This window comes from Myzus persicae, unplaced genomic scaffold (genome assembly GCF_001856785.1).
Source record: "Myzus persicae strain clone G006 unplaced genomic scaffold, MPER_G0061.0, whole genome shotgun sequence".
NCBI classification, from domain to species: Eukaryota; Metazoa; Arthropoda; class Insecta; order Hemiptera; family Aphididae; genus Myzus; species Myzus persicae.
The window spans coordinates 1-61,106 of NW_019104413.1; the positions used below are offsets into that span (position 1 = coordinate 1).

The window sequence follows — 61,106 nt, forward strand, 5'->3', positions numbered from 1 at the left end:
AACAGTGTCCAACAAATCGAGAAGAACACGTTTAACACAAAAAACACGTCCCAACAAAAAGTTGCGCTGCAAGCGTGAACTTGGCAGCGCAAAATTTGAAATTGCCCCCCCGGTGAAAATAATGTCCAACAAATGTTGAAAGTTGTCCAACAAAGTCCAACAATCCACCAACAAATTTGTTGGATTGGTTGAATCGTTGTCTGCTAAAGTTGCGCTGCCAAGTTCACAAGGGTTGGACGCTGTCCGTGGGCCATCGGTTGCCAAACAAAGTCATACAGTATTCAAAATTGTGTGGGTAAAAACATTTATATGAATTCTAATTGTTCTAGAAATTCAATAAACATAATTTTTAGTAATTAGAAAATAATATAGTAAGCATTTGACCAGATTGATAGACATTTGGATTTTTGAACAAAAATATTTTTTCAAGAAAAAAATATTCAAATATTTCTCAAAAAAAAAACTAATGAAACAAATTTTTCTTGTCATTAATAGCAGTGATTTCTAAAAAAAAAAGTTAATCAATAACCTATTAATTTTATTTTTGATTCTCAACAATAAATGCCAAATTTAAAGGTACCACATATAATTGGTTATGCACTTATGCAATAAATGTATTGATTAAACATATTATTTTGAAACAATGACAATATGGTGGTCACATTGAAAGGTGTATCAGGATGTAACAAAAATGTCTTGATATACCTATGGACATAGGGTCAACATTTTGATAATCGTAGTTACAAAACAGGGAATGTGTAGCTTTTTCACTTTTGGTTGAAAAGGTATTGGTAGTAGCTAAAAGCGTATGGACGTGAGGGGATTTCCTTTGGCTGCAAACAGTGTTATGTCCCCACGAGAGTTGCCCTTTGTTGTAAAAAAAGAAATAAATCTGCCAGATGAAATTGATTTTACTGTTAGCTCTTACGTTTGTATATACCTCCGTGCCAAATGGTTAGCTACCTACTCTTAATTTCGGTTTAAATAAAATACAATTATTATTTAGTATATTATACAAGATGAATATCTTCGATAATACAGTTGTTCAAAAGCAGATTTTTGGAATTTTTAAACATTATATAAAGTACAAACATATTTAAGAATTTAAAAATATGGTCTTTGAGTATGATAACTAAAAATTTTGAAAATCAGAATTTGAACACATGCATTATTAAAGGAAAAAATGGGGTCTTGCATGCTTTTAAAATCACTATGTGTATAATATATATATATATTATAGGAGATAATAATACATATTATCATAATAGATATTTAATAACTTTGGCTCATTTTATTTTATTTTATTTATATATATATATATATTAATAGTTTGTCATTTAAAATACCATTAACCATTCATAGACGTTTATTTGTTTTACTCATAATGTATAATGAGTAACAATTATTTCAAATTTAATCAGTACCATAAAACATAACGGATAAACCACCTAACGGATTATATTTAATCCATACATTTTTAAAACTTATTTAAATGGTTCATGAATCATGAATATAATTATAAATTATTATTATAAAAGTAAGAGGATCCGAAATAAAACTAACTACTAATATTATAGTAACATTTACAGTGAGCACCTTGAGTACCTACTGCCAAAATATTTGATTACTAATATAAACACAGAACAGCAAATTTAAATATTTTACGTGATTTGTGACCCCAAAGTCCTGTTAAACTATACCGAAACTTCTCAGTCTATAATTATTGTAGGTATCTATAGGAACGTATACGAATAAAAAAACAAACTTTTCATCGTATAAATTATACAAGGTACGATCAAGATATCGTAAAAGATATCAATTTTGAATTTATTCACCATTGGCGCATTTATATGACGGAGTTTACGGTATTCGTCTTTTGGATTTATCACACTCCTTCCCACCCCGTCATCACTGATCAAGTCGATTATCTTGAGTTTGTTTTTTTTGCCATCAATGATACGAATTATTGAATACCAAATACACATCTAAGGCGTAAAATATGACCATTACAATATGATCATAAATATAAACTTCGTTGTTGTATAAACTTTTTGCATAAGCATGCGTCGAACAAATATCCATTTTTTACTATTTATAGACATTTTGTTCGTGTCAACGCGGTGATGTGTTGAGATTTAAGATAAAGTATAACATATTATATGGTAGTTTGTATAATAAAGTCAACGATAAGCCGACAAGCATAATAATTTTTAACTCCGTAATATTATAAAGTTTCTGCATTAAAAAAAAAAAAATGATTTTCTTGTTGGTGAAAAAGTGGGCTCGCAGGTTTGTTTAGCGCTGAGGTACTGAACACGTGGGTCGCGACACACTTTCAATAATTAAAAATGTATATCACGAAGTATGTTGCGCTGTAACGAAAAATCGGTTAATAATTTATCAGTTTTTTTACACTTATAAGTGCGCCTATTTAACACTATGAGCATATACAAGCACTCGGCTCTTTTTTATTTTAGTCGTCCTGAAATAAGAAAATAATAATATATTGTGATCACAAAAAACGGTCAAGAGTCCAAACAATTTTGAATACCTACCACTCTGTATACCACTATAATATACATCTAGTCGACCGCGGTTGGTTAAATGGCGCCTCTGTGTGCACCAATACGCACTATATTACAATATTTACGAAATGAGTACATCTCGACGTTTGCATGTGGTTTTGATAAACCATCCGTCGTGATGCTATTTTCGGGAGGCCTGCTGCATTTTCTAAGTGCATATCTATCGCCGATATCCGATGGTCTGGCATGGCAACCGTGGTGCCGAGGTGCCCGTACGTAGGTACATATTGAAGCGGACCACCCTCGTTGCGGGCCTGCAACAGTTTGATAATGTATTGCAATAACAATAATGTGTTACGTTGATATTAGAATTTTGTCGGCTAAGCTAAATTCAGATTTCTGGAAGGGACGCGTGTCGACTTGCTGGCACGTTTTAGTTTTGCGGCGAGATCGACCGAGTTAATCAGCTTTTGTCAAGTGCTACACGTAAGTATATTTTATTGTTAACTGTTCGGCCTCCGAGAAACCTCTTGCCCGCAATGTTATTTTACGTCTCCGCCAGGCAATACTAATTACTACAGAGTACCGACTACGTATGTCTTATGATATTATGACACATTATGATGTAATACAAAATGAAATAATACAGCTGCCGCGGTGACTGTTTTAACGCAAAGCGGTCGATATTATATGCCTGCTTAGTTTAGACGTTCGTGATTTTGGTTTTTTGGGGGTTTTTTTTTTTTAATACTTGAACTTTATGCCTGCTATTAATAGTACCTATCGGGAATTAAAAATTAAAAACGTAATATTATATAAACTGTTGTTTGGAAATCGTAAGTTTGTATCGGTCTGACGTACGAGGACAGGTGGTTAACTTTATAAAACTATTAAAAAAATAAACAAGTTTTCAAGAAGTTTTCACGACGATTAAAAATATTATAACTATGAAATATTAGGTGGAACTCGTATATTCTGTATAGCTACTATTCTATTGTAGTCAATCGCCCAACAGTAAAGCCCGAGTGACGTATTACAGGCCCTTTGAAATCATAGAATTCACATTGTCTTACTGTTATGGCATACAAATTAGGGACAGCAAATTAATATCAAAATGTCATAAAGTATGTAAAATATATTATAATATAACGTTTTTAACTTCTTAATTTTTGTCAATATCCATTTTCAATATTATGTTATTTAAATAACATTTACTAGCCACATTTTCTGATTCTCTGAACATTTAAGAATAAAATTATATTTTATTATGTTCATAATGAAGCAAAATATAAATTGTTTATGATTCATTTTCAAGTGTCAACTGTTAAATTTCTTCAAAAATAAATAAATCAAAGTTTAAATTTGCATATTATCATTATTATTATATTTATTGGTAAAATATACTACGAAAATACAACTATGTAGATAACATTATAATTGTATTGAATACACTATGGGTGCATATTTATTTTTACCATATTTATTGCAAAAAATCGAGTAAAATTGTTCTATTTTAGGTTTGTTTCACGCATTTTCCATCAACAACCTCAGCTACCATTACTTTTCTTAACCACGTGCTACAGCGAATTAATATAATATTATTCAGCATACGCGTGTAATATTATAATAATGTAAATAAAATATCAATATGTGTGAAACTATGCAGAGGTTCATAAACTGTGTTCCTCCAAATACCACGACGTGACGGAACGGAAAATTAATTATTTTTTATTCATTGAAATTTGTCATAGATCTAATATTATTGTTTTATAATATTTTGTGTTCATTATTACTATAATACATTTTAAATTGCTATTTGTGTATTTCATTAAATACCTAACCTGAATCACAGGAAATATTTCTGCAATAATCGTCTACGCACACCTTGCATGGACGAAGACAAATCAAACACAAATTATACCCTTGTAAGTAAGTATTTATTATATTAACCTTATCTTTTTGATCCTGCAAATGCATTGACATTTGAAACAGTTTTTTTTATCTCGATAAATCACCGATCTGAATTAAACACGCATAGTGGTATGAAAAAAAAACAAGTTTAGGAACCCCTGTTCTAAATGTTTTCTCGGAATGACACAGAAACAGCTGGCCGAAACCGCATACCTACTTAACAATACCTACCTTTTGCGGAAATTTCTGTGCGACGGGTCGCATTCTTTGATTTTTTTTTCCTTAAATTTCTATACCTTTACGTATAATATTATGTGTTTTCTTTGCATGCGGTTTATTCCATATTATTATTATACGAATGGATTGTACCTAGTAATATTATGTCCGTAAGTCGGTCCACCACCAAACACCGTTGAAGATAAAAAAAAAAATATATCATATGCATTTTTCAAAAGTCATTCCAATCTACATTGTAATAATTTTCCTATACGGCTATCCCAGGGGCGTCATTTGGGGAATTCAGACTATACATTGGCAGCCCTATTTTTTTAAATATTTGGTTGGCCCGTATGAAATGTTATAATTGCGCCGTCGCGCGTCGCGTCGTCGAATCTGGTGTATACTTAATAGTTAATAATTGTATTATCTATTATTTTTATTTTTATGTTGGTGACTATGATTAGGCAATGAATATTATTAAATATATCTTTTTTTTATTTATATGAAATTGGTTAAATATGTTTGAAAAAAAAGTATTAATGAGTATTTGAATATTAAAATGTGGGGATATGAGTGAGCGAAGCAAACAGAAATTTTTTTAAGTTCCGCTAAATAAACAGGATATATAAATGGCCTGGTGGAGGGAACAATTGGCCTGATACAATTAATGTTTGCATCCCTATTGAAAAGTTGAAATGACGCCCCTGGGCTATCCTATACAGAAGCATATATTATTATTATAATTATTATGAGGCAATTTATAATACGTTATTATTGTTACTTTATTTTTTCGTTATGTAAATTGAATTTCTTCTAATGCAACGTATTCTATTGACACTAATAATTGATATATGACTTAGGGCGTAGCTGGAAATTTTATCATTGGGGGCAAAAAATGTATTTTTTACATTTTTATCTCAATTCAAAATTTTAATGAACACTAAAATATATTTATAATAACCCCCCCCCCCCCAAATTTCTATATTACTTAAATATGAACGCATGTACAGGATGTACGGAGTGACCCATTTCACTGTAGTTATGCAACACGTATAAGTAATTTTCAATGAATTTATGTTTTATAAACAATAATAGTGTCTTACAGTTTTTATTTACAATTTATTTAATATTATAACGTTTTTTGAGGGTTTAACTTTCAATTATTTTGATTTTAACCTAATTTGAGTAAAATGGAAAGAGATAAATTGCAAAAGTTGTGTACTTGTATTCCATGCTTGTTCAAACTCTTATGGATATTGTGTTTACCATGTTATTTACAGCAAACCAAAATATATTTATGAACACTTTACATTTTGTAGGTTGGTACAAAATTATGATTTTATTATAAAAAAGTAGTGTTACAATTACATATTATTCAAATTTTGTAATACAATTAATGTAGCCTGCAGTTAAATGGATCACATTGTGTGTGTATTTTAATATTATATTACAGTCGACAGTTAATTATCGCGTGTTGTACATGATGGATCTACCGTCTTCGTATTATAAAATACTACCTCCGGTGCAGCTCAGTTTGGATGAAGGGGCTATTCTTCGATGCTAAAGTGACGTGACTGGGTCAACGGCGATTTGAGTCTAGCGATGACTAGCCATAATGATAACAACCGTTATGTCTGTGATATTTTCAATGAAATTGAATGGTAAAAAATGTGTGTGGGTGCACTGCAATGCTGATGCATTCATGCGATTTTTTGAGGCGAAATTAAATGCATGTATGATCGACCCTATAACAACCTTATAGGTTTTACACATTGAAATATATTACCCCTATTAGGGGTTTTAAAAGTGAACTACAAACACCTTACACGAGCATCAACAAATCTATTTATAAACATTTTATTGAAAACGGTTCAGTAGTTTTTGAGGCAATAGAGGACAAATAGGCAGAGAAACATTAATTTTGATGTATTGTATACATTTTTATCCACATCTTATTATACTTTAATTGTATTTCAGGTTAATTTTATAAATCTGTGTATCATATTATTATATTATATGGTGTAGCCGTGTAGGTCCCCAAAAGTGGACATTGCAACAGTCATTGCATTTCCACCGTGAATCATAATGTTTCGTTATCGAAATGCACTATAAAAATATATATCATAATTATGAGACACTGGTTAAGAGACACACGAAACAGACATCAGTCATTATTTTATCTCGTTTAGCGTGAAAGAGAAAAAGTTGACTTTTGATGAAAACGGGTTATGCTCATTAGTCAGCATTATACTTGCCTATACTATATTATTCTATATGCATAGCGATATAATGGCCCATCTTCGTTATTATATTATAATATACACTCAATTTCGCTGTCGAAGTAGACACAAATATAATACTGTTGAACGATATATTCGGATACAATATCATGTCTTTACGTTATTATTAAAGTGTAATAATGTTATCGTTTAATAGACACTGATAAATTTAATTAATTCAATTTATTTGGTATCTTGCTATTGTTTCCCAGTACATGGCGGTGTTCTAGTTACGTACAGGAACGCTATAAGTAACGCCATAACTCTATGTTGGGTCTTCCAAATTTTCATATTTATTATTGCTGCGGAACATATTTTATTATCTAATTTATATTAAATTCTATAAATAGTATCGATGTTAAGACATTGTGGAAAAATTATTAAATTGTATCGTATCGGTTTGACTACCCTCCGGCTATAATACATTTTTGTCATCGCCGGGAATACTATTATTGGAATTTGGATTTTACTTTATCTCGCATCTCAATATGATTACACAATATGATTTTATTCTTTATACTATCATATCAATTATTATACATTTCTATTTTCTATAATATTCTTCGGGAGATTTTTTGAATTTTCTCTTGTTTAGAACGATGTTGAAAAATACAGCTAGCTTTTAAATATTAACGATGAATATTAAACGATGACGAGAAATTTATTGCAAACCGAAAAAAATTCACTGTCGGTACCTTATCCTATTTTTCTATTCCTCCGGACAATTTATTATAATACATTTATTATTTATAAATGTATTTATACCCTTTATTAAACGTCAAGTTATTTTATTCATGACGTTCTAAAAACTGAAAAGTTATAGTTTTCTTTATAACTGTGGTACCTTACCTTTATTTTATTTTTATTTTTTACTTAGACACAACTTTGTCGTAGGTATTAATTTAGTGTGATCAAACTCGAGTTCTCATCGAAAGGCTGTATAGATACATGTGCGTTTTTTTAAACTACCTATTCATTATTAACCCAACCAAAAAGTATAATCAAAGTATGATTTCTTAGTTTTGTTAAAAACATCTAATTTGGTACTCATATCTAATATTTATAGTTATGAAGTAGAAAGCAGTAGCCAACGAAATTAAAATAATGCTTTTTTATATTTTCTTTAAAAAAATCTATTTTTTCAATACTCGATGCTTATACGACGTTGGTACCTCCTAATAGGTATTATGATTCGATTAAGATTATGATAAATTGATGTGGCCATTTAAAAATCAAAAGTAAATAGTTGGTTTTGTTTGATATTTATATTTATATTTTTTATATTTCAATCTTAAATATTAAAGCATTTTTCAAAAATACCTAATGAGTGCTTACATTGTCAAATGGTTATTACGTTGCAGTATAATATTACAAAGATGTTATACGTTTAAGCCATTATGCATGGGTATATTATATCCAACTATCCTAATTCAAAACAAATTTAATGTTTACACATATTATTATTATAACTGCTGGAATTTGCAGCTTTTCCCGAATGAGTAAAATTCGTTAAGTTGTGAAAACCGAGATTCGTTTGTTAATCACATAGTATCATAATTGCTACAGCAGAAACTCGGTTCGAATTATAAAAGTTTTTACTGCTTCATTGTTATTCAGTTATGATTTTTAATTAGAAGATAAAACCCGCTAAGTTTGCCGCTTTATACTTGTACATTAATTAAGTTGATAATGACGTTTGCAGTTGTTGGAAACACTATGTTTGTCAAACAATATTACAACTAAATGCGCTAATTATATATTTTTGTAAGGTTTGAACGCATATACGAGCGCAATACTGGTTTGCTTTTGGAATAGTTTGAACGACAGTTGTATGAGATTCTAATTATAATAATTTTAGAAAATTTCAATTTTAGACTATTGCGAGCATTTTCTGAAAGTTCGTTAAATCTGCGACCGTCGTGCATTTTGAACTGAACTATATGTTATACTATTTTAATGAACAAATTTAAAAGAGTTTAAAGTGTTTTTGTCATTGTAAAGTTTTATTATTATTACTATTATTATTTGCCTCGGTGATCGCACAATATTATTTTATCGTAACCGTCGGTTTCGAGTTTTTTAGCTTATTCGTGGATAACTAACCTCGAAAGGAAAAAACACTACATTGTCCTCACTCGAGGTGATTTTTATAGGATTTTGTTCTAATGTATGTAGTATTATTGACGTACTTATCTATAGTATATTAGTATTCGATCCAAAACAATATATTATTCTGACATAGGTATTTTTATTATATTTTTATATTTGTGTTAGGATTTTGTATATATTATTACAATACTTAATATATAAGAGTAAGTACATACAAAATACGGAAAAAAACAAGCGATAGTAAATAATGATAAACATAATCGCTTACTCGGAAATTAAATTTATATTCGGTGTTATGAGTGTATATTTTTATGCATAATACGCCAGTCAATATTTTAATAAAAATTCATATGTTGTGTATTATAAGTGAACTAGACGTGAGCCAATTATCAGATATAATTTATGTATAGCGACTGGAAAAGTAAAATATTTTATTTATTTTATTTTATGACAGTGTCTTCCTACTTTGAAAATATTTAAATACCTTTTAAGTACAAAATTATTGATGACTTAAATGCTCAGAGTTTCATAATTTATTATTATAATATAGGTGTATAAAAAAAAAAATGTAATAACGGATGATTGCTATAAGCACTTAATCGCTATTTAAGATGGACCTATAGATCGATTGAATGGTTCTACAACGGTCGTCTAGTCGTCTAAAATATAACAACGTTGTAAATGATTAGTAAATTAAAATTGAACCTTAGAAATAGTATTGTACGCCAAAAATTAAATATAAAAAACTCTTTATACAATTTTCAATTTTCCTTAATAATTGGTACTTAGGAACTGCAGTGGTATTAAGAAGGTTATGGTAGGTAACTTATTAGGTATTACCTAGGTACTTATTATAAGTACCAAATCATACTTTTTGCTATGATGTGCTAAATAATAGAGATTTCGATATTATAGTTATTGCCATTTTCAGGAAATGGAGTAGAAATACGATTGTGTTTAAAATAAATTAAATTTTATCAGGTATTCAATATTTTTTTTTGTATAAACATAGAGCTTGCAGGATTACGATGGCAGACTCTTGTCTAGATACTTGTGTAGTTGTGTGTGATGAAAGAGGAAGAATAATATTTGGTCATTACACTAATTGTCTTTTTTCTCTAGCTAATTAGAACACGACTTTGTGGTGAAAGAACACGAGATACGTAATACATGAATATGTATTGATGTTTTACTGCACTACACATTTATTTCCACTGTTATTATAGTGCACACTCGACACGTTCATCATAGATTTTATACAAAAACTACAACAATGTATGTACTTACTAAGAACTGTTTTTTTAATAAGCATAGTAAAATATTATACATTATAGTTCATTGCTATTACAATTGATAAATTACATTTTAGATTCCGATTGAAGACAATGATTTTATTATTATTCATAGTGTAACAAATAAATCAGTAAAATAAATTATAAAACTATTTCTGAGTCAGTTAGTAATAATACAAAAATAAAAGGCAATAATCAAGTGTACGGTATTATTTTAGGCGCCAATGGTCTAACTCGTTAGTCAGTAGGTCACTGTAATAGATGTATTAAATTTAAACTCAACTATGCATCATTGCATACGATGAAAATGATTCTGAGGAGAGACGGTCTACATTTTTGTTAAGTATATGATGGTTCCTAAGATATTATTACTGTAGTAATTTTAAAATTTTAACAAAAAATGTTCGTATTGTTTTTTACGATTATTTTAAAATGTATTGAAAAGCAAAAAAAAAACAAAATTAAGAAGAAATTGTAAAATCAATATATTCATCGGTATTTCACTCCGCCCACAATCTAAAATGACGCATAAATTAAAATGACTATAATATTAAATAGTAATAATAATCTTTATTACGGAATAAAATCCAATTTACAATTTATAAAAATGTAGCGAGACGTTATAATTTAAACTGTGGTTAAAAACTTAAAATATTATGCCTTCCTCAACAGGAGTAACAATAATAAAAATAAAAGAGGATATACACAATGGAACTAATATCTTAAAATTAAATATTTATTGATTTGGTTGTAGGTGTCTGGTGTCTACCTATTAAATTCTAAAATTTTATTTTTTAACACCATTTTTATTTCGGTTATATTTCTAAGTACCTATTTTAACGAGTTTCATCGTTTGCCCCCTCAGCTGAATTCATTTTTTGAAGAAAAAAAACGACAAAAAACGTAATCGTTTCAATTTGATTTTCACGAATTCATGAATTTGGTGTTATGATAATATCACAATACTAAGGCGTTATATTATTTGTGTTTGTTTTGCGGTGAAAACAAAAACAAAACGCAACAAAACTCGGCCGACGTGCTTGATGCTCACGGTTGGAAATCCGAGCGGATTCCGACTAGGAACAATTTTACGTACGACAATAACAAAACTATGCATAATATTTTTACAATAACGGCGCATACGCAGTGCCGAGCCCGCGAGTGCGTTGACGTTTGCCCGCGGCGGCTTGTTGTTTCCACTTAGGTGCCGCCGCTTGAAACACGACTTTGCATATTGTCGCTGTTATTGTTTTGGCGAGCCGGCCGGACTGCTATTCAGTCGTTTCCTGGTTCGTTTTCGCCGCCCGAAAATGGCAACAAACGCGCGATGCGCAGTAGCTGTTTTGACGTATGCAGTGTATAAAACTCGCGGGGCGACGTACGACTAACGTCAAACGGTAATCGGCGGCGGAACGGCGACGTTACTCTTTCCGCACGACACAAATAACCATCAACGTAACACGAGGTATACGCGGTCGGACGATGACGACGAACGGCCGACGGACCGGGGTGGTGCGCTGCGGCCGCGCCGCCCTGTTGGCCGCGGTGTGGACGACGCTGGTGTGGACGTGCTGTGCCGACGCCACTGCCGCGGCTGAATCTAACGACTGGCGGCCGTGTCGGGCGGCCAGTCACCGGCGGTACTACGAGGACGTTGTCAAGAACACCGGCGGCGCCGGCGGTTCCGGAAACGAAGACTTCACCGGCGGCGGCGGCGGCGGCGGCGGCGACGACGACGAAGACGGCGAAACGGCAGATGACGATTACAGGGATGACGGCGACGACGGAAGCGACGATACACATTACCAGCGGTTCCCGGTAGACGACAAACCGAAACGCGGCGCGGTCAAGCTGTACGAAAAGAAGGCAGACCCGCATCGGTCGGCGGCGCCTGCGTCGTATGCATTGTCCGACGGTGCGTCGGGAAATGGGATGCGAGTGGACACGACGCTGCTCCACGGCGAGACGATTGAGCTCCCCACGTACGTCAACGTGCCTGTCACGTTAAAGTGCCGGTTCGAGCCGGTGGACGGGACGGTGGACAAGTTCGATACCGTGGTCGAGGCCATGTATCCAGGACACAGGGACGCGCCCCCTCCGCCGCCCAGCTCGCATGCCTCCCGCATACTCAAGCAGCTCATGGGCTCGGTGGACGGTTGGCGCGGCGTTGCACACAATTCCGGCCGGTCCGTTCGACGGGCTTCGGGAAACCGGTTTGGCCGGCGCGAGTGGCCGGCCAGAGACGACGAGGTCGGCAGCGGTTCTCCGAAGGTGCAGCTCGACGACGACTACGACCAGGTGGCCTGGAACATCTTAGCCCGTCAACGCGCCGCCGATCGGATGCGACGGATCCACGACTCCCGTCAATACTTGCATTGGCCGGAATGGTTTCACCAACAGTCGACCAGACTGCTGCAGCAGCGATTGGACGACCGTCCGGTCGCAGTACGAAACCCGTCCGAAAACCAAATGATCGAAGAACAGGAAGCAGAACAAGATGTTTCCGACCATGGAGTCGACGATCCGCAGGTCGAACAAGCCGACGACCAGCAAGTAGAAGGTCGGCAAGCCGAACAAGGTTACGACCAGCAAGTAGAACCACAAAGCTACGACTTGCAGCAAGCAGAAAGGGTCGACGACTCGCTGCGAATAGAAAGCGTCGACGACTCGCAGCAAATAGAAAGCGTCGACGACTCGCAGCAACAAGAAAGCGTCGACGACTCGCAGCGAGTAGAAAGAATCGAAGACTCACAACGAGCAGAAACAGTAGACGACCAGCAGCAACCCGACGACCGTCAAGTCGGACTGGTCGAAGACAGAGCTGCTGCAGAAGAGGTTGACGACAGACTTGTGCAAAGTGGAAGTTTTCCAGCCGAGGGACAGCAAATGCAGAGTGACATGGTGGCGACCACTGCTCCTGAAATCCCCAGCGCTGTCATTTCAGATTTTGCGAAATTCCGAAAAGGCATACCGGTTAGGACTTATGTGGAACACTTGTATACGACGGACCCGTCGTTGTAGTCATTTAGTAACGTGTTGCGGGTAATGATATACACTATCTAGATGACGTCTTGTCGTCACCCGAGTCTCCTACTTAAACCTGTAATACATGACACTATATTGTGTTTTTAAATGTAATTTTAACTATTTATTCGTTTTCTACGTATTTTGTATTATTTAGGCGATGTTTAATTGCTTATTCCGTGTGCCAGACTGTTCGTATTGCAACACTATTATTATGCTTAAATTAAGCGTTGTACCTAAATGCATTATTCCATTGATTTTCCAACAACAAAAAAACAATGTTTAATTTTGTATCTATTTTATATGAATATATTGTATACAGTTATTATTCGTCTTGGTGCACATTCCTTAGTTATAATAAGCAACCATAATAATAATACTTTATCTCTCGGACAGATAATACTATAATGTCCAAACGGTAAAAGGTGACAGAAATATATATTTCACTGTTAAATATGTTTTCCAAACAAACCAAAATCTACCTAATAATATTGAATCAAAAATCTTACGTTCTACAACTATCTAAACAATATAGGTACATCATTAAGATAGGTTATAGGTACCTGATGTAATCTATAATTTTATTTATATAAATACGCACCTATAATATAATCATAGACGAAGGCTGTGTTTCATTTTCAGGGTATTAATAGTTTGATACAAAATAATCAAGTAAGTACCTACAGTATAATCGTACCTAAATTATTAAATTTAATTTTAGCTATATAACAATACACAATAATGTGTAAAATAAAGTATACATAAAATATTTTTTTTTTATTTTATTATTATTCTTTATTGATATAAAATAATTAGAATCGAAAAATATAGGAAGTAAATTCAGTAAAAGTACCTACAAAATATAATGTTTTACTTAAGGCTAGAAGATGATACTTGTTTTTAATGAAAGTAGCAACAACAATTAGTTTTTTCTAAGTCATTTAAAAAACAATTGTAAAGTATTCATAGTTATTAATTTGGCTAATAAATAAATAAAATAATGTTAAAAAACAATTTTATTGTTTTTTTTTTTTAAATTAATCAACAACTTTCACTACATTCAATTTTTTATATTTAAATAATAACAGTTTGAAGATACAAAAGAAGTGTTGAATTCAAAAATTCAAACTTTAAATAAACTGACATAAATCACACACAGTAGAAGTACGTTTTAAAAATGTATTTTATATACTATTTTTTATTGTAAGTAAAGAATGTTTTTAAAGCATACTCCTCATATGGGTAATCAATATTTTAATGTTAATTTAATTTTGTTCACATATTTGCTTTTTATACAACATATACTAACATTTGTAATATTTTACAAAATAATTTGTACAATTAGAGATACCTATTAGTTCAACGAATTATATTTCAACAGAACATTTTGGTTATACAAAATTCTGAATAAAACATTTGAGTATCCTCATTATTGTCGTGTGTCGACATCTTGAAATTTGATTCTAATTGATAATAACGTTTTCCTTTTTGTCAATGAGACTGATGTAATTTAATGACATTAGTTTTTTTAGCATTGAAAAAATAATGTTGTTACCTTTTTTCGTCTAATGCGTAATGCTGGTGTCTATTACTTTAAATGGTAATTTATGATTATATATGTATATATCTCTTTCCGTATTCATATTTCATCCAAATTGTCCACCAAGTTTTTTTATTTTTTAAGATGACTTTTGAATTTCGAGTACACTTTTTTAATTTATACAGTATAAATTGGTTTTGAAAAAAAAATAATATGCATTATATTATAATATGGCCATTAATTATTATTTTTAACTTATAATAATATCCGAGTATGACGGTAAGAATTTTAGATCTTTTTTTTTAAATTTCAAAGTTTTGAATTACCTAAGTGTACACAATTTGAAAAATATTGTACAGTTCGTTCGTATCTGTAAAAACTAAGAGAATTGACGTATTTTATTTTTCAAAGGTTCACATTTCATATTCAAACCTCTCGGATCCCTAGTTTAACACCCAATATTGAACAAACACTAGGTAGGTTACATAATATTATGATAAGATACTCTTACCTTTCTGAGAAATTCCATTCAATATGTCGAGATAGAATTATACATGACTTCATGAATAATAGAAAGACAAAAAAAAAATTCGAATGGAATAAGTAAATATAACAATAATAATATAACGAGTTTCTCAAAATATATACCTATCATGAATATAATTCAAAATATGTGCAGCCATTACAACTAGAGTGACCGATGAGGTTTCGGCACAGACCAAGTCATCTGCACTTATATTTTGACTGTTCTCTTGAATATTTCAAGTATCTTTTGAAGATTATTTCTACATATTCATAGTCCATTCATTGAAGACTTGTTTGTATACCTAGCAGAACAGCATACGACTTTAAGTATTCCTGTTTTATAATATAAATATAAATTATTTAAGACTAATAGATGATTGAAATTTAAAACAAAGCTAATAATTATAATAATACCTATAATATCCATTACTTAATAACTTAAATATAATATTTAAATTATGTGATAATAGTCGAAACATTTTTAAAAACAATTTTTTGGCTATAGATAAGTTTATTTACTTTCATTAAAACATCATAGAACATTATACATAGGTACCTGAATAAAAAATATTGTAAATTGATTTGTACTTATTAGCATATTTCTACTTTTGACTTTTGATGATGCCAAGTATAAACTTTTTTTTTAAAAGGGAGCAAAATGGTATTATTATGTTTATTACGTTGATGCTAATATTAAGATTACACTCGATATCTGTGCAATAATTATATATATATATAATATATACATATACAATTTTTACTAGGTTTCATTGGCAGATTGTACTCAATCGTACCTAAAATTAATCAGTAGTTAACGTGCTTACTGGCATATTTCATTGAATTTTTGGTCCGATGGTCCTTGTGGAAAATACAGAATTTAGTTAAGTGAGATTATAACATGTTTACAAACGTCACAATTTCTTGTGTATTTGTAGTTATTAATTAATAATAATAATTTAATGAGATATGAGTCTTCTGGTCGCCATTCATTTTACCTTTAAATTCGTTTTTATTCAGATGCTTGGGTGCATTTCAAATTGTTGACTTTGTGAGTGGGGGGGGGGGGGGGGGGGTTTCAAATTGTTGACTTTGTGAGTGGGGGGGGGGCGGACAAATGTATGTCACACAGACCTTTGTGGATTAGCCCCATTCCCTCATTGTATAAATACAGATATATTAAATGAAATACATAAGCCTAAAAATAACCTATACTATATTATTATACCGACAATAATTTGTTAAAGTAACTAACAATCATTACTAATCATGCCTAATACGATGTGACATTGATAGATTTTGATTTTTTTATTGAAGTATCACGCAAAGTATGAGGTATATTGCAGGTTAAGTGAAAAAGTAATTTAAAATATTACAGTATCAAGTTTATCCAACTCACTAGTGTAAAAAGGAAATAATTAAAACATAAAATGTAGTCAACTTAGACAACTTTGACTTGTGATGCAATTTGGTCGGAACATTAATTAAACATTTGTTTTGTATCAAAACGCGCAGACCATGTTGAAAATAATTAAAAAGATATATACGCGAGTGTATACCTACGTGAAATAAAGTTGAAGGTACAAACTAAATTTATCTTCAAAATATATGCTGTACACCCACATATGTTTGTGTTTTAACTGAAATAAACTGAATTTGACAGTCTTTTAAACTATGTAACATTTAAAACGTCTAAAAAGTTATAAACAATATGGGTAGGGTTATAACATTCACCACATATATACACAGAGTATTTATAAAACTTATTTTATCTGATGTTTAAACAATAACAGTATTATTATTTAACTTCAAAAGATGCAATTTCTTATTAACAACGTTTTATCTAAATTCAAAGTTAACAATAGACAATTCTTTCTCTGGCTTTGTAATTTTTAAATAATACTTACTAAAATGTTATTAGATTAATTATAAACGTGTCTTCCTTTTCGAATCGTTTAGGTAATACATTGATGTTTATTGTGCATAGTGTATTACAAATATAAGTTTTGTGTATTACCTAATAAGTTCATCTAAATAATGTATTGTTTTTTTTTCAGTCATTATGATTAACCCCGTTAGTTAGAATAATATGTCAAGGTCTTCTTGATTCTTGTACCGATTTACGTAATTTGTTTTTAAGTGAATTAGAAAAATATAAATATTTATATTTGGCTCTATTTTCAAAAATATATTGTTTTATTTATAGCATAAGTATTATATAAATTAAAGATAAAAATAAACTAGAAAACCAGTAGATCCTTTTACGTGTATACGACTGTATTATATACGAACTGAAAATCGAGTATTTATTTATTTTATTTATTAGGATGAACCAGCTGCAACATAGGCCGGTGTGGGGTGGTATGGCAAGGAGTTGTTTGTGTAGGCTTAGTAGGTTTTTATGTTGGTAGGATTTTAACACTTGTTTTTTAATGTGTGGCAAGGACGTGTTATTGTGTTGCTGAAAACACGGGTAGTCACTCATCTCAGAGCGAACGACGTCGGCAGGTGCGCACACTCAGAGAGAGTTTCCGCAGACTGAGCTTATAACAGAGCCTCGCCAAGCCACGAAATCAAATATTATACTGTTATGTTCACATCATAATAATTACTTTGAACAACTATGATTATTATTGAATTAAAAGGTTTAATTATATTGATATTATATATTATATTATTGCAACTCGGGCAAGTACTTATCTACCCCGTTACAATGAATATTGAATTAATAATATTCTCTTAAGAGTGTTAATATTACAGGAAAAAAAAATATGACGGTCTCTCATAGAGGCGTGAGAGCGATAGTAGGTATTTTACGAAAAAGCTCGGAATCTTTTGCCAGCGATAATTGATGATCATCTCATATTATATTCTTATTATCGGGTCGAGATGAAGTTTTTCTATATTTGGCCCCGAAATTTGTTAGGCTTTGTTCAGATAAGATCACCAGGAAGTGGGGGGGGAGGTCCAGGGTGTAATTTGGCCCCCTTGCATTTTTTTGCCATCAAATTTAGAAACGCTCTGATAGCCTTGTAAACATATATAATGAAAACCATAAAGTGCATAATTTAATAGGTATGTATATTATTAGTATGCACGACAAATACTATTTCAAACTACATACATAACCTACCGATTCCTTTAATTAGTTAAAACATTATGTATACAACGCTTCTACTCCTTACCTGGATAGGTACTTAAAATACATTTATTTATATCACGATGAAGAAAAATTGGCCTGCTGAAATGTTGACACCCCTAGTACTTACTCAAATGTTGCCACTGTATATTGTAGTACCTACGTTTTACACGCCAGTACACATTTTATATTGTATAGTTAAAATAGCTTATGCCCCATAGTCGACATGATAATAAAATAAACAGATAAATCCGTAAATTAATCGAGTATATGAGGGGGGGGGGCTTTGGATATGTTAATAATACTATGATCATCAACTGCGGTAGCAATTGTAACTTGGTAATGGTATAATCACTGGCGTGAAAGGCGCGTTGCCGTTAATGAGAGCGAAAAGGTTTTAAAATACGTGGTATCCGTGCTAGTACCACCTACGATTCAACTCATTTTCTATTCCACTGCCTTTTTTTCCACATCGAAACAAAAGCCACTACTATGCTCGTAACATAAGTCTTTTGCGTGGACTTGCACATTATCTGCAGCGCCAGATAATTCCAAACACTTTTTTCGTAATAATATACGTACGACTGCCGCCGTCTATATTACTATTATTATTGTATCACGGCCGTCGTAACCCTTTTTCGTCCCCGGAGATTCGTATACCCTTTGACGTGCCACACGTATATACATGTACATTGTACAGTTGTTCCACCCAAATCGAATTACGCCCGTCCCGGTCGTTTTGCTCGCGGCAGCGTTTGCGCACCAACTATTATGTATAATGCACATGATAACAATATATATTATGTATTATGTGGACTGCAGTCGAGTGTCGAATTACGCTGTAGTGAAGTCGGGTGGTCTAGTTCGTATTTGTTGTTGGGTCGGTACAGGAACGTCGAGTGCCCAACAATACGATACAATAGTACTGATATTATGAGTATATTATAAAAAGCGTTGGCAAAAACATTGATTAGGCATTTGTTTCTATGTCGCCATCAATTCATCACATATCATCACATATAAGTTCATAAACACTAGACCTCGATATTCGAGAAACGACGATAAGAGATATTATTAGAGACGCGTTCGACGCAAAAGGTGCGCAGCTATATGATAGACAGTCCTATACTCGTCTCGGTCATTGTATATAAAATAGTACGCAGTAATACCACTAATGTACGATTTTATTTAATGCATTTGTTTCTAGAGCAGTCTGAACAAAAAATGTATAATTAATATAATCAATTATGTTGGATATTGTGTAACCAACCTAGGTGGTGAGAATTATTATTGGTGAATGTGAAGAATTTCGCTCTCCTAACTCCCAACCGAGACATCCAATATCTCTGAAAATAATAATTTCAGTATTAAAGTTAAATTATAGAGCACCGATGTATTAACGTTATGGAAGCGTTTAGAGTTGTGACTAGGTTTAAAGTTCGAAAGAATGTTGGAGATATATATTTTTTTAATCAAAAATGGCCTGTATTACGTCTTTGGGCGTGCACATTGGATTATTTTTGTAGCAGAAAAGAACTTAGGGTACCATTTAATAGTCATAAGAACTGTACATTTTTACTTACAAATACATTTTTTAATTTATCAAAATGTACAATGCTTCTACTCAATAAATTATAAAATAAATTAGTTTTTTGAAAGTTGCAGTTGAGATTGTATTATATGATTCAAGTTGGACATCTTTTAACTATCTAAAGATTAATTAAATTCAGAGTAAGAGCTGTACTTGTTATATGTTCAGGAAAATCATGTTCATTATTATAACTTTCATACATATATATGTATATCTTTTATATCATATATATTTTTTATGAACATTTTATTTCGTTTTTAATATCACCGATGCATTTCGGTTTTAATAGGATTTTAATTTTGTAATTATTAGTTATACTTGTTATATTTTTATGAACATTTTATTTTTGAACATATCATGCATTATAAATTATTTATAATATATATCGGGTACTATTGAATCAGTATGTTCTTGATTTAACTTACACTTTCATTTACTTTTATCAATATATCATATTATGAAGTGATTATTCAATATCTTTGAATATTTTTTCCGGCCACCCTCCTGGGTCCACACTTCCGTAAGGCTCTACCTCCTGCCTATTATTTACTCACGAAAGCTATTTATAAGTCATTTTCTATACTACTTTTTGTTGGAAAAAATATTAGCTTATCAGTAAAGAATAATTGGCAAAAAGAAAACAAGAAAATGTATGTGGATAAAGCCCTATAGGTAGAGTTTATTATGCTGTACAATAGACTATTAAATATTCATAAAGTACCTATTGTGTTTAAATTTGATTAAAATACAAATTTAAAATTATAGAAATATTGAATACTTTGAAATAAAATTATATTTATTTTTGAAGACTGGAGTAGATTAGAGTTAGTCAAATTTGAAACATTTGAAACTTAAAAGTTATTTTGCTAATCAGTGTGACCATCTAGTTGTTAGTTATGACTTATGACTCAATAGCAACTACCTATTTGGTTATTTGAACATTTCATTTAAGGTGAAATGTTGAAGTTTAAAAATTAAAATTCCTAAGATTTTATACCACTCATTCAAATAGTGTAATTTTGTACCTTTGTAGGACTACGATCGTTGGAAATCTGAAAATTAAAAAAAAACTAATACAGCAGCGCAGACAGGGTAGTTACTTCGCAAACGCTCAGAATAATTCTACACAACACCAATAGATGGCACTTCTTGTCATACAAATATGAACATATTTTTTAAACTTAGTTGGTCACACGATACACAGTGTCAAATGTCAATATGACGCAATGAATGCAATAATAAACAAATTTGTAAACCACAATAGTCAACAACTCAGACATTCCTCATTAAAGAAGGGACATCATCACAGCATATTGCATAATAATAATTTAGGATCAAGGAAATGCTCATTATGAAATTATTAAAAATATATTAATTTTATTCTAAAGGTATTCATTACACAATTTTATAAACTCAATATAGGTAGTTAAATTTAGAACACTTACAGTGTACATATACAAAAAAGATAAAATAATAATGTGTTTGGAGTCAAAACAGATGTAATAAAATTACACATGTTAAACAATGTTCCAAAAATATCAAAAATTTAATTTAATCGTATTTAAATATAAATGTATAATAATGAATTCGTTTTACGTCAACTACTGTGCAACATTATAATTGAATAATTATTATATCTGTTCAAGCCACGTTCTCAGTTCCGTTCGAACTCGTTCGCAACCGAATTGTTGACAATTACTAATATTTAATATAACTTGATCGAATTTAATTACCTATTCTGGTATTTAGCCGTCACACCGTCGACTTCTGTGGTATCTGCCTGCAGTTATAGGTGCATGCGAATTATAGTTGCTTATGATATTTCAGTATATTTTACTATGCAGTTTAACTCTCAAGGCGCTACCCCGACGAACTTTTTTGTAGTAGTTTACGACGGACAGCTTGGTGGAGAGGATGAGTTTTGGGAGTTTGGGACCACTTCCGAAGACCCAACTAGGTCAATTGCTTTGCTATAAGTTTAGCGGTGTAAGGAGGTGTTTCGGCATCACAGTTGTAAAGTGTTTATTTATTTTTAGCCAACAGGTAGTATTGACTCATATCGATGTCATAGTTAAATTTTTGAAAAATGTTTGAACACACTTTGCACTTCAACTGTATCGACGCAGACTGATTAAATATAAATTATAATTATTAATACTGTTGCACCCAATACCTGTTTTACTATTACAGTTAGTCGGTAAACGATTTTTCTAATATTGTTATTGACCAATAGGTATATAAGCTAATATAAATATTATAGCTGCATATTTTATGAAAGTTTTCCAAGTATAAAATATATTATATTTAGAGTCCACTGTCTATGACAGAGGTTCTCAAACTTATTTTCGCTTACCAAAAGTAAAATGTGTGTAACGTGTTACATCGACGACTAAAAATAAAATTATACAAAACTACCAATTCCCGAACATTTGTAAATTATAATGAGCAATTTTAATATGTATATTTGTATTGTGTATCTGTGTTGACTAATGTATTTCCAATAAGTATCACAATTTACTACAGTTCGGGAACCTCTGGTATATTTTACTAAACGTGAAATACAACACAGTATTTTATAATGTTTAATTTGTTTATCCTGTATTTTTTTTTTTTTAAATAATTCACTAAAATAATTTTGAATTTATGGTTCATCATAATATTACGATTTTCATATAGTATACAGAGTCTGCGTCAGAGTTTAAGAGGGTCGATTTATAGGTGACCAAAAATATGCATACCTACACTGCAATACACTGATTTCATAAATCAGATATACCGATCTTACCGATTTATCATATAATAGAGATGAGTGTAACCTAAAAAAATTATACACACGTTCGAGAAATAGGTACACATAATAAGTAATAACTACCGGCAAATCAATGTTAATCGATTATAATCATTATAATAAACAAACAACCGCTACAATGATTATTATTATGACATGTTTTTTTTTCATGAAACGTTATTTTGAGCAGACTATATTATGTAATATATTTATTAATATCTTTATAGTATCGAAAAACCGCGTTCACGACAAAAAAACAGTGATGGAATTACATAGTAAAATATATATCTTATAAAAGTAGTGACCGCTGCTGGTGAGAAACGTCTAGTCGGACACAATAAAATACAGGATACGATTTCCGTTGAGTGGAAAACTTAAAGCGGAAGACAATTTTATAATATTACATACTGACTAACCATAATATGACGGGGTTTAGCTTTTCGTGATTTTCTTGCGGTCAGCCGGTTTTAGTTCTTTCGGATCGACTTTTGTGGGCACCACTGCCGTCGCTCCGTCAGCCTCTCCTCCGGACAGCTGCTGGACCTGTTGGACTACTTGCGGGGGCTGTTGCTGTTGTTGTTGCAGTTGCTGCTGTTGCTGTTGCTGCTGCTGTTGTTGTATTTGTTGTTGTTGTTGTTGTTGTTGTTGTAGTTGCTGCTGTTGCAATTGCTGTTGTTGTTGCAGTGATAGCTGTCCGGCTGTTCTCGAATATCCGCCGTAGTTGTACGGGTCCGGTATCGACATAATCGTCTCTGGCCGGACGGGCATGTAACCACTTAGCGCGAGCTGTCGCCTGTCAAACGGACCTTCCGCTACTGCGGCAGCCATCGACCGAGCGACCACCGCTTGTTGCGGGAACGGGCCCGGGAACTGGAATTCCGGTTCCGAGACAAACCGCTCCTGCGGCTGCCATTCCGGTCCAGCGCCACCTTCGTATCCATACGGGTCCGCTGACCTCAGCAACGCTGGCACGAACAGCGGCGTGGGACGCATCACCACAGTTCTAGGGCGACCACCGCCGAACCCTTTGCGGGCCAACGTGTCCTCGTTCGGTCCCGCCTCCATGTAGTTCTGCGTCATCGGTTGCATGTTACTATCTTCGTATACGCCCTCGGCACCCGCCATCTCTTCGGCATCCTCTGCTGTCCTCGTCAAAACGGCCATGGGATAAGCTCCGTCGGCCATGCGGTAACCACCGCCCGAGTAACCGCCACCCAAGTAATTTCCACCCAAGTAACCGCCATCCGAGTAACCACCGTATTGCGAACACGGAGCCTTGTAGGGTATCACTTGTGCCGCCGGTTTCTGGTAGACGACCGTCGGCTGGTAGTGTACCAGAGGCTGTTGCTGCTGCACATACTGCACCTGAGGCACCTGGTGGTGCACCACTTGCAACTGTTCGTAGTTCGGCTGTACTTGGTGCTGGGCGACCTGCGGTTGCACGTACACGGACACCGGTCCGGCCTTGGGCTTGTGGAGGAGGTCTAAGCATTTTTCCGACGGAACTCGGGCTTCGGCGGTCGTCGACTGTCTCTGTAGCTGACTGGCTATGATGGAGGCGAGCGTGGGCGGTGCCGGATCGCCGCAGACGATCGTTTTCTTGCCCGTCTTCGACACGTCCGCGTACACGCACTGTTCGTTGCTGTTCTTCGACCCGACGTCCTTCTTGACGCGCACTGACGACGCGCCGACGACCGTTGCCGCGGCCACCACGAGCAACGCTGCGACAATAACGCACTTCATGTTAGTGTTGGGTTGCGTCGGGTGTTTGTGGACGATTGATTGGCCCGTCCGGCGATCGATGTCGGTATAGGTTCTGAGTGTCCGGCCACCTGCGATATATACACGGGAAGACGGTCGCGTAAACAAAATAAATGTGCTGACCGACGGGAAACCGTTTTGCAACCTTTCGTTAGCGGTCCTCCATAAGCTAAACATTCAACACGGACGCGAATAATTACGAAACGGTATAACACGGTATTATAGGTGTAGGTGACCATTGTATTGTATAGGTAATTATTAGACGACGAATGTAAACCAGGTCGATGTTATAAATAATAACATACCCAATGATAGTATATTATGTATACAAATCGATGATCGACAGCGAATGTTTCGCATAGCTCTACGCGAAACTGTAAACATTACTTCCACTGCCCAACAATTACGAGCAAACAGTACAAGTCATATAGACGGGCCTTGAGGTTTTTTTTTTCGATTAATGTGACGAGGAAATATACGATTACACCGATGACCTCATTAAAGAACGAAGAGTTGATTTTCTCCGTGTAGGCAAGTGCGAGTAGTCCAATTATTTATGTACACGATTTTAGGAGTTTATACGAAAACAATTGTCACTAAGACAATAGTAAACAGTAAAGCACGCGTTTAAAAAAAATTTTTAAGTACAATAGATACATTTTTTTTTTCATAAAGCTGAAGTATACGCATAATAATTAATGCAGAGCCAGCCAGAATACTCTACTAATTTTAAGTGATAAAATAGTCAGGTTTCGACAAAATAAATAGTTGTCGTATTGCTTCATAATAAATGTAATGTTAGTAACCTCTAAAACGATATATTATACTCAGTGTTTACATACTCAAAAATAAAAATGAATATTATAGGTGGGTAGGTAGGTATTTGATACATATAACTATTGGAAATGAGTGTGCTTACAAATTAAACGAATAGTTATTGTAGTAATTTATAGCTTAATATACAGTTTTTGAAAACATATTGCATATTGTCTAAAGATTAACACTGAACGAACTAGTTATTTTGTTGTATTTACATATAATTATTTGTATTAATCGATCTTCAATGAATAGGGTACTTGGTTAATACTAATTAAAGCATAATCTATATTATAATTACGATGCAATTAAATAATTCCCGTTGTTATTAATGCCTTGAGCGATTAACAAGATTAGTAATAATAATAAATAATATAATGTTCCTAGATAGGTATTACTTACGCTGTTTCAACACTTTCAGAACTTATAAAAAAGAGAACATCATCGTGAATTTCTATGATAAATTAATAATAATCCATAATATTTTCATAATATTAATGTTAAACATGCCCACACACTACACAGGTATTTTATTCATACTATTGATTGTTTATTTAGTTTTTAGTTACTTTTTAAGTTCATATGACTAAAATAACCTACTTACCTATCATTATTCTACAAAATTGAGTTTAAATGTTTAATTTAAGTACATAGTTAATTTAAATTTATTTATTAATCAGTATAATATTTTAATATTTATATATTATAATGCTGTAATTAAATTAGATATTATAATGTACGATCAAAAAATAAAACTAAGAAGTGAAAAAACAAAATAAGCTTTATTTTTATTTCTTATACAGTTGAATATTTAAATTGTGGCATCAAATAACAAAATATGTTTCGTGGTATTTTATTATGTATACTGTTAAAATTAACATATTATAAAATAAAACGAGAGATGAATGAAAAATTCTGAGTTACCTAACTATTGATTTGACGATTTGACTACTTTTTGATAATTGGTAATTTTTATCACTACTGTGGTGCTTATCACGACGGTTATAAATGTATATTATAACAAAATTACAGTAATTTAGCGCTTATAGTGCTTATATATACTACTCGTACAGTCGTACAGTATAAATAAGTGTAATAATATTTCTGTATGCCATACAAGTTATACATGAAAGATTGTAAGAGACTAGTAACGTAGTTAAAAAGCAGTAGTGACATTTTAATATAATATTGGATACAATAATTTAATACAATTATTTACTTGACTCACATACTAATTAATATTAGTATTATAATTAATAACCCTGACATTGTTGCTCTATTATAATAAATAATATTTTAAATAGGTAACATTTAACTTAAAATTATAATGTACCTAACTATTATTAAAATATAATTGTTTTGTTCTCTTCTTATTTCAAACCCTGCAATAATAATATGTACACCATAATATAATAGAAAAAAAAGACTGATAGTTTCGTCTTCAAGTTTTATAGTAATTTATATTTCAATTGAATATTCAAAATCCCTTTATTACTATCCAAAACAAAATAAAATTCATAATATGAATTAATTAAAAATCTTTCGCAAAAATACAAAACCCATATTGACACAGCACATTATATAGGTGCATTTTGAATTCGTATTATATAGTGTTCTTTATCGTACAAAACATATTATTGTACCTATATTGAATGAAAATATACATGTTCATTATAGTAATTTTTATTATATTTTACAACTATTAGTATTACAAAATTACTGTATACCTAATTTTTAAATTTAAATATATTTCAATATTTAAGTACACTTGAGTAGGTGAATATAATTTAAAAATGATATAATAAATAATAGGTGTAACAAATTTGGCTTAAAGAAATACCAGTCAAAATCAAAGGGTTTTACAATTTTCACACACCATGTCACCTATTTGGTGTCCTTATAATATAAAAGCTGCATAATTCAAGAGCCAATAAATTAAAAATAATTATAATAAGTGTACAATGGAAAAATATACAATCACTACTAATATTGAGACAACATAATTGAATACATGTATACATTCAAATGTATCATTCAATCCATAGTACAATTATCAGTAATAGGTAGGTAAAATAGTATCTATTTAAACATAACAACAGTAATATAAAGGTTTATATTACTTTAAATGAGTCATAATTTCTAGCCTCACTCAGAAGTCTGTTCATCTTCGAACGTGGCTGATGAATAGTCTTCGCCATCGTCATTTTCGTCGTCGTATGTCACAGGGTGTTGTTTGTCGTTGGGGGGTGTGACTTTCTGACGAATCACCTGTCTTGGGCCCATACGCTTGGCTCCAGAATCGTTTGAGTCTTTGTCCTGTTCGACGATCATGTGGTTGGCAATGGTTTGAACCTTCTCCTGGGGCGTTGGTGGTTTCTTGGCTCCACCATGGGCTGCGACTTCCGGCACAGCTTTCGGTAGATCCACGGCACTCAAGGTCCCGTTATGGGTGGTGGACTTCGTCTTGTTGTCAACGAACGTTGCCAGCTGGCTGACGAATGCCGGGTTCTTGCGCATTTGGTCCAACATGAGCATGGCGTGCTGCTGCTGTTGGTAGTACTGCTGCTGGATCTGCTGCTGGACAAGTGAGAACTCTTGCTGCCGCCGCTGTTGCTGCTCGTACAGTTGCTGCTGGAACTGTTGTCGGGCCAGGGTCTCTTGTTGGCCCTTAAGCTGATTGTAGAAAGCGGTCAGCTTCTCTACGGTTATAGCCGACGATGTGTCGTTGCCTTGCGAATGGTCGGCGACGACTGCCTTGCACGGTACAGCAGCCGTTACTACCTCCGCCTGGACGTGGCCGACCAGTGGCGGTGATTTGTTGGCATAGTGGTCATCAGAGCGGCTAGACCGGAAGGAAGACGGTTCGGAGAGGTCGGTTGGAGTGAGTTCGATCACCCTCGAGGACGAGGCCCCGGGGAAGTACTGAGCGAGCACCGCTTTCGCGTAATCGTCCTGCGTGTAACTCTGGTACGGTTTGCCGGCCACAGACACCACGTTGGCCGCGATGGCCAGCAGTGAGCATGCGACGACATGACGGCCACAGTGACTACGAGTCTTCATATCGGGTCTGGTCAATTAAACGATGATTCTAAATAATAATATAATATTATCGTTGACGTCGAGTGCAAGTCTTCGTCGTCCTCCTCAGCTGTGCAGTGAAAGTCGCTGACGACGGAGTTTGGGCTCGAAGTATTCTTCGTGTCTGATGGGAACGCGTCTCAAAGTGTTATGTCCTGGTTGACGTGTCCGATCGCCTATTTATGAGCTCACTTTGCAGGTGGTATTTTTTATTTTATCATTTCCACGAAGATAACGCCATGAAATCTGATACGGCGCGATCACACGATTGCTTCTAGCCTGTCGTTGTTTTGAAAATTCTAGAGATAGCGCCGCGCGTCCCGAATATTTTAGAAAACAATTTTGCAAAATATCAAACTTGTTTATACGGCGTAGCAGCACGTAACGGCCTCGCACTCATTAACACCTGTTGATTAAATTATAATAATATATTATTGTAAAGTCGCAAATCATCGAAAGAATAATACGTATTATAGGTACACAATATTATGGTATATGTAAAATGTCGATACGAAACATCGTGGAAACTGGAAAGCTCCTAACTTGTTGGCACAGTTAGTGAAGACCCGCCGGCGACGATGTCCGTTGTTGAAAAAGATTGTTGCACCTAAGAACAATAATTATAAATAGGTAATCGAGTAAGTGAACTCTACAATTATTTTTTAACAATATGAGTGATTGATAAGACGTGATAACTGGGAAAACGATCAGAATTTCCAAACAGCAATGACGATTTTACTTCTGATTTTACCTTTTCCATAAATGGTGAAGAAAAAAACGTGTTTGTATTATATTATGATATTAGGACCTGCTCCTTTCCCTATATTTGAGATTTATTATTTATTATTAGAACATTTATATTCTAAGGGCTATACTAAAATAGTCAGCTAGCAGTATCTGCAACAAAAGTTTTTATTCTGGTTTCGAAGTACACTTGGTACCTGTTTTGAACATTGCAAAATCGCTATTTTAGGATATTTATTTTCGGTTAAACACTCCCTGCAGTATTGCCAGTAGGCGTTACAGTAGCTGATATTATAATTATTTGACAAACAACCAGTCTTTGGCAATATTGGTAATATCTTTAACGTTTTATGTTATTGCATAGCCACGAGATCACTCAAATTTTGATATCGAAGACGTTTTAGAATGTATTAAATATTATGATTATATGAAATAAAATATTCATGAGGGTGGATATCAATCCAGATGTCTTTTACGGTGATTTTAACTCGAACATTTTGTTTGTATCACCTACAAAATTTCAATACAAGATAATCATAAATAAATGCCACTATTTTTGTCAAAATTAAAGTCAATGAATAGTTTCCGGAGTAAGAGAAATGAATTATAATTAGAAACAAGGCATGATTTTTAATTGAAAAATACAACTTGATGGCGATTGCAGCAGGCAACTGTTTTCTACCTGAAATAATAATAAACAATGATTATAGGTATAAGATCAATTGAAATTAAAAACTTTAAAGATACAAATAATACAGAAAAATTGTCCTTGTTGTTTGACCAAATATGTCATAAGTTTTTTTTTAACGATTTAAACATATACAGGTGTTACAATAGTTATGCAAAAATGTGTTGTTACAAGTTACCAAACTTATTCATCGGTTACCAGAAATAAAATAATTATGATTGATATACATTTACATTTTTTAAGTTCATGGTTTTCATTTTTGTTTTTAGCTCGTCGACAATAAATTGTGATTTTATCCATAGTATGGGCTTATACTCTGTTAAAGTAGATATACCAGCTACTACAATATGACCTATCGCATACTATGGATAAGCAAATATTCATTAATCGTATTAGTCTTCATAGAGTATTTACAGTACTTACCGTCATTGAATAAAGTATGCTGGATAAACTCCCCAGTCCAAAACATTTTTCGTTCAGCATGCTTGATGTGTTTGAAATATGAATTATACTCCGAATAATAGTGGATATTAATTTTTTTAGTTTACACATATAGTATATTTACCTATGCCTAAACAGTAAATAATGTGGTAAGTTTTAGATTCTGAGAGTTGCAAAGGAATGTATTTTATTTTACCATGTCGTAATTAAACGTAGTAATCTGATGTATATATGCATAGTATATTCTAGTACCTATATAGTACGTAGGTACGTGAATAATATATACCTAAATAAAATACGGTATAGATATATTTTTTTTTCCAAACACAAAGATTCGAATTCATCATAGTGTTGTGATATCATATAATTTTATTTTTTTTAGTCTTTTTTATCAAAAATTTATAATACAGTTGTGTTTTTTGGATTTGGTATTTTTTGAAAATTATTTGTGTCAGTCAATGATGACATGGATTTATTTATAACTCAAAATGACTACCTATTTTCCTAATTTAATCTTTAATAACGAGTTAAATGAATTATTAATCGACATGCACAGACTTAGAGCTCAGCTACCGTCGTATTAACTGATTTACCGCCAAACTAAAAAAGCCTAATAAAAAGTGTAAATCGAGAAGCTCTACCTTGTGTTACTTTAAAGTGTTTAATTTTTAATTGAATACATTGTTATAGATTTTCAAAAAATGAAGTTAATAGTTTTTCACACGTATATTGGTTAGGTATATAATATGTAAAGCAATTCTGGCCACATCTTTAATTGCTATATAATACAGCAAGGTGTAATGTACACAATATTTAAATATCTTCTTTTTGATAATATTTTAATTATATGCTTCTGTGCTGCAACTCATATTACTACCTAGTGTAATAATAGGTATAGCAATATTTGATGTGTGTAGACTGTTGAGATGGTTTTGTAAAAGTTTCACGATAATGTGAAAGTTGTAATCAATACGGTATTAGGTATCATTAGTAAATTAATTTAAAAATGTATCAAAACATTTTGTTGTTTTGTTGTTTGAATTACTTCTCTATTGCATCTTATTAAGATCATACTATTATCTAACATGTGTAACGAGTTTAAAATAATATTACGGTCTACCGAAAACCTTCTTTTGAGATGTCTTCTTGCTTAGTTAATCTTGTTTAACTTTAACGTACCAATACTAAAGTAAAGTTAAGTCTCAACGGAAAGCAACAAGAAAGTTCTATTTCGACGATTGAATTAATTACTTTCACGATAAAATGCAATTAATAACCATTAAGTTCAAACATTTGAATTCTCATAAAAAATGTTGTTTTTAAAAACCAAAAGTTTTGTAGATAGGAACATATTGATGCAATATCCTTTAAAATGATTAGATTCGATAAAACTTTTTGTTACAACTACATTAAAAGTGGTATGTCGGAGATAGAACCATATTTTATAGTATTTGTTATATTTATTGGTTTTTACCAAAACTGAATTAATTAAATTAATGTCTTTGCAGATTTCTAAAATCAATACAACAACAAAATTATTAACCAGCGAAATCTTATAATTGTCTTTATAAACATTTAACAGCTGTGGTCAGCCTTCAAAAAATGCACGCCATTGCATGCAAATGGATTTAATAAGGATTTTGGTAATTCATTAATGACTTTACTGTCTGAGAATTTTCAGCAGGAAAATGTATGAGTATTTGTGAAAACAACAATAATATGCGTTTTTAAACGTGAAACAATATTTTTATTTTTAATCATAGTTATCGTTCATTGATAATGATTATATAATAATATATTGTATAAGAACTTAAAAGTAAGCAACTTTAAAGTAGATAATATATATATATATATATATATTATATATGTATAAATTATATATATACATAATACATTTTGTACAAAATTTATTTATCATACCATATTATATATTATATTATATATATATGTAATGTTATGTAGGTTTTATTACTATAATAAGAACTATGTTATTAAGCATTGTTTTCGAATAATATAATAATAATAATAATAATAATAATAATAATAATAATAATAATGAATGAAAGCTCCTCCGGCGACCCGTCTGACGTTTGTCACAAGTACAACATAATTTTATTACATTAATGTCATATTATAATACACATACACGCAGCACACACGTTTGTCTACAAATGATTACCTTTCGTATTTATATATTTTTTTTCACTTGGCGGGATTCAGCAATGAGTCGCGCGTGCGCATAACTACAACAATGATAATATTATAATACACAAACGGACGCGCACACGTATGTGTGACGTGCCCGAAGAGCATCACATTTTAGTTATCTATCGAAATACTGTTTTGTTTTGTTTCCCTTCCTGCTCGTATTTAGTTTTTTTAAGAGATTTTTTCAAAATATTTCAAACTATAACCGTGGTCACCACGCGGCGCGATGACGTCGAGCTGACAAATTTATCGAAACGTACAGATAAAAACCGTAGAGTTGAGTGAATGTGTGTGTGTGTGTGTGTGTGTGTGTGTGGAGGTAAATAAAATATCCAAACGAAAACCGAACGAATGTGTGTTGCTCGCGATTTGTCCGATTTACGAAAAAGGGGGGGGGGGCGGTATTATAATTTCATCGCATATCGTGATATTGTACGCATATTATTATAATATTATAATTATTATTATCCACGCCCGTGTATATAATACGACACCAGTTTCAAATGTCGCGTTCGATAGTAATATTATAATAATATATGAAACGTATGTGTAATGTATTGTATGAGGTAGGCACTTATTGCAGTAAGGTCACACACAGATTTCGGTCGTCCGTCTTGACGGCTTTCCGGCAAATCCCGAACGTTATACGACGTCATTGTTGTTTTAATACCTATGTGTATATACATGGATTATGTATTATTATCCCTCGTCTTAACGTTTTACCTACGCGTGCGTGTCGGTTATAATGTGTAATATAATGTTATAATATCATGGCACGAGTTTGTAAATTATTTAAATTTAAATTTATTTATTTGATTGGCGAATGTAAATAAAAATCAACAAAAATTCCACTCTAGTAAATATCATACATAATAATATAATAAAATAGTACCCTAAGCGTCTTCTTCGACCGCGATCTCGGAAATAATTCAAATTATTCGAAAATTATATTATTATTGTGAAATGTAAATATTATCGTCAATTTGTATACTATACATCATATTATATTATTTTATAATTGCATTAGGTCATAATATAAATGTCCATGTAAATGGTTCTATGTATTATATATATATAAATACTATTTAAATAGCACTACAATAGGTATACAGGTAGTATTTATTCTATATAGTATATTATTATATGACATCGAAAGAAAAAAACAATTTTAAATCTAATATATTATAATAATAATAATAATAATAATAATAATAATAACCATAATAATATAATAACATAATATAGTTTCTTATAACGAAAGTATAGTTTAAGAATTGTAATATATAGGTCATTAACTAGTACGGTTATAAATTTGAATTGATTAATTGATAAATATTTACTCAAAAATTGCAATGTCCCGCACACGCTTACGTGGTGTGTATAATATACATAGGTATTGTTTGATTACCAAGGTCTTCAGAATGATATAAAAAAAACAGAAATGTAAATTTTTGTTTTTCATTTTTATACGCTCCCATATACAAAACCTCAACAATCGACACAATTCGTTGTACAATAATAATATCGCTAACATTGCGGTTACACACATCGTATGAAAGACAAACAAAAAAAAAAAATTGTATAATTATAATAATTTATATTAAAATTACGGTAATATTATTATAATCATAATAATAATAATCAATAATATAGTTACAGATGTATAGTAATATTTTTTATTATATAGTATACTATAAATCGGTTCGATGTATAATAATAAGTTTTAAACTTTATGGATGAAAAAAAAATAGGTACATTTTTTACAATAATCATAAATGTATTAATATTATATTAATTTTATATTGTTGTTCTTTTACCAGCGTTCATAATGTATTTAAAATAACTTGAAAATCGAACTTGCGCTCCCACACATCAGTATCGGATTTCACACCAGAATCACAGCGTTTTATTGCAGCATAACATAGTATAATATTATATATTTTATTTATTTATCTTTTGGTACCATAAGTATATAATATTATGTATATATAATATATATTATATAAAATGTATATAATTATACATATAGAAATATATATATATATATTATATAGGTATTATATAAAAAAAATCAATCGTGTACTCTACTATACGCTAATTATTGCCATAATAAATCGCTAAACATTAGTTTCAGATGTTTAGCATTGATATGGTATTGAATTGCCACTGTTACTAGACAGAGATTATATACAAATCTCGTCAATATTATTATCAAGTTTCACATAATTATTATATATTATTATTATTATATATATATATTTTTTCGTCATTGGGTCGAAATCGGATATAACATGTACAATTATACCGTATGGCATAGGTGTGCGACTTACTTATTTAATTCTAAATGTATGTATACAATATATATATATATATATATATATATGTATATATAGAGAGAGATAGAAATAGGGAGGGTAGAGATTGGATAGGGGGAATGGGATAGAATTTACGATGTAAACGTTAAGTTTAAAGTTTCAAGAAAAAATTTTAATAACGTTAGTGTTAAAAACAAAAATTGAGCTTCTTTTATCCTTTTGTAAAGTAAATATTATAATATTATATTATGTTGACAAACGTATAGTGTATAATTATAACTAAATAATTTCAAATCAAAACGAGAATAATATTGTATGGAGTTAATTTCGTGGAATTCTACGATGTAATTTCTAAAACTTAATGTCGTAACGTATTTAATACTAATAAAATTGCTATAAATTATAATCATCATGTATTTTTGTCATATTGTATAAATGTTGTTGTATTTTCCTCTCCGGGGCCCATCAACCAAAACAAAAAAACAAAAAAGGAGAATACATTTCCGAATCACTTACGTATTAAATACATAGGTATAGCGATTTTTTTATTTTTATACATATTTTATTAGTCTTACGTAATGTTAATAATGAATATCACATGTTATAAATAAAAAAGAAAAAACCTTTTTAATAATAAACGAAATCACTTAACAGTGTTTAAATTAATATTTCAAAAGCAATCGTATATTATAATTTATAATAGAGCAATACAAGAGCGATATATTTTTTTATAATGAACCACAATTCTACAAACGCGCGTGAGTGTGAGTGCCTAGAATAGGTAATTACCCAATAATATTATAATATCTAATATGTATTTAAAAATTAATATTTAAACTTATTATTATAAATAGCTATATTATATTATATTATATTTTATTTTATTTAGTCATAGCGACAAATTTAATACGTAATAAATAATAATAATTTATATATAAATACATGACATATTTATATATAAATAAATATTTTAAAATTTATCTACGATTGTAGATTGTAGATTTAATATAAATTAATTGGATGCCAAAATATGTACACAATATTATTTAAATATAATTTATCGTTAATAATATAAGTACATATTTTTTTATTAATAATATTACTATAATTAATATGTTTTTGTTCGTAATACACTTTTTTCTCTATTTACAAAGTACATGGCTTTTTTATTTAACTTTAACGCATTTCGTTTTTGCAAACCATCCATCATATTTCGTATAATATGATATCTATATAATATATATGTTTTTCGATTCCGTTTATTGTAGAATAAACGGAGATGTTTGGATCGAATGTAGGAATGTTTTGAAGGTGGGATTTGGTGAAGTGGCGTCGGTAAGTATATCGATATTATAGAAAGCAACGTATATCGGACCAAATATATAAATGGGAAACAATCTAAAGGGCGTAGGTACCTACCACGAATTTGACCTAAACTCTTCAATGGTAATCCTCAGCAGCCGGGGCCAACTCCAACGACCACATCACATTTCGTATTATAGCCGCAAGCGCATTATTTTAAGCCACGGAACTTATGTTTGCTTTTTAATGTAAATTGTGTGATTGTGATACCAATAATTATTATTTTGGTTATGAGAAATTGACGAAACAATGAAACGGTTGAAATTATCTTGTACAAATAATAGGTAAATCTTTACTTATACAAAAAATGACATATAATCAAACAAATTATATAAATTACTACGAATTATTATATACCTAGTATATATATAATATCAGTTGATGAAAAAGAGCTTAAAATTGTATTAATAAATGTAATATTTTTATTTTTAAATAGTCATATTTAAATTAATAGTATAGTCCTCGGATGATACTCTGAGGATAACATTTTTTTTTACAAATAGGAAATTAGACGAGTATTGTCTGTTATACTTGATTATCATATTATATTGAACAACATTAAGATTTCAAGCGATTGCTTGAAAATGAATAAAAACAAACATCATCGTTTCCAGGAATTGGATAGGTGAATCGACTAACGTGCAAATAATGACCTCGCGGAATATTACCAGGGTTACCACTTACCACCGATACGAATGTAATGATAATACGAGTGTAATTAATGACGAATTAAAAAAAAAAAAAGTTTTCTGAAAAAGTATCCGAACAAAAGCGTATTGAATAGTCACTGTTTTATCAGTTGTTGTGATGGATTAGAATAAGCCACCTACGTGTATGACGTGTGTTTCAAATAGAGTAATCAAACATCAAAGACGACGTAACTTCAAGTCTCGATTTTCAATAATTTTAACTACTCATAAAAAATATTTAAACCTGATCATACAATATAAGACACATTATATTCATTGTAAGGGCAGACAGATTTTTCAGTGTGAATTTTGTAGGGGGATGAAATATGTGAACGAAATCAAGTGGAAGAAAAGCATCCCCGCATACCTATTTCGACCACTTTCTCAATTAATATCCGTGGAAAGATGATGTCAAAATATAAAAAATCCGATCGATCACGAGTGATGGATACCAAAAGCACCCGATGAGGTGTCTTAGTCTTTGGCATTAAGGGGTTGGCCTTAATCTTCTCCCGCCTGCCATCTATTTACGATAATAATTGATAAATAATAATTTAATACCTCATAATATGATCTATGGTCAATTGCTATTGATTTTCTTATTTTTCTTGTTGTTATTTGTATTGTTGTTTTTGTCGGTACACTATCCGAACAAGACGTTACATGATTTAATGGCAGGTGGGAGAGGACCACGGAAATGCTCGGAGGTGGGTGAACGGTGATTTAATAATATTTTTTGACAGGCAACAAATTTCATCAAAAATCACGGCGCTCGTGTGAGTACGCGTTGGCAAGTAGTACTGGTAGGGGGGATCAAGTGTAAACTTGTTATTGGCCTTAGTGGGATAGGCTTATCGAATGTGATTTTCATGGCATGACTTCAGCTGCAAGATCGAGTTCCAATGTTTTTTTTTTTTTAATTTTCATATAAGACGATAATGCCACACCTTTCGGGTCCGCCACTGATTGGACGAAAACCGAAGTCCGATTACGGTCTTAGGGACCCGGTGCCCACGTCTGTTTTATTGCTGCTGCAGTGCCGCAAGATATGTGCACTGCACATTTTGATCAAATATTACCTACGCCGTATTTGCGGAGCCACAGTGGAAAAAATGGAAAGTGTGCATGGCCCTAAATCGAAAACGAGTGTACATGCCGTATATTATAATTTATAACTATAATAACATACTTAGGTACTTAGGTATCGAAGTGTTTGCTGGCCATAATATTTTTTCAAAAAATTTTTTCGGTTCATATTTCTTCACCCTTCCGACCATCGTTCACATATTCAACCTCATCATACGCTGTACACACTGAACGGCGGCGGTGGCAAACACAATAACGAACGACACAAATTCGATTTCTCGTTATCATTTTTTTTTGTCCGCGCCTTAAATATTGTATTTTATATGATATTATAGGTAAAAATATGTTCTCACTAACATTCCACCATTTAAACAAGCTCGATACCAACCAAAAAATTATATATATATGTATACATACACATAACAAAATGGTATGAATGACTGTACATTTTATTATAATATGGACTTAGTTATTGGTGTTATGCTTAAAGAAACAGAACGTTTATGTTATTATATATAGCTATTATTATTTTAATTATTCATATATATTATAAATACATTGTGTTGTATAATAGTATAATACAATATATTTTATATTTATTCGAACGGGGCAGCGAGGGGAATGGGGAAATGGGGATATCCAAAAAAAAAAAACAAATTACAATTAATCATATTTAAGATAAGTCAAAAGAAGAGAAGAAAAATTATAATATGTATATATAATGTTAAATTAAACTATTGACGAATTATATTATTATTAATTTAAAGATACGTTTAAAACCGTAATAACAATAATATTTTAACAACAATTATATTTAATTCAATATTTTGATAACAAATTAAAAAAAAGAAAACGAAAAAACGAAAAAAAAAATCAATGACAAAGAATAATTTTAAAAATACGTAACAAACATATTATAATAATAATAATAATAATAATAATAATGATAATAATAATTATAATATATAGTCTATTGGTTTATCATAATAATTGTTCGTTAAAAAAAAAAAAACAAAACAAAACAAAAGAAAACAAAAAATAATGATTATTATATTAATAAAACAAAAATTTGATTATCACCGTAAATAAATAAATATGAAATAGCAAAAACGAAATAAAAATTAAAATCGTAAATAATTCACACATCGATTCGGTGGTAGTGAAGGTGGAGGTATTAGTGGTGGAGGCGGTGGTGGTAGTTTATTTGAGGGAGAGGTGAATTAAAAATATTATTGTGGCCCATTATATTATAGTTAAAAAACCCAAAAAAATTATACTCATGACGAGTGACCGTCATTGTGTTATTATTATAATTTTAACCATTATAATAATAAAACATTTACCCGTCGGTTCGATAAGTAATTATTATTTTCCAATATATATTATCATAGTAAATAAATAATAAATACGTTAATAATAATTATTATACTATTAATATGATCAATCTAAAAATTAAACTTATAAACAATATTCATATCGTTCAGCAGTGTGCTGGATAGATGAATTTATCAAAATTTTCAAAATTTGTTTTCTACTTTGCGACGCGTATTTTCAAACGGAATTTTTTTTTTAAATTGAATAGCATAAGATGAGAAAATCAAAGATCTACTCCAGATATAATAAATGTAGCTGTGAACCAGTTTTTGCGGTAATAAAAATGTGGTCAGGTAATAATAACAACAAAACGGCGAATGTCATCGCAAGTCGATTTTGTCTTGTTTAAGTAGTCGAATGGCATCTGATTTAAGTTGTCGAATCCCCCGATCGCGGGAATGTGATTATATTATTATTATTATGTTATATACCTAACGTATTTCATACCAAAAGACAATAATATTATTCACATTATTGTTGTGATGACATTTTACTATGGTTTCGCGGGAAGCTCGTCGGTTCGACGACAGTTGATATTACAACATTGCTAATCGTTGTTACTACTACCTACCCACATATTGTGTGTGTGTGATTCATTATGAGATCTTAATTAGATGGTCTTGATTAATGATTTGTTTTTTTCTATTCTACAATATTATTATACGGCTGCGCCCTTATAATTATAATGAGCAACACGCGACAATTTTTTTTTCCGATTTCCTGGTTTGATTTATCGTTCAGAGATTATAATTAGTTTAGGTATAGTTATTATTATTATATAATATAAGTATTAAGTTAATATTATTAAATTTACATATTTTGGGTAATTTCATTTATATAATAATAAAAACCCTAAAAAAAAAAACGAATATAATAATAATTTTTTTTCTTTAATGTAATTATCTTATATATTAATTTTTTTTTTATTTGTTATCATAATATAAACATTATTAATATAATAAAACATGTTTTTTTTTATTTTTAATCATTATAATTATTATATAATATAGAAACGATTATTATTAATAGCATTATTGAGAAAGAAAACCTTTGGTGTAAGTGAGAGTGAGTGAGACGTTTATATATATATCTCTGGTGATAGTTGTGAGTTATTGAGTCAATCACACGCATAGGGGCGACTAATATCGGTCAACCTGTAATAAAATAGTAAAAAAAAAATGTCAGAACGATAAACAATACATCTCAATTATTATGAATTATTATTGAATAAAAAAAAATAAAAACAATGATAGCACGATGAGATTTTTATGAATGAACAACAATGACCTTACGATGGAAGAAATTTATTGACTCTTGCGTTGTTCAGTGGTACCCATTGGTAAAAGCGGCCGGAATCAAAGGCCCCTGAAAAAAAAATACAAAACTGGTTAGTACAAATTGAATAAAATTAAAATTAAAAAAAAATGTCTTTTACAAAAGGGGCGTTGTGTTGTGTGTGATTGTGTGTATGTGTGTGAGCTGTTGATAAATAAGCCGATTATGTTATAAAGATGACCGACCACTGATGACGTGACGTTAAATTATATTTTTGAGGTCTATTTTGACTTTTCAATACTATACTATTATGTTTTCAATAAAGTATGGACATTTCAAACATGTGAAATAGATCACGCAATGAAAGTAATATTGTAATATCCTCGACATACATCGTCATGAAAAGGTTCGCATAACAATTAGTCCGACTGAAGGCAGCCTTCGTTCGAACAAGAGGTCGGGATAAATCAGTCTCATGTTCGTAGAGAACGTGTGATTACAAACATTTACAGTTAGTAGTTAGACAATTTTGTGCTATTCAAACTTAAAACTCTCAAGTCGGTTAGTTAAATAGCAAAATATGGTGTCAGTTTTCAATCAAGCGTGCCTATGTATGTACAAAACAGAATAATAGCGTATACACATATTAAAAGTTATCCAAAAGTTTGACCGATCAGACTGATGAAATAAATATAAACAGTATTCGGACATGATACAATAGCTTTCAATGTTCTATACCTAACAAACATTAAATTAATCTCCGATATATAGATATGAAAAAACTAGTTTTCCAATTAGTATAATATAGGTAAAGTTTTTATAGTTATGAATTGCAATTCGTTCACCAAACTTACTACAATAATAATATATTATATTAGATGCAATAAAGATTAATTAAAAACATTACACTATTATAACTAATACTAAATCTAATAATTGCAGTCGAATTCAGTAAGTTTATGATAATAGCGTACACGGACAGTAACACGATCCATTAAAACTACACTAAAAAGAAACAATACCTACGATATAGGTACAGCGATCTATACATACAGTTCATTGTCAGCAATAAATCCGTGTAATTAAACTTCGACAATTATAAGTATATATTCATATAATATGATTCCACAGCAATCAATAGTTTTCAAATTTTTTATATTATTCTGCAGATTCTGTTGTAGGGGAAAAAAATAAGACGACGACGACAAAAATTCTCGTGTAATAAGAATCTGAGGCTAAATGAAAGGTTTCAATGATGATAATTTAATAATATTTTTTTCATGTCGATTTTAAACTATCGTCTCTGTAGGCAGTGCAGGAAATCCATTTACACATTTGTTTTAATAATTAATGAAAATTATATTTCACATTACTTAGTATCGGGTTTCAATTATTGAACGACACAGTGTCGGACGACGATGACAATTATGATACCCACGACTATACGACTATCACCTCGAAGATGAGGTTTTTATAGGCAGCGTTCAAAAAAATCGTAAGTAATTGTAGAGAAAATAAAACGTTTGATTGCGATTCGATTCGACATAGGAAATTTTCCTATACGAGAGAATTTTGTCGTTTAGGTTTAATGTAATATGTATATAATATATACAATATACATTCGTAACTGCCAGTCATGCGTTAAATAATAATATAAGTAATTTATAACGATTTTGTAATGTGATACGAATATTGAAAAAACGAACATTTCTCTCGAAAATAATAGGTATATGTTATATTGATGGGTTTGCGAAACTTTATAAAATATTATAAATCATGAGATGTTATATTATACTGTGTAATAATACTTCTTGCAGTGAATGCTAGCTTGATCGGTGTCGGCTTCGAGGATGACTAGTCAAATAAGGCGCGCATTAACTCACCTTCAACGTAGAGTAAAAATTTATCAATTGATACATTTTCAAGCATATTATCGAAAAATCTAACTATGAAACATTAAAATATTATTTCAATCTTTTCGTGGATTTTTCTGTAAAAACTTTGTATTTATTTTCATTCTCGGTATAATATAACGTATATTGTTTGAAATAAATAGTTTTACTAGACACAAAAAATGATAGTATTCGAATAAAACGACAGAAAATTCACCAGCGGTCCATGGTATGAAACACACAGCTATAATATTCAGTGGTTTTTTGTTTGGATAACAATAGTATAATAGATCAATTGTTAATCTCGATATTTTTGTAATAATAATAATAATAATAATAATAGTACTTTAATTCAAATCTGTTGGTCGGCGCGTTGTATAGGCAATTTCGTTACACAAGTGTGTAGGAAGGTAGAATGCACTATTCGAATTTTAGTATAGGAAATTAATCCATTGTCAATTTGTCATTAAAATATTAGAAAGGCCATTTCGACGTTGCACGAATCGTAATAAAAATGAATTAGTTAATTCCTTCATTATACAAACGAATGTTATTGTTGTATATTATGTACGTGTTTTAGTCGGTGGTGGGGGGAATGTCGCCTTATTACGAAAAAATAATATTTATATCAGCAAAGCTATCAGTGTTCTGAATATGAGTCAGTTAGGGTTCTATAATACTATACATATTAAAATTGAGATTTAATTTGAATGGTAATCATCGACTTGACATTCTTTTATAAGGAAACGACACACACACGCGTTTAAAAATAAACGAAAACGTTGACTTAATAATATTCAATGTGACGATATGTAGAGGGGAGGGTGGTAACTGTTGCCATGCTAAACGTTTTGTTTGCGATGAGGTGAGCATAATAGTATATTATTTTTTTTTTTTTCTTTATTAATGGCAAAAAAGTTATTAAATTAGATGTATTCGTACATTATAAATGAGAACCAAAGGACTGTTGTCTTTCGTAATAATATGTTATTATTCAATTCGTATATGTATTTAATAACAATAAAAGAGTCACTTGGAAGGTACCTTATGTATACGGTTTGACGTACTCGTATTGAGAATAATATCGATGTACTTATAGAAAATAATAAATCTAAAAAACATGACACAAATTTCTGTACATCAAGACGTGGTCTATAAACGATAACGTATTTTGATTGAAATAAAAGATTTAAAGTTATAAAAAAATCTTAACCATCCACCACATCGTACTTTTCCTATTAAAGCTGATACGGCAACCTGAAAAGAACGAACGGCAGTAACGGAACAATCGGAAAATGTAATGGTTTTCTCTAGACCGGCATTCCCTGTCACGACAGAGCACTCGATTTCATTGGTCAATATTTTCATTAAATATAACAATACGAAAATACGGCCTTATATTTTCTTTCAATTATAGTTTCTAACAATGTAAACCTAGTTATAATAAACAAAAAACCTATATAATATCATAATGTATATTATAATAACAATACAACTACACAATTAAACATTTAATGAATAATAAATTTACGTTTATAAAATTAAGTAAATAAAACATTATATTATAAACGTCGCTAAAAACGCATAATATTGTATTATATCATAAAACAGTAAGGAATAAATTACAAATAGTGTATGGCCACGAGTTTCACAAGTCTATTTTCTGTTTTAAAACGCGTAAATGTTAAGTATAATATATTTTAACTTGCTTTGTACTAAAACAAAGCTACCTACGCCGAAAGCCCGTAATTAAATACTATATATACTTAAAGGGAAAGATGGTTTTAACTAGTGCCTACTTTTTTTCATTATTAATGTTATCAATGCGGACCAGCAGTACAACGCTGCAGACGGATATAATATTTTTTGCAACATCAGCGATTCTATACAGTCTACACGACAATAATAATAAGTCGTAGTATGTCTCGTATTTTTTTTTTCTTTAAAAAAGTAAAGTTTTCGAGAACAGAGCTCAGAACGTCCGGGCTGAGTCCCAGAATTGATGCTCTATAAATGGGAGGGCTGCACGTGTCACAACGATAGTGTGCACACATATTATTATTAAAGTGTATAATAGCGGTTGAAAAGGGATAATATACGATCCTTGCAAGATATATAAAAAAATGAAAATGCTAATATTTTTTTTACCATTCAATCGAAGTAGTACATTTTTAAAACGCGAAGACTATTTATTGTCAACTGTAAAAATGTAACAAGAATCGAAAAAATAAAAGTCATTGCTGAACCAAATGTATATGATTATTATTATTATTATTATTATTATTATTATTATTACTATTATTATTATTGTTATTATACGTGTACGAGCTACCACAAAAGTCTAGGATGGGAAAGTGACAATCATCTGCCTTACAACTTATTATTGTAATTTTATTATATGGTATCAGTTGGATGTTTTTCAAGCCTACATTCCGTGGATAGTCTGTAATATATCTCGTTTCAGATTTTTATACATAGAAAAAGTGTGTGTATGCGTGTGTGTGTGTGTATGTGTGTGTGCGTTTATTTAGGGAGGTACATTAACTCGAACGGGGACGGTAGACAGGTGTATTGTGTGTGTGTATATAATACAAGTGAATAGTTATAATAGTTTGTGGAGGAGACGCGATTCGAAATACGTCGGAAAGTTTGCAGGTGAGCAGACGCCACAACGATGACGACGATGACGACGTACGTTACCAGCAGTGTTTTAATTTATAATATTTCAGAATCCCCGGGGGAGGGATGTGGACTAGGAGGATCTGAGGAGACCAGGCATACCACTCTACCCCCTGGTGAAGTGATTAATTATCGCGTCTACCGAGGGCGGCGATGATGGAAGTTGAATAATGTATCGCTAGCGAGGAATCCGACGCGAGTAAATATAATACGAGCGCATACACATGATCAACGTAAGCTTCCCCAATGGACCTGACACGGGGTGAGGGGGTTAAAGTGGTAGAAACCTTAGTTGGTCGCTTATTACATAGGTATTTGTGTGCTATATGTGAGGTAGGGGAAAGCACGTATTGCTGCAGCGTTTGGAGGGATTTGGATGGGCTGGGTTTTCGAGGAGGTGATATTATATAAGAATTATTGTGCGTGATGTTTCAAATTTTGACACTAGTGAAAGAAGACGATTTCCAGCTCGGGGAGTTAGGTTGACCCGATCCGACCGTTACATATACTACCGAAACCGGTAGACCATCAAACCGGTCGGTATACTTAATATTATACACTTGCAGCATCGAGCAGCAGCAGATGATATTATTATGTCCGACGGTTAACAGTTTTTATTTCGCTTACAAGATAAAAAAAAAATCGTGTGCATAGATGATTATTTTATTTTACTAACTAGGGGAGTTGTATACAATATTATACCTTCGTCCTAAACATACTGCTAATGTACGTTTTAACAGTATGTTTAGGATACCTATACTATTATTGTCGACAAGTGATGTTGCGCTCGAATGTTAATACAATTTCACAATATTATTAAAACTCAACACTCCGTCTAAACGATACTAATAATGCAATATCGTGTATTTAATGCGATTCGGACAAGACAAGCAAAGCAAAAAAAAAAAAAACCGTAAAAACCGTAAAACCCAATAAAAACAAATGTGTAAAAAAGTGTCATCTGTCGGGGTAAACAAGTTCACATGGCGTTCACCGCAGTTTTCCCTCGGTGCGTGTTGTGTTAAGTTTTAACCTTATACACCTATGTAACCTAACGATAAAACTAAAAAAAACCCGTCGAACCACTTCATACATATAGTGTAAACGATAAACACGCGACGATTAAACAATATAATATTATAATATATATTACCTATTACATATTTTAATACATTAAAAACACAAAATAATCACACACAATATTATAATACAATAGTATAAGGCGTGCGGGAAATGTGCCTGGGGAGAGTGCGAATCGTGCGGGGTGACTGTAATATATATATAGAGAGCGTACACACACACATATAATAATAATAACAATGATAACAACAACAACAACAACAACAATTATTTCAGCAGGCCATTTGCGGGCTTTTTTTATGAGATACCTAACCCCGTCGGCGGTCACACGGCAGCATTTACACAGTGTAGGTCACAATATTATACATATAGGCTTTTTGTGTGCGAATGTGTGTGGTTGTGTGTGTGTGTGTGTGTTTGTCATTCAAGTTTCGGTATACACGATATAAGACGATAAGATATCGTGTTTTAAAAATAACAGTAGTAACATAATAGACTTATAAAAAGACGGACTGCGCTTAGATAGAGAGAGAGAGAGAGAGACAGAGAGAGACAGACAGACAGACAGACAGACAGACAGACAGACAGACAGACAGACAGACAGACAGAGAGATACAGAGACAGAGACAGATATCGTGTCATGATCGAAAAAAAGTGATAATATTATATTAATAAAGCGTACTTATATAGGAAATTCAAGCGAATAAGTGCAGCTCGGGAGAACTATACGGGACGTACTGATTTATGCAACGAAATAATTTAGCGTCGCGACTCTTTATTCTGTCTCGTCGATAAATAATATCAACCGTCCGGTTCCTCTCGGCACTCGGCAATCGATAACAATTGATTTTCTTTCCAAATCGTAAGGATTTCCGAATGCCAAGACGAATCGCCGGACGCCCGGCGTTAAACGTACAGCTGATTCTAATTCATTGGCGGACGGGGGCGGGGCGAGGAAAGCGCAGACCGTCTCTGTACACGTCCACACGTCGAGTACGGTGTCATATACAGTATGATATTATACAAGTCGTGTGTTGGTATGATATTATTATGAAGTATAAGAGAGAAATGTAAAAAACAAAAATAAAAAATAAAAAACAAAAATCATAAAAAATAAAAATAAATTGTATATCGTTACAAACCCTTACGCAAATCGGACTATATACCTACAGGATTGTAATTAATGGGCGCACGTGAGACGGCGATCGCGGGGAACGCGGACGGTTGCGGTGACGCTGCTTGCACGTAATCGGCCGGGTTCGAGCTGTACATGTCCATGGTGGACGGGGCGCCGGGGCCGGGCGACGTGGCCGGCGGGAACGCGGCGGCCCGCGGGTTGCCGGGGCCGCCGGTGTGCGGCGACGCTGGTGGCCCGAAACCTTGTGCGGCGACCGCGGCTGCCTGATGGTGGTAATTGCTCATCACTTGAAAAATACACACGCACGGTCATTTGATAAACATAATACAACAATTTAGTTAGTATAGGTATAAGTTTAGTGTTTACATTATACTATACGATGATGGTAATAATATAATAATAAGTAGTATAATAATAATAATAATAATAATAAAAACGGCAACGATGATATTATTATGAAAATAATATCTCAGATAATGACACATAATATTGTAACTACTACACTATACAATACGACATCGTAATAATAATATATTTTTTATACCCACGTCATGTTTTATAAAAGGAACAAATCGTGTTATTAAAACACGCGATTCAATCGGAAAGCCGCACGTGCTATATTACAACGATGAACTACCGGGTATCGTTGTGAGTTGTGCGAAGAGACCGGGCGAAACGCCGAACACTATATTTTATTTATTTATTAATTGTTTTTTTTTTTTTTTTTGCGCACAGTTCAAGCACCATGTTAATTATAACGATCGCCCCGCAGCGGTTACGTATAGTATCAATATAAATTACAATATTTAGGCCGATTTTCCGATCAAACCACGTGGCATACCTACTGTACAATATAATGATATATTATACATACGATCCATATACTGCAGCAGTGTAATATATATAATATAAAATATTTCCGACGTGTACGATTGAAAAATCGTTCAGCACCGGTGTGATTTTTGGTGATGTAGTCGCCCCCTGGTAAAATGAAATTAAAGCAAACACTGACTGGCTGGTCAAATTTCGGTAGGTATCACTAGCTGATAATTACATCGGTATGCTTTTAAGCCGCGGTAAAATGTTACTAGTGACCGAGAGGTAAATTTTCACTAGTGGTATTTTACCGAAGGTGGGGGATACAATTTCATTTAGGAAAAAATCACGGTCACATCGGCATGAACATCGAATGCACTCGCAGTATAAATATATTTAATTTAGTGCTACAGATCGACGATTAGACCAGATGGAAAATATTCATTGTGGATTTGGAATTCAACCAGTCAGTAATCCACCCGATATCGATTTTAGCGAAGGAGTTTTCAATTATTATTCTTGAATTTTTAAAACACATACCACAGACAAGGATATACGTTTGTTTAGAAAGTTTTAATTTTGAAAAACCACCAAAGTAACAAAGTAAGATTGAAAGCTTACAATTTTCTTTTTTTTCGAAAAACCGATCGGTTGATTAATTTCAAAATTTGTGTTCTGAATATTATTCTTCGTAATACGTCACGACTTTGGCTAAAATATTGTATATTACGGATATTATGAAATGTTCGCAAACGGTTTATTTCAACGTTCATCAATATTGTACGCATGTAATATTATAATAGTTTACCTGTGCAGTTGCATGTATTATAAAGTATGATTTTTCAATCAAACCACGTACTGAAATATAATACATTATTGTACAGGGCGTTCCATTTAACCACCTGCACACAATGTTGCTGTACAATTTTGTGAATTTGAAAATTATGAGTGCCGTAATAAGCACGTCAAACCGCGACCAAACGTCGAGTAAATTTATTATTTTTATTTATATTATTATGTAAGTAAATATATTTTATACGGTTATGTCGACAATGGTATTGTTACGACAGCCGTCTTGTGTGTGTGTTTGTGTGTGAGTATGTCTGTGCGCGTGTGTGAGTGTGCATGTGTGTGTGTTTGAACAAAATTTGAATACTCATATTATTATTATAACTAATTAACCTATATAATATACTTAATGTTATATATTATACTAAAGTGGACCTTGAAAAATCTGCTGCTCTAAACAAAAACTTATCGTATATGGTACTGGGAAAAATGAATAAAAAAACAAATTAAATTATATTAGTATATAATTATATATATATATGTATATGTATAGGTGTATGTGTGTATTATTATTATTATTACTGTTCGGTTACATAATATCATTGTATATAACATTTACGGAGCACATTCTAGCAAGTGACAATCATATTATAAGAGGTACCTACATACAACATACTAAATAATATATCATGGTACGCGTCTGAATGTCACACACACACAACTACACAAGCACTCATCATCGTGTTGCTGATGGAAAGATGTTTGTATGAAATATAAATATTTAAGAAATAAGGAAAGAAAATAGGTGAAAAACAGCAAACCGCCACTGATAAGCCAAGCAAAAAAATTATATTATATTATAGCGTGATCAAAAAAAAAAGTTAGTTGTTAGTTGAGTTTTTCTATTTTTCTGTAACTTAGGTACTAAAACATTTTCCATACACGTCGTTATAATATCTTCATCGACCGTTGCATAATGTAAAAAAAATGAATAGTGAATTCATCACGTGAAAAAATTACTCTTCTCTTTGATACGACACTGTGGCCGCTGTAAGTTATCGACTAAAAGTAAAAATATCGAGCGAAGGGTATTGTGGCAAAAACAATAGCTCACATTTCGTTTGTTTTATTCGTGAACTGTGCGTCTGACACCACTATACCGCTTTCTACGCGATTACGACATTATAATAATTACAAATTGATGCCAACGTCACGAATTCAAATTTTAATGCGTACCTGTATGGATCGTCTACACCATATAATATGTTATCGTTTGTGATGGAACCAAATATCGGCAAGTACACATTATTATAATAATGTACACCCAATCGAACTTAGACGTACCAAGCGTTGTAGCAGTATTATCCTTATTCTTCACATTATTATTATTATTATTATTATTATTTACAATTTTTTATTGTAATCTAATATTGTACTGACAAGTGACATTTAGTACGTTGTATAACGTGATTTAATAAAATATGATTAATAGTTGATTGAAAAGTGATTGGCGATTTCGCAAGTATGACATAATTATAGTATATTATTGTAATAATATTATGTGCATTATACACGCGATCAATTAAATGGATACATCGCATCGTCGTGGTTTTAATTTTATCTTAGTATTATCATGGGGCGGAGACTGGCTCAAAAACAAATACAATTGTACTTATACTATAAATTAACGAATGAAAAATACATAAAAAAAAGTCTGATAATATTTCATCTAACCACGTGCGTATAGACCATCGACGAAGACTGGTATTAAACAAATCAAATACCGTATTATATTATATGACTTTATCGTCTTTGTGTTGTATGTTTCAAACCGCATGTAATATTACCATTATTATTATCATCATTATTATACCTAAACAGTCATCATAATACTATTTTTATAACAACAAGACCGCGAAAACGACACGTAGAATTTAAGATAATTATGTATATTAAGATATTTTTTTTACCACCAATGCCGCTTGATGATCGATTAAGTAAACTCGCACAAAAGTATAAAATAATAACAATAATAATAATACTGTGGTCTGTAGCCAGTATGTGTGTATTTACATAATTAATTATATATTAAAGGTCTGTCATGTCCTGATATATTTATTTTTAAACGTCCTTCTACTTTGTAAACCTACCTAAAAGGGTAAAGTTTGTTATTATTGTTTGGAGTCAATATTATAATAATATGATCAGTTAGTTTGTCAGAAATCAACTGCAAGTTACAACGACATGCTATACGTTATCATATTTGCGATATTAAAAAGGGAATTGGCTGCTAAAAAAAGGTGTATACTAAACACATAAAAGCATTTTTCATTTCGAGTTTTGTCAACATACATACCACTGAAAATAAGGACGTAACACATACCCACCAAAATACGCACACAAGTGGCTCGGCTTGTTTGGGCCAGGACAATATTTGTTTTCGTCAATTAATATTTTTAAAAATAACTACAGCAGACTAAATTAATGGTAGGTATTATATTTTGTTATTATGACTTTGTGTTACCTACCACCTGCCTCGTAAAGTATTCAAAAACTTTTTTGTTATTCAATACTATTTTAATACTTTTTGAACAAATTATTCGAATACGTATTCTGAATAATTTTTTTTGTATTTTTTTATTCATTAAAAAATATTTTTTTTTAACTCAAAAAATAGTTTATATTTGTAACAATTTTTTTTCATTAAAAATCGGGTACATTTTTAGTTATAAACAATAGTTTTTCTCTTTGAATGAAATATCATTGACCCTCGTTAATTTTTTCAAATATTCGATTATGTATTCCGAATACAAAATAAAAGTATTCTTTATAAGACTGCCCACCACTTATAGTATAAAACAAATTACAATATTTGTTTCATGTAACATCGTTTAAATGTTCCTTAAGTATATAAGATATGAATAAAATATATATGTATATATATATATATATATAAGGACAGAGTTCATGCAAATGTTATAAAAATTTAATTATTAATTACCGTTCGAGTTTCCAACCACCGTTTAATATCGTTTTGTGTTGGTTTTAAACTTTAGGCAGAGGTGGGTAGCGGTAGGAGAAAAAATGTATTTTATTATAATATTTGGTCGAGTAAATGGGGCGGGTTTGTACGTGCACAAACGCGATGAGACATCCTGTATGTATAATATTTGTATATGTGTGACGTGTTTAACAAAATACTTATACTGATAACTGATATTATAATAATAGGTATGTAGGAAATGTTCTTTTGTTTCAATAATATTTATACATGTATGTACGATACGGAAAATTACGAAACACGAGTCTACAATAACAAAACATTCTATTGCAAAAACAAAACAAAAATAAAAGGTATAGTAATAATATTGTAGAAATACACATATTCCTACATAATGTAATAATATACATAGGAAGGTATAATATTATATTGTTCGAATGGATTCCAAATAATATCAATATACAAACACGATAATATTATATACATACTAATATAATAGGAGGTATTTGTATATGATATACACATCTTAACAAATAAAAAAAAAAAAGGAATTAAGTATAAGCAGTATATAATATGTGTACTTATACACACAAATTATAATATTATTGATCAATATTAAGGACAAAAAATAATATATTATTAGTAGTGTAGAAACCCCTGTGATATGTCGGAAACAATAATAAAATAAAACAACTTCTGGTGTGAAAAAACGACAAACACTTTGAACAAAAAAAAATCAGCATTCGAGTGTAATGTGTATGTGTATGTGTGTACCTTCGTGGTGTGTAGAAAGAAGCTTTTTATAGAAGTTTTCTATAATGTATAAGCTCTTTGACAAAGGCGATAGTATAAAATCTATTAAACTGAGCTTTTAAAAAATGTCATGAATTTTTATACGTTCAAATATTTTTCTTTGGTTTTTATCGGAAAAAGGTTAGTTTATGCTTAATAATTATACGAACACGTTTAATGAAATCGGTGATTTATGTATTATTAAATACTTAGTCTATTCGTGAATAGAGAAATGTGATGCTTAAAGTAGGGTTAATATAAAAAAAATATTTTTTTTACAATAACTATTCCTAGTAACCCTAGTGCATGGAAAGTTTCAAGATATGAACCTATCTTAGCCATTAAAAAAGAATAAAGACCGGCAGATCTAGTTGGTGCTCATTGAAGAAACTATAGGTTGGTTGTTTTTTTGACCGCAAGGAAAAACAGCCGACGACCGTAGGAATGATGTAGTGTAAAACGTTAGCAAACTTTCCCACTTGGAAAAAAATTGTACAGAACAGTTTATCAGTTGCCCTGCTGAACCAATCAAGTCAGCCGTATCTTACCCTTCCTATCGGCTTTATACGTAAAAAAACAAATTTGTATTGAGAAAATAATACCTATTTATCAACATACTTGGCGAAGCTATCATATCAAAATCATAATTATGATAAAAAAAATTCAATTACGACAGCGTATGGACTTGTAAATGTGTATTAAAAACACATTAGGCACCGACTTCGGAATCGGATAACCGAGTTGAAGATAATACGTATAGTGGCATACTAACGCTTTCGAAATATTGTATCCATCTATATATATATATATATATACACATACATACACCGTTATCGTCAGTGGCACACCATCTCCACGTGCATCCACCGAGTCTCCAGCAGATATATCTGCGACCGTGTTATCGTCATTCGTCACCCCGCTCGCCCTCTCACCCGTCTCTCTCCCGCGGCAGTATGATATATATGGCCTCTATAATAACGGTCGTTCGGTCGCGTTTGTGCAAACAAATTCGAGACCGTAACACACACGTATTATAATATTACACCGGGATATTAAACACGTCGATCTGTGATAACATAATGTTAATATTATCGCGACGTCACACAATAATATGTCATTGTACCTATCGCACGGGCCGAGCGCCACACGCGCAGTACGCCGAGTTTCGCGTTCGGGGTCGAAGGCAATCATTTCGTATTCCACCCGAGCGGCGAATCCATTGCGCACGTATTTCATATGATATAATAATACATATGTATAAAGTGAGTGTGTGAGTGTGTGTGTTATAATGTGCGTGTGCCATGTATACGTATACGACACCGACGGGGGGGTTGTGTGCGGTCGTGGGGTGAGTGGGTTAAGTGCCGGAAGAATTTTTACGGTAGTCGTGTTGTAAAAACCCATGTATATACGCGAGTTGTAATGTGCTCGCGTACTTATATATACATATATTTATATATATATATATATATGTAATGTATATATCTATACAGTATACATATATCCACTTTATTATATGGCACGCGTCGCGTCCGGGATAAACGCATCGGGTCGAACAGACAGATGTACCTATATATACGTACGAACATTGCGCGGTAAAACGTTTCGCTTTTTTCTACTATTATTTTTTTTTTTTTTAAAGCGACCGAAACAAAGGAAAAAGAAAAAGGCTAGACTTGAGCGCAGCTATACTTAGGTACACAGTAAGCCTTATGGGGTGGTGATAAGTGTTCGAATGCGAAATTATAGTCGTTCCACCACCACAACCACCCCAATCGCCACTTAAATAGTTTTACGGTTTCTATATTTTACAATAGCCGATTTGCGACCGCGGATTCGCTTCAATTTTATAGCGCATGATAATAATATTGTACCTACTACATATTAATATAATCGTTATGATAGTTTCATAATAATTAATAAAGTATAATGGGAGAGCTCACTGCACGTGGCCACGATGACGTGTTTTGTTGCTAGCCAAGAACACGGGGCATTGTTATTTGTTATTATTATTATTATTTACGACGATATCGATTTACATTAAGCGGAATAAACACAGAGAAAGAAAAAGAAAATTAAAACGAGCCGACCAAACGGAAGTGCCCGACGTGCAGCGATCGTTCGTCTTTTACACGCGGTCAACGGGGACGCGGTCAACGGGGACGCGGTGTTGCCATTGCACAACAACCCTCGCCATATATAAATAATGAAAATTATAACCGTATAGTGTGGGTGTGTGTGTGTTCTTGTGAATACATATTTTATAATAATAATAATAATATAAATCGACTCGCGTGTGTGCGCGCGTTCATTTGTCATCCTCCTTCCGCCCCGACCGGATATAACGGCGTGCGAACGGTGAAAAGCTCGACGCCACACAACTATATAATATGCGTAATACATGTAAAGCATGTGCGTATATTTATATGTTTAATATATATATATATATATATATATATATATGCATAATGATGTATACGTATACCCGTCGCGCGGTAATCCTTTCTTTACGGCCCTGCAGCTTCCCGCGATCTACCCTCTCCCGGGCTCGCCGGAGCAGTATACACCGCGGTCGCCACGCACGAACGGTCCATTATGGTAATTATTAAAACTCACCCTCATCTCCACCACCTCCGTTCACGAGCAGGTACCCAACAATAGTATAATTTTTACACACACGTAGCGCAAGCCTATAATAATATTATTACGTTATATATTACGTAAATACTGCGCATTTACAACCGCAGTGTTGGGTTATGGCCGTAATACTGCGAGTATTGCAATACATTTTGGTGGGTATACGGCGCGTGTTATGAGAGGTATATAATATATTATGATTGTGTGGTATAACGACGTGCCTACCTTTACGTATGTGAAAAAGTAACAGGGTAAAATATTTCAATCCCCGGAAAGTCGTCCTACCCACGAGTCCTAAGTGAATAATACCAAATACGTAAATGCTGAGCGGGGTAACGCGCTACCTCAAAGGTTGAACGCAAAATAAATATTATAATATTTCATACAGACTATATGTACGGTGAACGTAATAATACTCGCAGTAATAATATTTTCCAACGGATTTAATGTTCGTCTCAAGTCGAAAAAAAGCTTATAGTAACGTAATCGATTCACCAACGAAACTTCGACAATTTTTGCTTCACCAAGCAACCGACAAATTATTTTTCGATTGTAAACTTCCATACATAGAATAGATAGTAATAAATTATACTTTTAAGTCGTGTAAAGCATAGTAGTATATAGGCGTGCAACAATAGACAACAATCGACCGGGGTGGAAATCGAAAGCCATAACGTATTTATATCTTACTATAGTTTTCAACGGAGGGGGGGGGGCGGAGCAAGGGCAAGGTTTATTTTTACTTTTTAAGTGCGACACCCTTAGTAACGAATTCGTGGTTACTACCCAACACAGTGTTCGGTGTAATATAATCAAAATATAGTGTGCAGACTGCAGGAACGTCGCGAGAACCGCATCATAGCAATAATTATTAATGTAATGCTATTATTTCAAACGCGGAAAAACGATCGAATTTTTCTCTTGTCCGCAAAAGGTCGTCATCGGCATCGTGACTGCAGCAGTGTATTGCTATTGTACATAATATTATAATACACGAAAAATAATTATGACGAGTTTATTTCTTCCATAAATCAACGGATATTACCCGGGACACGTATAGGGACTTGAGTTTAAAACGATCGTTTCGCGACTCAACATTAAGCGCACGTGTATTATATATATATACATGTATATATTATATACGCACATATAAACGGATATATATATACATTGCAACGCGTATCCCATCCCTTCACGAAATACTTTAAAACGCAATATAAATTCAAATTGCTGTGTCGACGACGACGCGGCGAAAAATAATTACGTTGATATTACACGCGGCGCGACGGTGTGCACATAATAGTAATAATAATAACAACACCGACAACAAAAACAACGGCGACGACGACAACGATACAGCGTTCTCCACTAATTCCATAGTCATTCGCAGGTCTCCCCAGCCGACATTTTCGGAGGTCACGTTTTAAAAATTCTCAACGTTTCGTGCTCACATCATATCGTAGCGGACTTGCGAACGCTCGGGGGTGAATTATTCATTCCTGCGACGACCGAATTCGGGTTTTGATTTTAACGAAGTCGCGTTCCGTTAATGTTTTATAACGATAGGGACTTTCGACGCGGACGTATGGCGTAGTTAATATCCGGCGGATACCATGGCGACTCGACTACAGTATTGTATAGGGTACCTGGGCACCACCTACTTTTGTTTCGACTTCGGTGATTGTTTGTATACGCTCGGCATCGGAATAACAAGATGTAAATATTCTACAAAATTATGTACAGGCAGGGACCGACTCGTATAGGTGAGACTACACGTCATACTAGTGTATCTAACTGATGGAAACGATTGAAATATGTATAAATCGAACTAGAGTATATCTAACTGATGGAAACGATTGAAATATGTATAAATCGAGAGCGTTTAGTCCACAGTAGGTACATAGCGTCGACAGTATACAGGCACAAGGACTGCTGCAGTTGGACATGTCATATTTTATTCGAACCGTATATTTACGAGGAGATTAAATTTTCACGACGTGCCAGTGTCATGTCACTGCCACTCACTTAGAATTATTCGAGAAAAAACAATAATACGTACGGCGGGCGAGAGGCGAACAAAAATTGTTTATTCCGACGTCTGCAGCTTTCAGAAGAGTAAGAAGGAAATTATGATAAAAACTAAAGCAAAACGAAACGTTCCATCGCGTGATATGACAGCGGTGTGGACGGTATAATAGATATGAAAAATTAAATAAAAACTTCTTAACGCACCAAAATAAGTAACCTAATAGAAAGGTCGTACAAACCGTCATTCGTCGTTTCTCTTATCCAGGTTATGTACATAATAGTAACAGTTGTTCGGATATGTATAATGTAGATATTTCATTTAGTAGTGTAGTAGTCGAAGGGGTTCGCAATATAAATGTGGACTGGTGAGAGGATGTTATTTTATACCCACTTTCACCACAGGAATGATACTAGTCATACGGATCATCTTTAGTAATATTTTAGACGACGATGACAGAGCGCACTAACAGTTGCAATAGAGACATTCATAAGAACCTGGGCCAACTATTCCAACTTCCACTCTTTTTATGAGACAAACGTATCTTATTTATAGACAACTAAATATTGTTATCACGCATATTTTCATTTTGTTCTTTTAAACCAATATTTTTAAAATAGTGAAATTGGGACCATATTCTTTCAAATGTCTCAATCTCAATGAAAAACTATTTCCATGGGCATGATAATGTCATTATAAGGGTTGAGGAAGTACAAATAAGGGTATTAAATAATATAAAATAACAACTTGGTACGATGTGCGGTTGATAGTCAACGTAGAAAATTAAACACGCGGTGTACATGGTTATTGGTATCATAGCGAGACGTCGTCTGTTTTTATTTCGGGAGAACGACTTAGTACGTTAAAAGATTTATCTGTCTTATTTTTCTTTATTGTATAATATTAAATTTAATATTTTTTTCCCTTCTTTCGTAAAGTTCGAAAATCGCGTGCTCTCATATTTATATATTCTATACCGCTGACTTTGTGCGACCAGCAGCAGTACGACTAATTGCAAATTATTATAATTTAAAATGCGGATTAAGAGAACCGTCGGAGTTCAGTCATATTTTTTTCCGACGACTTCGGTGCCTGTGCCCACCCCTCCACCGGACCGACCGACGGGTTTTGCAAATTTTGGCCGCGCTCCGATGGCTCTCTAACCATCCGAATAAATAATTAATTTTTAACAATTCCATTTCGTTAATTGCTTCATGTTATTATATTTGACTGGAGGTTTTTTTTGTCCGTTCGCCTCGTTTCGTTTCTCCCTGTATCTCTCTGTTTATCTCTGTGCTCTCTCTCTACATAGTTCGCCAACGGTTTTTCGACGCTGACGAAAAAAAAGGAAATCTAATAATATATACACACAAGCGTATTTATATATCTATATGTGTATGTTTTTATATATGTGTGTGTGTATTTATATATCGGGAGAAAAATAATAACAATAAAAACAAAAGCTTCTGCTTGTGCGAGATTATGAATTTCCTCCACAGCTCGTGGCGAGGGGGTGCAGGCGGACGGGCCGTGAGTGTGTAAGGGTAGAGCGCGTCTACCCAATTTGTCGGAAAACATCGCAAACGTCGACTACAATAATACAATATGTATATATTATATATGTAAGCTATTTCCGAGGCGCGTGAACGAAATTATTTACACGGCGGCGACGGCCGATCCAGTTACATAGTGTGTACATATATATATTATATACACATATAAATATATACACCCGTATATACGACAGATAGAGTGATATCTTTTTTTTTTTACATCGTCCAAGCGAGTCTTACGAATTTACCGTTTTCATTTTTTGAACTCTTCGGGCCGTGGATATATTCTATTTTTAGCTCTGTGTTTTATATTTTTTCATCATCTATTTAAATATGTCTCTCATTATAAAAAATAAACATTTGAAATTGTAACTGCACAGTCTATTATTCGTGAATAATTAAACACATCAAATTTAATTTGCAAGTCAGTAAGATACGCATTATTAATAGGGCGAGGCGGGGTCGTTTTGTTTAATGGACCAAGTTGGCCCTACGAATTCGACGAACGACGCTTTTCAAAATCAAAATCGAAAATTTATAATTTAAAATATTAATTGTCGTTGCGTAACGATTCCGAAAATAAACCGTTATATGCGCAAACATAAATTAAATAGTGTATGGTATCACCGTGCATAACCCAATTATTTGTATTGACGCAACAGACGAGCACTTCATCCGGGGTTTGCAACGTTTTTATTTCTCCCATAACTATAGACCCGAACATATTTTACGTACATACGTATATAGGTAAATAACAACATAAAAACATAAAAATTGACGGTTACTGTTAACGAATGAATTATGGTTTAAAATCGATTGTAAATAAGAGTACGCGCGTGCTATATCAAAATAAATAAATAAAACAGTAGTTACACTAGTCGAGTCCTCTTCCGTTCGCGATAGAAATATTTAGTCGTTAGGCTATAAATATAACAACATATATTATTATGTATCCCTACAACCCCAAAGCGGCGTGTCGGTTATTCGCACGCGTCGATTTTTCACACTCCGCCCTCTCACCCCCTACCCCTCCTAACACCGTCGCCCACCCAATGAGCGCATTTATAGTTAACAACGCCAATGTATATAATAGAGGACGAATAACCCGTGTTTAGCCTGCGAGTTGGCAAAAAATAATAATACAACGATTGCGACAAAAAGATAAAAATATAAACCCACACGAAATACGTGAAAATGTGGGGGTGCCTGGATAATTTAATAGATAAATAAGGGCGGACCTGTCCCCCGCTCCTCTCCGTTCCGGTAGTCGACCATCGATTATGCATCCATCAAAATGAACGTCCGAATATTACCGAAAAATATTACCTACAACCTACCTATACACGGCAGCCGCCTTCACCCCATAACAATGTATACCGGTATCGTTTGGAGATCTAGGGAAACCCGTAAATCGCACGGGTAATATTAATAAAGACCCAGAGGCGGACTTACACGGGCGGGCAAGAGAAGGAGGATAAGCCCAAAAAAAATTCATCCAGATACGACCGTGGGGTTTGTAAAAATATAATAACAAGGTCGACAGCTGTGGAGCTAGTGTTCGGAATTTGAATAAAATATAATAATATTATACTAATAATTATTATTCTCAGAAAATCAATCTCCAGAGCAAATCGCGTAGTAGTAGTAGTAGTAGTAGTAACAGTAGCAGTAGTAGTACGATTATTATTATTATTATTATTATTATTATTATTACTATTATCATTACTACGACAATATTATACGTTTACAACCGCGAGACGGCCTGGAGGTTAGTGTATTACAATAACAATTATAACTATTATTAATAAAGTTGCGTAATCCGGCGACACGTACATTATTCGCATGCACGCATACTCGAATATAATATTATTATACTCACGCCTCGACTTCCGCGGGACAAATGGAAAGAGAACAATACATCCGAAGT

At 32.6% G+C, this 61,106-nt stretch overlaps 2 protein-coding genes across 5 annotated transcripts; both read right to left on the reverse strand.

Moving 5' to 3' along the window:
- Positions 1-23,076: 23,076 nt before the first annotated feature.
- Positions 23,077-24,777, reverse strand: LOC111041997 (mediator of RNA polymerase II transcription subunit 15-like). Its single transcript, XM_022326484.1, has one exon. The coding sequence runs from the start codon at positions 24,680-24,682 to the stop codon at positions 23,372-23,374; it is 1,311 nt and encodes a 436-aa protein (XP_022182176.1). The 5' UTR covers positions 24,683-24,777; the 3' UTR covers positions 23,077-23,371.
- Positions 24,778-40,533: 15,756 nt separating this feature from the next.
- LOC111041996 (RNA-binding protein Musashi homolog Rbp6-like) lies at positions 40,534-47,934 on the reverse strand. 4 transcript variants are annotated; one of them, XM_022326480.1, is made up of 3 exons: positions 47,594-47,934; positions 40,794-40,866; positions 40,534-40,655 (listed from the first exon to the last, which is right to left on the reverse strand). In XM_022326480.1, exons 1-3 carry the CDS (start codon positions 47,847-47,849, stop codon positions 40,619-40,621), a joined length of 366 nt encoding a protein of 121 aa, XP_022182172.1. In that variant the 5' UTR covers positions 47,850-47,934; the 3' UTR covers positions 40,534-40,618. The 4 variants fall into 4 exon arrangements, with proteins under 4 accessions (XP_022182172.1, XP_022182175.1, XP_022182173.1 ...); XM_022326483.1 differs by having other exon boundaries at positions 47,598-47,931; XM_022326481.1 differs by having other exon boundaries at positions 40,789-40,866; positions 47,594-47,924.
- Positions 47,935-61,106: the final 13,172 nt, after the last annotated feature.

Coding starts and splice junctions, on each gene's coding strand:
- LOC111041996 (XM_022326480.1), bottom strand. CDS start 47,849: ATGAGCAATTACCACCATCAGGCAGCCGCGGTCGCCGCACAAGGTTTC. Junction 40,867..47,593: donor CATTAATTACAATCCTGTAG/GTATATAGTCCG, acceptor TTTTTTTTTCAG/GGGCCTTTGATTCCGGCCGC. Junction 40,656..40,793: donor GTCAATAAATTTCTTCCATC/GTAAGGTCATTG, acceptor ATTTTATTACAG/GTTGACCGATATTAGTCGCC.
- LOC111041997 (XM_022326484.1), bottom strand. CDS start 24,682: ATGAAGTGCGTTATTGTCGCAGCGTTGCTCGTGGTGGCCGCGGCAACG.